General features: G+C 37.8%; 3 protein-coding genes and 1 pseudogene across 5 annotated transcripts; 2 read left to right on the forward strand and 2 right to left on the reverse strand.

Annotated features, from left to right (window-relative positions):
* Window positions 1-12984: 12984 nt before the first annotated feature.
* On the forward strand, window positions 12985-14021 carry LOC118617709 (olfactory receptor 5K1). Its single transcript, XM_036243686.1, has one exon. It carries the CDS (start codon window positions 13010-13012, stop codon window positions 13988-13990), a length of 981 nt encoding a protein of 326 aa, XP_036099579.1. The 5' UTR covers window positions 12985-13009; the 3' UTR covers window positions 13991-14021.
* A 13223-nt stretch (window positions 14022-27244) lies between these two features.
* LOC118616990 lies at window positions 27245-31135 on the reverse strand (annotated as a pseudogene).
* A 12302-nt stretch (window positions 31136-43437) lies between these two features.
* CLDND1 (claudin domain containing 1) lies at window positions 43438-49620 on the reverse strand. Of its 3 annotated transcripts, none has more exons than XM_036243553.1 (5): window positions 49516-49620; window positions 47871-48177; window positions 45665-45775; window positions 43870-44007; window positions 43438-43702 (listed from the first exon to the last, which is right to left on the reverse strand). In XM_036243553.1, exons 2-5 carry the CDS (start codon window positions 48157-48159, stop codon window positions 43482-43484), a joined length of 759 nt encoding a protein of 252 aa, XP_036099446.1. In that variant the 5' UTR covers window positions 48160-48177; window positions 49516-49620; the 3' UTR covers window positions 43438-43481. The 3 variants fall into 3 exon arrangements, with proteins under 3 accessions (XP_036099446.1, XP_036099448.1, XP_036099447.1); XM_036243555.1 differs by lacking the exon at window positions 49516-49620 and adding an exon at window positions 49199-49269; XM_036243554.1 differs by lacking the exon at window positions 49516-49620 and adding an exon at window positions 48387-49060.
* A 9002-nt stretch (window positions 49621-58622) lies between these two features.
* Window positions 58623-60368, forward strand: GPR15 (G protein-coupled receptor 15). The gene has a single exon (XM_036243290.1). It carries the CDS (start codon window positions 58751-58753, stop codon window positions 59834-59836), a length of 1086 nt encoding a protein of 361 aa, XP_036099183.1. The 5' UTR covers window positions 58623-58750; the 3' UTR covers window positions 59837-60368.
* Window positions 60369-72089: the final 11721 nt, after the last annotated feature.

A 72089-nucleotide genomic window follows, 5' to 3' on the forward strand; every position in this document is an offset into this window, starting at 1 on the left:
TCTATGAGCATGTATAAAAGTGACACTTTATAATAAAAACTGCTCACATTGATTCACAAGGAACTGGAGAGCACTGGCATTATTTTCTGTCCATAAAGCTACCTTCACTTGCTGTTTTTATGCCAGTGTGAGAACAACTTCTCCAGAACCAGCTTGACTCAGCTCCTGTTCTCCCCCCGGGATGAAACCCAGCTGGAATCAGTGTGATGAAATCAGTGTGTTGCTCATTCCTTAGAAGAAGAGCCAGCGTCTTTCTCCCATGCTGAGGCTTGAAGTGACCAGTTAGTCATTCCACCTCCCCGTCTCTGGAAGTGATTTGAGTGGGGGCTCCCCGGAACCCCAGCTGGAACCTGGAGCAGTGTGTGAAGAAGTCAGCAACCAGCTATAACAGAACCAGAAACGTCCACATACCCAAGTGGAAGTGAGAGTAGGTAGAACAAAGGGCAGACCAGGACCAGAGGGAGCTGCTCTAAGCGGAGAAGGATGTACAGAAAATGGCAAAATGGGCAGCAATGGGGATAGACAGAGATGGGAGAAGGAAAAGGGGAAAGGAAAGAGAGAGGAGAAGGAGATACAAAATGAGAAAAAGTGCTGTAGAGGAAATTTCAGAGTTCATGTCACCTAGGAGAAGTGAAAAAACACCAAGGTTGGTCTCGGTGGTGTTTACATTATACAGGTATATAAATAGGTAAAAATTTCTTGGAGTGTGATTTGTATACTGTGTTACAGTTACATGTCTGTTATATCTTAATCTTTAAAAACACATCAAACTCCAGCTGTGAGCTCAGATTCTGAGGACTGAGAGGTAATGATGGAGAGGAGTCAAGGAGAATCCATTCACACTAATAGGGAGCAAAGTATAAACAAACAAAAAACAGAAATAAAACTATGACTTCCCCAAAAAGAAGTACCAAATGTCGATTCCTTTTCTTTATTTCACCTCAGGCTTGGCTGCCATCTTAATCGTCAAGTTTATAAATATAAATAACTTGATATTGATATCAATATAAACAAAAGATTCTGATTTAGAGCATCAAAATACTTCAAACAACATAATTTAATGGTGTTTTTGTTTTTTAGCTCCAGATTAGAAAACACTGAAGATTCTTTTGGATAAAGAAATTACACTCACTGAGAATCATTAATGTCTCCTTAAAGGTGAAACTGCCTGTGGGGTTTTGTCGTTGGTGTTAAGTTATATTTGTAAAAGGCTTAAGTTATCAATAAAAGCAGCCATAATTGCTATTGAGTGCTTCTGTATTTAAAAGTCCACACAACATTTTAGAAGAGAAGAGGGCAAGAAATACTTGTGGACTGAATTATTGTGCTTTGATGGTGCTAGGAGGAATTCGGACCAGTAGCACTTCGAGAGCCTTCACTAGAGAAGCCACATCATTTAAAGCTGAAGAGTATAGTGGTCCTTTATGATAAGCCTTTGATTTACCCAATCTGGGGACAGGGCACTAGGGTGATTTGCCTGACATTGGATTATCGTCATGTTCTTTAATAAAAGGATTGTTTATCAGCCTTCTGAAGAGATTTTCCAGGGCTCTTTGTTTCATATAATGCAAATATGATCCTTGAGAGATAAACTCAGCCCTTCTTGCTAATGAAGTCCCTGCCCAAAAGGCTGCCTCAATACAAAGGCTCTTCTCATTTTGTCACACTAATCCAATTCCCAGTTTGTAAGGGCCAAACTTCTAATAAAGTCTCCAGTGAGGACAATTAAGCTTTACTAAAAAATTCACTGGATATTATTAATTCATGCAAATCTCCTCAGCTAAACTAGTTAAAGTTAAAAATAACCAACTCATACATAGACATTAATCATTTTAGCAACATGCTTTTAAAAATGAAAAGACACAAATGCAGTAACCAAGAAAACAATAATTATAACAAAATTACTACTCTGGTATAATAAAGTTTCATAAAAGTATCCACTATTAATAAAAGCCTTTTCTGGTTGCCCTTCATACAGTGTTTCTATTTTGAAAGAACTGGTCACTGGTTTGACCAAGCTCTCCTACATATTCACAAGGCAATTGTTTACATCTTCCTGTGGTACCAGTTCAGTGTTAAGGGTACACTTCCTATTTGCCGCAAGCAACACCCTGCTCTACACAAAACCCTCTCAATTAATACTCCATCTGATGGGTAGTGCCATCTCAGAATGTGTGGTCCATTATAGAAAATGTAAATTTTACATATTAATCAAAGTATGGAAAAATAACTATCAAAATTGATCTTATTGACCTCAAGTTTTGACCCCTTGTGCAAAGTCTAAAACATATAAGCTAAGAATCACAGGATCCAGTCCTGAGTGAGAGTAGGAGGAGGGACTGACATGAGAGACACCATAAGGGAAGAATCCATGGAACTCGCTGGCAACTTGATGACAAGTTGGATATGGGGAGTGAGGACAATGGCAGGTGTCCTGAAGGTTTGAAGCTGGGAATATTGAAAGTCTCCTTGTTGATCTTTGTATACACTTGGGAATCTTGACCCTGTGATATCTGACCCCTGATTCCCAGTCTAGCCTCAGTTAACAACCACTATCCCCCTAACTTACTGTGCTACAGTTCCTGAAATCCACTACACTACTTCTAAACTCAGAGCCTCCAAATGCTATTATGGCATAAATGCCATTTGTTTCACTTGTTCCCCTGTTATCTGGTTAATTCATATACTCTCAAGGCTTTGGCTTATGTGCTATTTTCTCTGCCTCCACCCCTAGACTAGGGTAAGACCCCTATTTAATAGGTGCCCATAGTTTATTGTACTTTTCTTCGTAGCACTTAATACAGTTGTAATGATTTGTTTAATATGTCTCTCTTCACCACTAGATGATAAGCTCCATGAGGGCAGGGGCCATGTTTGACTTGCTCACTGTCTATTCCAAGAGGCTAGCACAGAGCATGGCACTTAGTAGGCAGCTGACACCCTGTTCATAAAGTATTAGAGGACATTTGAGTGAACAAGCGGTATCTGCAACCTGGTTCCCTTTCTTCTTCCCCTGTTATCTGGTTAACTCTTAGGAACCTCCAGGGCTCCCGTTTATGTATTGTTTTCTCAGGGATGCTATTCCTGACCAATCTCTGTTTCATGCTGTGACAGCTGAGGGGCGTGAGGAGGAAAAGCTGCTTCATGGTACAAGGTAATTTCCCTTGCAAGTATGGCTAGTTTGAGATGACGGTTAGATACTATGGAAATACTCCCACAGCCATAGTTATGTGGGGTGATTATGCCTGCAAATGAAGACTTGGGAGCTAGTGGCATCCAGTTGTATGTTATAATTTCTAAGGGAGAAGAAATGGTCAGAGATGGTCAACAAAAAAATGCGTATGTCGAGATGGAAAGATACAGTTTTAAGAATGAGAGAATGTTTAAACTCTCAAATATTTTAGATAGGTCAAGGAGAACAGATGTTCTGGAAAGATAATTGCACTTGATGGACAGATCACTGGGGAGTGCGGCTTTCACAAAATGATAGGTATAAAATGTAGGTTGCAGGCAATTAAATGGAGTTAATGAAAACAGCAGGTATAAAGTGCTTTTTAAGAGGTTTGATACTAACTGTTGAGAAAAATGAGACAGGAACCAGAGTTGTGAGGTCAGTTAAGGTTTTCTGAAATAGGGCAGAACTATGCATATTTGGGGGGGGGGGGCACATTTTATAGTAGCGAAGTCTGAAGTTAGTTGAATCTTATGACCACTAATTTTTTTTTTAAAGAAATACTATCTCTTTAGCTTTTACTATATTACCCTACCTCTCTTCCTCTTCCTTTCACTCTCTCTCCTCTCCTTTTTCCCTCCCTCCTTCTAGACTTGTGCTATTCAGCAGGTAGCCACTGCTGGTAGCATGGCTATTGAGTACTGAGCCCCAAACCCTTATACAATCGTCCCTCGCCACTTCCTGCTTTGACTTTTGCCACTTCAGAGTGAAGCTGCGAAAATCAAAGCCTGAAGTGGCGAGGAATGACTATGTATAAATAAAGAATCCTACTTCGTAGAAATTCATTTATCGAGGTAGAGTCTAGAACTGATTAACTGCGATAAATGAGGACCGACTCTATCAATTGTTAACTAGACACCTATTTTTAAAAATTATTTTAGACATCTTTTAGAAGTCTCAAAGGCACCTCTTACAAAGCACATGTGAAATCAGACTTATCTTCTGCTCCTCTTTCCCCGAACCTGATCCTCCTCAGTATTTCCAGTCTCAATGATTGACATCATCACCTTTATGCAAGTTCCATGTCTCAAGTCATGATTTCTATATTGAGTACAGCTTAGCCAACCACTTTCAATCTCTTAATTCCTATATCTCTCTTAGGAATTCTGACTTTTACTCTGACAATTACAAATTCAGAGATCCAGTCTGGCATGTACCAAATGACTCTAGAAGCTCTCTCGAGCAATTATTACTTGATTAAGAGTAGCTGATTCATTCAATATTTATTTTAGATGGAGTATGTCAAAATTGGATCAACTGTTGAGTAATCATCTATAAAATAATTATGAGTACCAAGTTCTCTAAATACATGCTACACTGCAATCAGACTGAGGACTGCTTTCTTACTCAATACTTAATGAGCTTTCATGCCTCTGATACTTTGCTTAACATTCCCTTTCCAACTCTCCTTTTCTGAGAAAATGTCTATGTATCTTTTAAGGTCAAGGTCAAATGTCTTCTCCTGGGTAATCTGTAATAAAACAACTCCTGTTGTTTTTGTTTTGTGTGTGCATATGTGCATGCTTCTTATATACATGCTGGGCCTAATTGTAAAATAATTTAATGTGATTGTTCTGTCAAAAGTATGGCTATATCCTTGCAGTTAAGGTTGGAAGCTCCTCTGAAGGAGTAGGTGTTCCTAGTGTGAATCATACGGGGCAGACATATGCCCACAGACAAGAAAGCAGTCTTCTGTCTTTCCCACTCTTGGAAATAGATCTCCTTGGACTGAGCCATGCCTGAATTTCCTGATGACTGGGAAAAGACAGCACCTGCTTCTCAGAGGTAGACTTGGAGAAGGGTAAGGAGGCCTCACTAGAGGGAACCATAAATGCAAGATGAGCAATTCATTCATATGAACCAGATTATCAAGATCAGCAGCCTTCAGACTATTTCAACACTTTGATTTGTCACAATCAGTAATGAGATTCATGGTAATTAGTGCATTCCTAATGATAAAGTACCATAGTTTAATATAATTTACTTTTTTATATAACTAGTGTAGATTCCAGATTATCTTAATAATACCTTCCTCACTCCTTTACATTATGATATGCTCTCCTGAATGGGAGAAAAATGAAGAGGAATCATAGCTAAACCAACAGACAATTGCTCACTCATCACATGAGGAAGCCCGTGGAGTGTGTCACAGTCAACATCGTCTGCCAACTTGCTTTCTCAGTGGACAGAAGGGTTGAGAACTACTCTTCTAGTTGTATATTACTACATTTTGTTTCCTCGTGGTAATCCCTAAGTCTAGTAAAGGAATGTACAGATGATCCCTCTGAATCGTCTCCATGCTTCAGGGAATCACTTGGGCCAGGGCGGGTGGGAGGGCAATGCTTTCTTATAGTCACCGTGGCTCTGGCAGCAGTGGTGACTACTTCCCCAGGGAAAATGAGTGTCTGGAAGCAAGTACGTGGGCTGTGGAGATCTGTTTCTCCCACAGGATTTGCTCTCCACTGCCAAACTAAAGTGTAATTTTATTATGGAAAAGGCAGTTTTATTACAGAAAGCTTTTTAACACCCCCTCCCCCCCAGGCAAATTAAGTCATCCCATCTGTTTTCCCATAGTTTTGAATGTATGATTATACTATAGAGTCTATCACTTTGTGTTCTAATTATTTGTTTACATGACTGCCTCCCAGTATGTGGATAAGTCACAGCAAACATGGATGGGCCCTTATACTGCTTTGATTTACTATTGCTTATTAGCATATGCTTGGCATTGTAATAAGCACTATCAATTCTTGATCAATGAATCAAACATGACCAGAAAAGCAAACAAACATTCATCACATTAAATTTGGAGTCTCTTTTGTTGTCTTTGATTATGTTTTTTTTGTTTTGTTTTGTTTTGTTTTTTTAATAACCACCTTAGTTTAAGACGTTACTCTTTATTCCACATCTTTAATCATCCATGGTACATAAGGGGCATTCTAACATGTATTAATTAATGTATCATCTATGTCATACCAACATGCAAATGTAACATAGGGAATAAAACAATGAGTAACACACAGAGTTGTTTTTCTGAAACTCAGATCTGAGAGTGTCAGCCCTTGACAAATTTATTCAGGGCCTACTAAATGAAATTCATGTTCTTTGATTTGGTATTCTGACCACATCTTTTTTAGGATATGTTCTATAATTTCTACACTACTGCCTTCTATTCCCACCAGGTATTTATGCTAGATAATCTGGCATGATATAAATCAGACAGTCCCAGTACCCTTCTCTCCCAGTACCCTTCTCTTTTCTTTCTTACTGCTCTCCCTAGATCATTGTATTCAGTTCCAAGTCTTTAAATATATATGTGCTGATGACTCCTAATCTTTAGCTATGGCTTTTATATTCAATTGTCTGCTTGACATCTCCACTTAGATAACTGATAAGCATCTCAACATAACATGAATAAAATAAAACATATTTCTAAATCCAAACCAACCTTTTCCAAGAAAGCATTCTTCCTTTGGTCTCCTTCAACTCAAGAAAAGCTAACATCTTCCTCTCGGATGCTCAAAGCAAAAAATCTAGGCATTTTCCTTGCTAGCTCTTTTTACCCCCTCACATCTCCCTCTCAAATGTAAATCCTCAGCAAATTCCATTGGCTCATCCTCCAAAAACAACCCAATTCCATCTACATTTCTCTATGTCGCTACTATCCTCCTAATTCTGAACTACTGCTATATCCTCCTAGCTGGTCTCCCTACTTCCACCCTTACCCTTCATGATCCATTTTCAAAACAATTGCTGGAGTGTTCCTTTTTAAAATGTAAATTAAGTAATGCCATTTCCTTGCTTTAAAAAACTCTAGTTTGGTTGGCAGAATACTGGTCCCCTCAAATATGTCCTCATCCTGAATCCTTGGAAGTTGTTCATATGCTATGTTACATGGCAAGGGGCAATTAAATAATCCTGGATTATTCAGTGGGCCCAATGTAATTTTTTAAGTGTTGAGAACAGAAGCAGAAGAGTTGGAATCAGAGAGATACAGTGTGAGAAAGATTTAACTGGCCATTTCTAGCTTTGGAGATGGAAGGGGGACATGAGCCAAGAAATGCCGACAGACTCTAGAAGCTGGAAAACACAAGGAAATAGGTTTTCCCCTAGAGCCTCCCAAAGGGATGTTGATACCTTAATTTTAGCTCAGAGAGATTCATCTCGGACTTCTAGCCTCCAAAACTGTGAGAGAATAAGTGTGTGTTTTTTTAAACTAAGTTTGTGGCAATTTGTTACAGTAGCAATAAGAAACTAATACCCCCTTCCCAAGACTTCTCATTGCATTGAAAATAAACGCAAACTCCACACTCTGCTACAAACCCTGCAAGTTCAACTTTTCAATCTCAACACCAACCACTTTTCCTTGCCCTTTATAGGATCCTCAAACAAGCAACGCTTATTTCCACCTTAAAGAATTTTCACTACCTCTCCTCCGCCTTTAACATGCTCTTTCCCAAGCCACTATGGCTGACTTCTTGCTATTCATGTTTCAGCCATCGACTCACCTTTTCTTATAGACCTTTTCCAACCATCTGACCTAAAGTAACACAGTCATTCCTTATCCCATTGCTCTATCTTATCTTCAGTATTCCCACTTGCTAGTTTTCACTATTTTTCTTATATATGTATTTATTTATATTTTCTTCTCCAGTCTACTCTATAAGAATGTAAGCTCCTTGAAAACAGCATCTATTACTGTGATGACACATAGGTGTTGATTCTCAAACAGGCTCTCATACATGGATATAGAGTTAGAAAAATCAAGATGATTAATCAAGTAAATTGAAACTTGAGATGGATGAGCCATATGATTTCTTTTTTATTTTTATTTTTTTATTCCTACCCAAGAATATTTTTCTATTTATCATTAGATAGAGTGAGAGGGAGAGAGAGAGAAAGACAGAGAGAAACGTTCATGTGATAGAGCCACATCAACTGGTTGCCTCCTCCACGACCTGACTGGCCAGCGGGACGAACCGCAACCGAGGTACTTGACCGGAATGGAACCTGAGACTCATTGGTCCGTGGCCAACGCTCTAACTGCTGAGCCAAACCGGCCAGGGCAATGGGCCATATGAATTTATAACACTATAAATTATGGAGGAGTCCTAAATAAGAAATTATTTTGAGGACAAAAGTCTTTTGAGAAGCAAGAGAGATGTAAAGGTATCTATTAAAGGCACTATAAAGAAGATTGCAGGAATTGTATAATGACTTTTAAAAGAGGTGAAAGCCCCGGCCGGATGGTTCAGCAGGTTGGAGCATTGTTTCCTACACCAAAATTTTTTGGCTTCCATTCTTGTCAGGGCACATAGCTAGGTTGCAGTTCCATCCCTGGTCAGGGTGCATACAGAAGGCAACCAATCGATGTTTCTCTCTCACAGATCTCTCTCTCTCTCTCTCTCTGTCCCTCTCTAAAAATCAATAAACACATCCTCAGATGCAGATACAAGAAAAAAACACCCTGGCCAGTTTTGCTTAGTGGTTAGCGCGTCAGCCTGTGGTCCAGAGAGACCCAGGTTCGGTTCCCGCTAAGGGCACGTACCTAGGTTGCAGTTTGTCCCCGGCCCTGGTTGGTCGTTCGGGTGACAGCCACTCAATGTGTCCCTTTCACAATGATGTTTCTCTGTCTCTCTGTCTCTCTCTGTCTCTCTCTCTCTCTCTCTCTCTCTCTCTCTCTCCCCCTCCTTCCCCCTCCCACTCTATCAAAACAAAAAAACAAAAAAAAGGAAAAACATCCTCCGGTGAGGATTTAAAAAAAAAGAAGAAGAGAAGAAAAAAAAGAAAGAGGTGGGAAAGGCGCTACTTTATGATCGCTGCTCACATCATACCTCTCCTCTGAGGCAACAACTCCTACTCAGTTCCCACTTTCTCTATAGACTTTGCTGATCACTTTAGTGGGAATTTTTTCTTCCCACTTAGGATTTTATATTCAGGTTGCTGAGAAGGATAAATGGTATTAACTCAAATGAATTAAAATCAAAACATGACCTTAACAGTTGCTTAGAAATGAGCATTTGTCTTACTCTTTAGGTCTCAAAGGGTACATTTAATTATTCCAATTTAGTATGTTTATAATGTTTAAGAGATTAGGTCTCTCAGGCTATAGTCTGATGACAATGCCAAGTAAATCCCCTTAGAATTATTTAAAATATTTGTACAATTCCCTACAAATGACATAAATATTATCATTGACATGTTGGTATCATCCAAAACTATCAAGAACACAGAGTTTTGTTTCTGGGTCTACTTAGAAGACCAACATCAGAAAACCAACCAGCCTTTATAAAACTCTTATCAGGGAAGTCCAAGTGAGAAAGTATGTATTTAAAATTTTTATTAACTTCCAAGAACATTTATTTCTTTAAGATCTTTAACGTTTTTGTCTTTACAATTCTTATTTTTTTCATTTTTAAAGTTCCTTAAGTTCTTTCCTTTAACCTAAAGTCTATTGTGTAAGCACTAGTCAAATTCTTAAAATTCATTTCAAGAATTTTCAGAGAAGCCTAAATTTACCAAAAATAAATAAGTAAAAGCACATTTTTATAGTAATAACAGAAAACATTAGTGATGTTTTGGAAACCTCTTTGAATAATGTTTGTCATATAATTAACAAATTAACAGATGAAATGGGTTATTAACATCTACAGTGAAGTGGTATTTAAAATTTATGTGTTGGACATTCTCTATGCTTAAAACAATTATATGAGGAAGGAATGTAATTTCAAACCATTCTTTTAAACTCCTGAAGTAATTTTAGGGAGCTTTATAGTGTTTTAATTTTTAGAAAAATTAAATATCAATGTAAAACATATCTGTCTGATTAATTATAATCAACTAAGAAAACTGAAGGAAATATTATTATGTAATATGACTTCAAGCTGGTAACTATAAGGCATTTAATTAAAAAATTATTCAAATTATACTACATAGATTTCAAATGTCCCTTAAAAAATACTGTTCCTTAAAGGATCAGTCCCAAATTGTCTGAGATTTAAAAGTTAGTAATATTTTCAGGAAACCAAAAGGAAAGAGATCTTTCTATAGCTCTCTAAAATGTTTTCCTCTGTTCCTGGAATACAGAGTAGTTAAGGTCAGTGAATGTCCATAAAATTATCAAGGGGGAAATGTTTAGAAGGGTCAACAAGTCTTCTAAGGAAGTATGTGGCACAGAGCAGGCATTTAATAAATGCCAGGTCAATGAATAAATGATTCTTGAATAAGCTAAAATAAAAGTAGATTGAAATACAGTATTCCCCAATAGATTGGAACTCCATCTTTAAGGAAAAATCTAAGAGATAGTTAAAGTTTTAAAAATAGACTGAAAATTTAATAAATGTGAGCATTATAGCATCTTAGAATACCATGGAAACACAACATTCAAAATAATAAAACAGTACCTAAGAGTTAATGCTTTACACAGAGGTAAGTGGCCTTAAGAACGCATTACCACAGATGTGACTATATTCCTGAATGGTTTGGGATATATGCAAGACTGTCAGCAAACTATTATGATTTATAACTGTGAATAAATACCATTACCACAGGGGTGACACATCCTCGATACATCCAATGCCATGTTATTTACTATAGAATTATAGAGTGCAGAAAATATTAGTTGGAGCCTCAATAATTATTGCAGAATTATCAAGTATACATAGCAGACCTAAGAGCATGTCATTTTATCTATTTAAATAAAACATTATTTTCTGATTAGAAAACTAATACTTATTGTAGAGAATATGAAATAGATAAAAAAGAAAAAGAAAAAAGTAATCTATAATTTCCATTACACAGAGAAAGTTAGTATTACATTTTGATGTATTTCTGTGCTTCTTTTCCTTTACATTTATATATAAATATTTATTTAGAAAATTAGGATTATTTTGTATATAAAACTATATATTTTTTCACATGTCTAGTTTACCATTACATTAAATAAATATTCGAAGTAAGCACCACTTTTAATGGTTACATAATATTTATTAAAAATAAATAACATTATTAAAATAATGTTTATCATTTAGGTGTTTTGAATTTTTCAGTATTATAAATGAATTATTATAATTAATTAAATAATTAAAATTAATTATTATATATAAATCTTTGGTTGAGGGTCTAATTATTTCTTTCTGTTGGTTATTGTTTATAGGGCATGAACATATAAGGATTTCCTTAATTTATCACCAAATTTATTTTCCAATATTACACCAATTTATACTTCTGCTAGGAATGCAATTAGATTCCATTTTTAGTGTTTTATAGAAGACTATATATTATCATTTCTTTGCTATTTTGATGGGCACAATAAATATGCCCTCATAACTATTTCAAATATCTCTCTAATTAGTAATAAAGTCAAACATTTGAAATTTGTTAAAAAATTGTATCTTTGACAGTTTGCTATTCCTGTACTTCATCTATTTTCTAGTAATTGTTCCTAAGGTGTATAAGCTCTTTATAGAATAAACTATAGAAAGAGTATCAACTTATTTCAATAATTCCCCATTTAATATTTGAAATTTGAGTTTACTCATGTTTTTGACATATAATTGAATTTACCATTTTTTAACACTTTTGATTTCTCCAAATTCTTTTGGTAGCATTTAAATGTATTTAAGTTTCTTTATGCACATGCACACATTAATAACTTTATATTGCATGCATAGAAAATATTATAAATAACCTGGAAAGTTATTAATATCGTCTTTTTGTTTTTTCTTCCACCTCCTTTGTCTCTCTCCTCCCTATTTTCATCCACATCATTCCCCCTCTCCCCAACTCACCCCTCGATATAAGTACCTTGTAAATAGCCCTTGTTTATCCCCAAACCATTTTATTTTTAAATATGTACTTAACTAGCATTGGAGACAGTAAATTGCTAAGAATATGCAAATGAAAGTAATCTTTTTTTTAAAAATTTTTTTTCTTGTGGTAAAATACATGTAACACACAATTTACCATTTTGACTATATTTAAGTATATAGTCCAGGGGCATTAAGTACATTTATATTGTGCAACCATAATCACTATCCATCTCTAGTTTTTCAACTTCCCAAACTGAAACTCCATACTCATTAAACAATAACTCCCCATTCCCTCCCTTTTTAACAACCACCATTTTACTTTCTGTCTCCATGAATTTGACTACTTTAATTCATGTAAGTGAAATCATACAATATTTATCCATTGTGTCTAGTTTATTTCACTTAGCATAATGTCACCAAAGTTCATCTATCTTTTAACACGCATCAGAATTTCATTCCTTTTGATGGCTAAATAATATTCCTTTGTATATATATACCACATTTTCTCCAACCATTCATCCAGTGGACATTTCAGTTGGCTGCTGTGAATAATGCTACTATTAACATGGGTATATAAAAACAGTCTTTTAGACAACATTGTTAATCAGGATGTACACAGTCATTAAAATTGGGAACATGGATACCAATTGCTAACACTTAAATTGTGAATCAGCTTTACCTAAACCATATAAAAGAACCCAAATAGAAAAATATTTCTAGCAAGACCTCAAAAGTCATCTACGTGCATCTAATCTGATGTTTATCTTGAAAAATTCTGGGGAAAAAATGTGAAATAAGTAGCTAAAAAGATAATAGCTTCAGAAAATTGATATTTCCTCAGGACTGCTCATGCACCAAAATTCATGAGACATGGGAAAGCATTATGGATGATGCTCCTTGTCTTTCTGGGCTAGAAAGCAATAAATGGCTGAACTAGGCATATTATAAATTAGTACTTCATTTCTCCATGATTTTTTTCTCAACAGAGAAGTCAGGAATGGCTGAAGAAAACCATACCATAAAAAATGAGTTTATCCTCACAGGATTTACAGATCATCCAGAGCTGAAGACCCTTCTCTTTGTGGTGTTCTTTGCCACCTATCTGATCACCATGGTGGGGAATCTTGGCCTGATGATATTAATTTCAAAAGAGCACAGTCTTCACACACCAATGTACATCTTTCTGGGCAACCTTGCGCTTGTGGATTCCTGTTGCTCCTGTGCCATTATTCCTAAGATGTTAGGCACCTTCTTTTCTGAGAACAGAATGGTTTCCCTCTATGACTGTATGGCACAATTTTATTTTCTTTGCACTGTTGAAACTGCAGACTGCTTTCTCCTGGCAGCAATGGCCTACGATCGCTATGTGGCCATATGCAGCCCACTGCAGTACCACACCATGATGTCACAGAAACTCTGCATTCAGATGACGACAGGGGCCTACGTGGCCGGAAATATGCATTCCATGATTCATATAGGGCTTCTATTCAGATTAGTGTTCTGTGGATCTAATCATATCAACCACTTTTATTGTGATATTCTTCCTTTATACAGACTCTCCTGTGTTGACCCTTATGTCAATGAACTGGTATTGTTTGTCTTTTCAGGCTCAATTCAAGTCTTCACCATAGGTAGTGTCTTAATATCTTATCTCTACATTCTTTTTACTGTTTTGAAAATGAAATCCAAAGAGGGAAGGGTTAAAGCCTTTTCTACCTGTGCTTCCCATTTTTTGTCTGTCTCATTATTCTATGGATCTCTTTTTTTCATGTACATTAGACCAAATTTGCTTGAAGAAGGAGATAAAGATATACCAGCTGCTATTTTGTTTACAATAGTAGTGCCCTTACTAAATCCTTTCATTTATAGCCTGAGAAATAAGAAAATAATAAGTGTCTTGAGAAAAATACTGAAGAAAAATATCATAAGAAAGTTTGAAGAACAATGAAATCTACTATAGCTTAATGATTTTGATGAAGAAAAAAAACTTTAACTAGTATTACACAGAGAATGCACAAATTGTATATAAAATATTTTAAAATATCATAGCAAAATTAATTTAAGCAGCAATACATAAAGGAAAAAATAACACTAAGGAGTAACTGTGTTAAATCTAAACTCAAAAATAACAAAAAATGAGAACCAAACTAAATTCATTCAAGAAACAACTTAGTATGTTGCCAAGCTCATGGAATGTGTCAGCATCGGGGATTATCATATCAGCATCCAAAGAAAACCATAAAACTGGAAAAAGATGAAAAATTTAAAATTTGTCAGACTAAAAGAAAAACAACAAAACTGGCGATACAAATATAAAGAAGAATTTTATTAACATTTGTAGCCATCCCACTTTAATATCCTGGAGCATGAACGCTCCAGTCAAGCAAAAGGCTATAAAAACAGCATGTGAACCTTCAACCAAAGGAAATCACAACTATGAGCGACAAAGTTGAAGAAAGTGAATTTTGAGGAAGCTGTTTTCATAGGGTTTGGGGAGATAGTACTGCACTTAGGAAAGAGGTAGAGCAGAAATAAAGGTGTCAAATAAAAGTAAATATTATATTTCCAAGTTAAAATACACCATTTTTGACCTCTGATGACACACAGTACTGGTACAACGCAAAATTTTTTAAGTTTTCATGGGCCTCTCCAGAAGGCCCTTTTTTCCCATAGATATCCAAACTTCTGTGAGCACTTGATTGTCTCCCCATCTCATTCCCAGGATACCCCCTGGGAATTTATGTCATAAAGTCCCATCTCAGCAAGTACCAATTATTCCCCTCTGACTCCTACCCCCCAATTCAATAAATCCTTATTTCTAGGGTGATACCTAGCTCTTACATCATTGTAAATGCTTCCCAAGTAAATCTGCTTTTATGGAATAAATTTTGATCCTGGAACAATTCTCAGAAATAAGGCTTTCTCTTAATCTATTCTCACTGTCTGGATTTTTAAAGGTATGTTTATGGGGAGAAAATGTGAGATTCACATTGTGCTCTGGTCTCCTTCTCTTAAAACAATAAGCCTGAACTGCACAAGCTGTTGTCTGAAATGGCAGGAATGATCACTGGGCAGAATAGATTACACACAGGCTTCATTTAGATGTTACTGATTATAGGAACCAAAATGTTATAAAATGAACCCTGTTAAAACATTGACCAGCCCTGGCCTGTTTGGCTCAGTGGTTAGAGTGTTGGCTCATGGACCAAAGAGTTGCAGGTTTCATTCTGGTCAAGGGCACGTACCTCAGTTGTGATTCCATCCCTGGCCCTGGTTGGGGTCGTGCCGGAGGCAACCAGTTGATGTGTCTCTCTCACATTGATGTTTCTCTCTCTCTCTCTCTCTCTGTCCCTCCCACTCTATCTGAAAATCAATGGAAAAATATCCTCAGGTGAGGATATAAAAAAAAATGAATAAATAAAATAAATAAATAAGTAAATAAAAATTGGCCAATGTTTCATTAAAAAAGAGATTTGTTTAGAATGTTGTTTGGAAAAATAAAAACAAAAATTATGAAAATAAATATTTATTTTATATTTAGACAAATTTTAGTTATAATCACAATTGTATACTACTTTTATAAAGCAAAAAAAATGAATCAAGAGTCAAGTGTTTCCTTTGGTATCATTTTACAGAAGAATAAAGTATACTAACTAGATGTAACCTTTACTTAACTTTTGAATTTCAAAGAATAATAGTAATGGGGTAATTCTGTAAAATATCCAAAGTCTTTATCAATTTTCCTATGGTCTTTCTTAATTCTTATTTTACAATTATTATCTATTGAATTTGTTTTTATTCTTCTTGTTTTATTATTCACTTTTTGTTGTTGTTGTTAATCCTCATTCAAGAATATTTTTCCATTTATTTTTAGATAGAATGAAAGGGAGGGAGAGAGAGATGTGAGAGAGATACATCAATTGCTTGCCTCCTGCATGACCCCGACTGGGACCAGGGATTGAACCTGCAACCCAAGTACATTCCCTTGACCAAGAATAGAACCCACAACCCTTCGGACCCTGGGCCAACACTCTAACCGCTGAGCCAAACCAGCCAGGGCTATTATTCACTTTTTAATTGTTTGAACTCTATCAATAGGACTTTACATTTCCTTCGAGCAGTTCTTGAACATCACATTCATCAATTTAGTAAAGTCTATTGTGTCTTTTTCAAGATAATTTCATGAACAACTGGAATAATATTTTCTATATCAGAAAACCACTGAGTCAGTAAGATGTTGGCACAATAGATGGAAGATAGTGGTGCTAAGCAGGGAGGAATGATTAAGAGGAAGTTAATTCTATAAGTGGTTAGTTTATTCAGAAATATTTGTATGTTATGAAAATTCTTACTTCCCTAAGAAAGCATTGTCAGTTCAAGGACCTGCAAACTGATACTATGATAACAAGAATCTCGGTGTTGGTTCATCAATTAATACCAAAATGATACCTTATTCTCCATACAAATATTAACATTTGAGCTAATATGCAGATGTTTTTAATGTTGCCAATACCTTCTCTTTAAATTTTAATTGTTTGGATTCAAGTAAAATCCCAATAATTAAAATGTCATATGCTATTTTCTCTTACCAGAATGAATTGCCAACTATCTGAGTATCAAGAGTTCGGTAGACTGAAGAGTATTTATTCTATGCATGCCATTTATGTCCCCTCTAGGGGTCATTCTCCTTTAGGGTCATATTAGTCCTCATTTTCTACCCATTTCCAGCCCAGAAAAATTGTTCTTGAAGTTGGCTTTGCTTGCTGATACAGGTCTGCTTTATCAACGAGCCAATCTCACCACGTGGTTTTAAATATTTGTGAATAAATGATACTAATGAAATATCAGAGAAGCAGGATGCAATGTCTATAGCCCATTGAAATCTAGAAATTACAATAAATATTAAAACTTTAATTCTTCAGTTTAATATCATAACTCTTAGCTAATATTTTAAATGTCAAGATGGGACTATACTTGAACTGTATACAGGGGAGGAAAAAACTTGTGTTTTAGTAGATAATTGATCTTACATTGGAGAAAGTAAAAGACTTCCTTACGTTGGATGTATTTGAGTCTTGTTTGTCTTTAAGAAATTTAAAACTAATATCATAAATTATTTACATCAATTTGAAATTTTTATTACTTTGTTTATTAAAACAAAATTTTAAACTAAACACATGATTTTTTTATTTATCTTTCAAAGAGGGTAAGCTTGTTAGTGAATTGGGTTCATTCATTCCTTGAAAAAATATTTATTAATATGGCTATAAACCAGTATCAGGCATTAGAGGCAGGATAGGAAGTATGGTGTAATATAAAACAATATAAATATACAATATAGCATGGTAACTATATTTATTCAAAAACATTTTATGTGTAGCCCAGCCAGTGTGGCTCAGTGGACTCAGCATCATCCCATGGACAGAGAGGTCCCAGTTCAATTCCCGGTCAGGGCACATGCCTGGGTTGCAGGCTCGATCCTCGCAGGGGTGTGCAGGAGACAGCTGACTGATGTTTCTCTCACACATCAACGTTTCTCTCTCTCTCTCTCTCCCTTCTTTTCTCTCTAAAAAATCAATTAAAATAGCCCTGTCCAGTTTGGCTCAGTGATTAGAGTGTCAGCCCACGGACCAAAGAGTCTCAGGTTTGATTCCGTCAAGGGCACATACCTCGGTTGCGGTTTAGTCCCAGGCCCTGTGTCTCTTTCACATTGATGTTTCTACCCCCCCTCCCTCTCCCCCTGCCCATTAAAAAATAAATGGAAAAATATTCTCAGGTGAGGATTTTAAAAAATCAATAAAAACATGTTTTTTTAAATCTTGTGTATATACTTAATAGATACTAGTTGTAACTAAGATTCATCTTCTATAGCTCATAAGTCACAAATAGGAGAGGTTATATTTTGCTACAATATTTACATTGTGCTGGTATCATTACCAATTTACTAATGCTCTATTGATCTTATAGTTAATGAATAAACACTTTCAAAACTCCATAAAAATAAATTTTAAAAATAATTTACAAAAACATATGTAATAATTTTCTTTATGACTCTATTATAAAAAGACAATATGTTTAAAAATATTTCTTAAGGAAGTATTACATGTTAACTATTCAAACTCTTAAAAATCAAACACATCTCATGGATATTAAAAGGAACAACTCTATGTATGCTAATCAATTTGATAACATAGATAAAATGTACAAATTCCTTGAAAGACACAATCTTCCAAACTCACACAAAAATAAAGACACAGCCTGACACACCTCAGGGGGAAGGGGGGAGATGGGGCGGAAAGAGCTAAACCAAAGGACTTATATGCACATATGCACAAGCAATCGACACAGACAGAGTGCAGTGAAGGCAGGTGGGGTGGGAGCCAGAAGGAGGAGGTCAATGAAGGAAAAAAGGAGGGACATCAGTAATACCTTCAATAATAAATATAATTAAAAAAAAAAAAAAAAGTACAGCAGCCCTGCCTGGTTTAGCTCAGCAGTTAGAGCATCAGCCCGTGGACCACAGAGTAGTCAAGGGCACATACCTCAGTTGTGCTTCGATCCCCAGCCCTGGTTGGGGTCGTGCAGGAGGCAACCTATTGATGTGTCTCTCACATCAATGCTTTCCTCTCTCTCTCCCTCCCTCCCTCCTACTCTATCTGAAAATCAATGGAAGAATATCCTTGAGTGAGTATTTAAAAAAAATAAACAAGTAAATAAATAAATAAATAAATAAATAATAAAAAATGTACAGCATAGGAAATGTAATCAATAATGTTGTAATAACTATGCATAGTACAAGGTGGGTACTTGAAATACTGGGAGAACACTCTATAAAGTATATATGCTATCTAACCACCATGCTGTATAGCTGAAGCTAATACAAAATCATATTGAACGTAAACAGTAATTTATAAAAAAAAATTTTTAAACGGAGCTATCTTTAAAACATTAACATAAAATAAAATAAAATAGACACTGAATTACCTTATAGCGATTAAATAAATTGAATTAATAATTAATAACCTACCAAAATAAGAAAGCACAGGCCCAGATAGATTCAACTAATGAATTCTTCCAACATTTAAGGATATAATTATACCAATTCTCTAGAATCCATTTCAGAGGATAGACGCATTGGGAATACTTCCTAACTCTCTCTATGAGGCCAACATCACTCTAATACTAAAACCAGACAAAAACAGCAAGACTAATATTTCTCATGAAGATAAATATTTAAAAAATCAACAAAATATAAGATAATTGAATCTATCAATTTATACATAGCTTATACACCATGATCAAGTGAAATTAACCCTAGGTGAACAAGGCTGGCTCAACATTCAAAAAAATCAATTAATGTAATCTATCACATCAATAGTCTAAAAAAGAAAAATCACATGATCAACTCAATATATGCATAAAAAGCATATAACAAGCTCTGGCCAGTTTGGCTCAGCGGTTAGAGCGTCGGCCTGCGGTCCGGAGAGACCCAGGTTCGGTTCCCGCTAAGGGCACGTACTTCGGTTGCAGTTTGTCCCCGGCCCTGGTTGGTCTTGCGGGTGGCAGCCACTCGATGTGTCCCTTCACATCGATGTTTCTCTCTCTCTCTCCCTTCCTCTCTCTCCCTCCCACTCTATCTGTACAAAAAATGGAAAAATATCCTCGGGTGAGGATAAAAAAAAAAGCATATAACAAAATTCAACACACACTCATAATAAAAAGTCTCAGTACAGTAAGAATAAAGAAAAACTTTCTTTTTTTTTCTTTTTAATTAATTAATTTTTGTTACAGATGTTTCTCCTTTTCCCTCCACTAATTCCCCCCTTCCCGTCCCTCCCCGCCCAGTCCCCAGTTTGTTGTCCATGTCCACTGTTCATGCACACATGCATGTAAGTTCTGTGGTTTATCTCTCCCCCACCATCCCCTCTTGTGGGGATTGTCAGTCTGTACCCCATCTCCACATCTCTGGGACTACCCCATTCCTCAGACTGTTATGTTCATTATATTCCACAAATAAGTGAGATCATATGATACTTGTCCTTCTCTGTTTGGCTGGCCTCACTCAGGATGATACTCTCCAGGTCCCTCCATGTAGTCTCAAAGAACAAGAGATCTTTCTTTCTTACAGCTGCGTAGTACTCCATTGTGTATATGTACCACTGCTTTTTTATCCATTCGTCTACTGATGGACACTTGGGCTGTTTCCAGATCTTAGCTATTGTAAATAGTGCTGCTACAAACATGGGGGTACATATATTCTTTGTGATTGGTGTTTCAGGCTTCTTAGGGTATATTCTTAGAAGTGGGATCACTGGGTCAAATGGAAGTTCAATTTTTAACTTTTTTTTTTTTAATCCTCACCTGAGGACATTTTTCTATTTTTTGTTCAGGTAGAGTGGGAGGGAGAGAGAGGAAAAGAGAGAGAGAGAGAGAGAGAGAGAGAGAGAGAAACATCGATATGAAAGGGACACATCGAGTGGCTGCCACCCGCATGACCGACCAGGGCCGGGGACAAACTGCAACCGAGGTACATGCCCTTAGCGGGAACCGAACCCGGGTCTCTCCGGACCGCAGGCCGACGCTCTAACCACTGAGCCAAACCAGCCAGGGCCAATTTTTAATTTTTTGAGGTAACACCATATTGTTTTCCATAGTGGCTGCACCAGTCTGCATTCCCACCAGCAGTGTATTAGAGTCCCCTTTTCTCCACACCCTCACCAACACTTGTTGTTGGATCATTTGTTGATGGTGGCCATTCTGACAGGTATGAGGTGATACCTCATTGTTGTTTTAATTTGTATCTCTCTGATGATTAGTGATGATGAGCATTTCTTCATATGTCTCTTAGCCATTTGTATGTCCTGTTTAGAGAGGTGTCTATTTATTTCCTCTGCCCATTTTTTAATTGGGTTCTTTGTCTTCCTTTTGTGGAGTTGTATGAGCACTCAATATATATTGGAAATTAACCCCTTATCTGATGTATCATTGGCAATTATGGTCTCCCATACAGTGGGTAGCCTTTCCGTTTTGATGATTGTATCTTTCGCTGTGCAGAAGCTTTTGAGTTTGATGTAGTCCCATGTGTTCATTTTTTCCTTTTTTTCTATTGCCCTAGGTTATGTATCAGTGAAAATTCTGCTGTGTATGATGTCTGAAATTTTGTTGCCTACAGTTTCTTCTAAAATTTTCATGGATTCATGAGTCATATTTATGTCTTTTATCCATTTTGAGTTTATTCTTGTGTAGAGTGTAAGTTGATGGTCTAGTTTCATTTTTCTGCATGTAGCTGTCCAATTTTCCCAGCACCATTTATTAAAGAGGCTGTCCTTACTCCACTGTATGCTCTTGCCACCTTTGTCAAATATTAAGTGAGCATATTGCCTTGGGTCCATTTCTGGGTTCTCAGTTTTGTTCCACTGGTCTATATGCCTGTTCTTATGCCAGTACCAGGCTGTTTTGATTATGATGGCTTTGTAGTATAACCTGAAATCTGGTAATGTGATCCCTCCAACTTTGTTCTTCCTTTTCAAGATTGCTGTGGCTATTCGAGGTCTTTTTTGGTTCCATATGAACTTTTGAAGTACTTGTTCTAATTCTGTGAAGTATGCCATTGGTATTTTGATGGGGATTGCATTGAATCTATAGATTTCTTTGGGTAATATGAACATTTTAATGATGTTAATTCTCCCAATCCATGAACAGGATATGTGCTTCCACTTTTTTATATCTTCCTCTATTTCTTTTTTCAATGACCTGTGGTTTTCTGTCAATAGGTCTTTTATTTCTTTGGTTAAGTTTATTCCTAGGTATCTTAATTTTTTGCCACAAACGCAAATGGGATTGTTTTCTTAGTTTCTCTTTCTGTGAGTTCATCCTTGGTGTATAAGAATGCCATCAATTTTTTGACGTTAATTTTGTATCCTGCTACTTTTCCAAATTCATTTATTTATTATGTCTAGTAAATTTTTGAGGGAGTCTTTGGGATTTTCTACATATAGTATTATGTCATCTGCAAATAATGACAGTGAGAAAAACTTTCTTAACTAAATGAAGAATATCTATAATAAATCTATAGCTACCATTATATTTAATGGTGAAAATTTTAAAGCTTTCTCACTAAGATCAGGAACAAAGCAAGGCAAAGCACTACAAGTTTTTAATATTGTACTGAGAGTAGTAGCTAATGCAATAAAACAAGAAAAAAAGGGGATACAGATTGAGAAGAAAGTAAGAAAACTATCTTTGTTTACAAATGACATGATTATCTATGTAGAAAATTTGAAAGAATCAACAAAAAATTCTTGAAACTAATAAGTAACTATAGCAAAGTTGCAGGGTACAAGGTTAATACAAGGTAAAGCAAAGGTATATTTAAAAGTATTGCTTCCTTATATACCAGCAATAAACAAATGGAATTTGAAATTAAAAAACACAATACCATTTCCACTGGCATCCATAAAAATGAAATACTTAACTATAAAGCTCAGTATAAATATGTATAAGATCCACATGAGAAAAACAATTGAACTCTGATGAAAGAAATCAAAGAACTAAATCAATGGAAAGATATCCCATGTTTATGGACAGGAAGGCTCAATATTGTCAAGATATCCCAACTTGACTTATAGATTCATTGCAATCCCAATAAAAATCCAGGCAAGTTATTTTGTGGACATTGACAAACTAATTTTAAAGTTTATATGGAGAAGCAAAAGGCCCAGAATAGTCAACACAATATTTAAAGAGAAGAACAAAGTTATAGGACTTCTAGATTTACTATAAAGCTACAGTAATCAAGACAGTGTGGTATTAGCAAAAATAATACACAAATAGATCAATAGAACAGAACAGAGAACCTAGAAATAGACCCACATAAATATAATCATAAGATCTTTGATCAAGAAACAAAGGCAATGTAAGGAGCCAAGAGAGTCTTTTCAACATATGGTGTTAGAACAACTGGGCATAGACAGCAAAAAAAAAAAAAAAAAAGAGTCTAACAATACTCACACCCCTTACAAAAACTAACTCAAATGAATTATAAACCTAAAGCGGAAAAGCAATATTATAAAACTCCTAAATAATAGCAGGAGAAAATCTAGGTGATTGGGGGATTGGCAATGGCGTTTTAGATACAACACCAAAAAGCATGACTCATAAAAGAAAAAAATGATAAGTTGGACCTCATTAACCCTAAAAATTTCTGCTTGTGAAATAAACTGTCAAGACAGTGAAAAGACAAGCCACAGACTATGAAAAAATATTTGCAAATGACACATCTAATAAAGAACTGTCATCTAAAATATACAAAGGACCCTTAAAAGTTAACAATAAAAACAAAGAACCCAATTATAAAATAGGCCAAAGACCTTAAAAGACACCTCACCAAAGAAGGTATACAAATGGCAAATAAGCATAGAAAAAAATACTCCACATCTTATGTCATAAGAAAAATGCAAATTAAAACAAAATACAACTATAAACCTATTAGAATGACCAAAATCTGGAATATTGACACCACCAAATGCTGGCAAGGATATGAAATAACAGGAACTCTAAACTGCTGGTGGGAATACAAAATGGTACAGCTACTTTGGAAGACAGTTTGGTTTCTTTCAAAACTAAACATGCCCTTACCATACCATCCAATAATCACACTCCTTGGTACTTAGCCAAAGGAGTGGAAAAAATGTCCACACAAAACCTGCACACATTTACAACAGCATTATGCATAATTGCCAAAACTTGAAAGCAACCAAGATGTCCTTTGGTACATAAATGGATAAGTAAACAGTGCTATGTCTAGACAATGGAATATTATTCAGTGCAAAAAAATGAGCTATCAAGCCATGAAAAGACATGGAGAACACTTTCATGCATATTAATAAGTGAAAGAATCTGAAAAGGCTACATACCATATGATTTCAACTCTAAGACATTCTGGAAAAGGCCAAAAAAAAAAAAGCAATGGAGACAGTAAAACCAATCAGTGATTTTCAGGGGTTTGGGGAAAGAGATTAATGAATAAGAGGAACACAGAAGATTTTCAGGGCAGTGAAAATACTCATGTATAATACTATAGTGGTAGATACATGTCATTATAAGCTTGTCCCAAACCATAGAATGTACCTCACCAAGATGAAACTCTAATGTAAACTATGAACTTTGGGTAATAATAATGTGTCAACAAATGTAACAAATGTACCACTCTGGTAAGGGATGTTGATAATGGGGAGGCAATGTATATGTTGGGACAGGGGGTAAATGAGAAACCTCTGTACCTTCTGCACAATTTTGCTGTGAACCAAAAATTGTTTTTAAAAATACAATGAGATGCCACCTCACACGTTAGAATGGTTATTACCAACAAGGCAAGTAATAACAAGTGTTAGAGAGGTTGTGGGGGGAAAATGGACCCTCATTCACTTTTGTTGGGAATGTAAACTGGTATAGCTACTATAGAAAACAGAATGGAGTTTCCTCAAAAAATTTCACAATAGAGTTACCATATGACCCAGCATCTTCTGTTCTGGATATCTACCCCAAAAATTTGCAAACATTGATTTGCAAAGGTATATGTACCCCTGTGTTCATTGCAGCATTATTCATTGTGGCCAATGCATGGAAACTGAAGTGTACTTCAATAGAGAATTGGATAAAGAAGATGTGGTACATATATACAACAGAGTACTACTCCATCCTAAGAAAAGATGAAATACACACAATGCAATATACAGATAATGTATCATAGAATTTTACACTTGAAACCTATATAACTTTACTAACCAATGTCACCCCAATAAATTTAATTTTAAAAATAAAAAAATAAAGTATATTAAACATTTTTAAAAAATCAAACACCGTCTGTAGCCCACACATGGATCTTTTCATTTAAGCTCTGCCTAACCAAGCACTCTGTGGTTTATCAGCAAAGATCAGCCTCTTTATATTCCCTCAAGATCTCCCTTGGGTTTCTGGTTCTGCTGCATTTTTTCTTTTTCTTTTCTTTTTTTTTTTTTTTTCAGCTATACTCATTATGATGCTGAATTTGAAAAGCTCAGGTTATTTTTTTGGTTCAAGCTCTTCCATGTGACTTTTCTCACCTTCTCTGGAAAATAACAAATAAATGGCAATTCCAAATTTTTACCTACCACTGACTACAAAAAGTCTGTTCATTGTTTTTCTGTTTCCCTGTTTGTCCACGAGTTTAATAAAATCAAAAGGCTTTTTCTTTCATTGTCATTTTTTTCCAGATGTACAAGACCTGTCCTTTGATTGGGCAGACCTATTTTTGAGGTTTACAATATGAGGTTTGCAAAGCACTAAGGGAGGTCCTGGGTGAAAGCCACCGTTTTGTGACACATTGCTATGGCAGTCTAAGGAAGCAAATACACCTGGCTTTCCTTACAACATGGCTAACAGGTCCCAAGAATGAGCACACTAAGGGAACAAGGCGGAAATGCATGGCATTTTGAAGGATCAGTTTCAGAAGTCACATAACAGCACTTCCGTTGTTCCTAAATCTTTGAGGCCATCACATTTTATTCACATTCAAGGAGAGGGGACATGGACAACTTAATGCGAAGGGTGTCAACATCATCTGTAAGAAAAGCATGTGGACCCTGGCCGATTTGGCTCCGTGGTTAGAGTGACAGCCTGTGGACTGAAGGGTCGTGGGTTTGATTCCTAGTCAAGGACACGTACCTGGGTTGCAGGTTCTATCCCTGGCCCCAGTCAGGGTCGTGTGGGAGGCAACCAATCCATGTCTCTCTCACATCGATGTTTCTCTCCCCCCACTACCACCTCGCTTCCCCTCTATCTCTATCTAAATATCAATGGGACAATATTCTCTAATGAGGATTAACAACAAAACAAAGAAGGTCATGTGGAATGAGATACACTGTGTCAGTCATCACAACTTAAAGGGTCTGGGAAGAATTGAGAAGGATGATAGGGCAAGGGTGAGGGGACATCAAAGGTCGGGTTTGGAGGAAGACTATTAAAGGTTGCTTCACTCAATTGTTCTTTGCAAAATTTGTTTCCCCTAAATAAATATTGTGAAACAAAAGTACAGCATCAAACTCTAAGTGAATTTGGTTGGCTCTTCAGTTTCTGGAATCCTCAGATGTTTCCTAACTCCCATCCCCACAATAAACCAAAATACTATGAGAGATGTACAGATGTTATCTCCATGTGTCAGGTAAGAAAATGAAGCCCATATGGTTGAGTCACTTTCTCAAATATCCCACAATAGTATTTGTGATTTTAACCCCAGGTGAACTACAATACCCACACTCTCGATTATCACATGAGAAGTCACAAAGGATCATCCAGGGATTACAAAGTGTTTAGTTTAGCTCACGCACTGCACAACAGCATAGTATTTCTTTTTTCCTCTTTCTTTCTTTCTTTCTTTCTTTCTTTCTTTCTTTCTTTCTTTCTTTCTTTGCAGTTTTTAAAATAAAGATTAGACAAGTTTCACTTAGTGCAATACACCTATAAAAGGAAATCACAATACAATGAAGGATTTAAATCAAGGCCTCAGAATTTCATACAAACACCAAGACCAAAATCCTAAAGTATTGGTATTGCGTCACACATTTTCCACATTTACTTAAAAAAAAAAAAGCTTAAACTTACATGCCTCAGAAGTTATTAAATGAAACTAGAATTAACAAACATGCCAAATATTTCACTTTTAATTGTAGACACAGCTCCTATATTGAGTTTTACAACAACAAAAAAAAAAGCATATCTTTCAACATGCTTCCAAACAATTTTTAATGTAATGTGGTGTAAAAGCAACATTTAACATAATTCGCATGCTTTAACCTAAATATACTTACTGCTTAAGTACATCCTACAATAGAACTAACTTGAGAAAAGCTAAAAATTGTTTAACAGTTATAGTTTACTCAACTTTGTTATGTCTTAGATAAATATTTGTGTTAAAAAAAAAATGAACCTTAAAAGTCTTTAATTAAATCCTGATTTCCATTTAGAGTAAGCATAAATCACAAGCTGGTATTGCAAAACTGTTAAATTTAAGGTGTTTTTTTTTTCTTTCTTAAAAATAATGTTGACCAAGAGTCGGTGGTCAATAGCATGCCCCATCCACCACTCATACTGGACATACTAGACATCCCTCCCATTCCGTTCACTCCCATAGATGTACGGCTTCCACTGCTGGAGTAGCTGCTATTTATTGCTCCTTGGATGCCTGTGCAATGTTTGATTGAAAATCACTAGAGTTTTCCTGTAAAACTTGGTCACATCCACTCATGCTGCTCTGGCCGCAATAGCTGCCTCCATAGCCACCACTCAGCTGCTGGCTGGTTGGGCCACCATAACCGGACTGGTTTGACAAGCCCATGTCTCCCGTTATTTGGCTACCATAGGTACCACGCTTGCTCCTGCTGTAGAATTCAAGAAGAGTTCTACATATCCGTGTTGCATATTTGCTTTGTCTTTCAACATAGCTGCTACAGCATCTTCATGAGTTGCAAACTTGACATCTGCTTCAGCAGTTACTCTGTCATCAGGACCAGTTTCAATATGCATTCTTACAGGGTTGAGCAGTAACATATGTATATTATTCTCAGTAGCTCTGGAAGGTAATCCCCACATGTGTACACAAGGTCCCATTGTGCTCTGGAAAGCAGAGCCACCATCTTCATATCTGTGGTCAGACCTTCCTGAAAAACAATAATTGGGTTCTCTTCCAAATCTACCTAACTCAAAACCATAGCCATCATTATAACCATTATAATCATCATAGCCTCCATAACCTCCACCATAAGCACCACGCCTCATCCTTTCAAACCAGCTCCCCTGCCAATGCTGGTATACCCTCTGCCAGCCCCAGGTCTGTCATAGGGACCTGGCCACTGCATGGCCATAAGCTTTCAAGGTGGGTCATAGTGAGTTCTAACTTCAGCTCAACTGCTCTTAAATATTTCGATATACCTGTGCCCTATTCTTTCCTTGTGTTTGAAGCAAACTGCACGAAGGCCTCCCCCATACTCCTCCCCTGGAAGTCCACTGGCAGTGTTGTCCTCTTTGGCATGACTTCCAACCCTGAGAAGAACTGAACAGTTTCTTCTTGCTACATCCGAAGACGAGTCCTCTAAGCCGTACAAAGCCATCGTCGACCATGTCAGGACTATTTGGACCAGTATGCTTCAACACCCAATCCATTTCAACGTTGTTTGACTTCACTATTTCAACATATCTGTGTCCCATAGTTTCTCTGTCTTTTTTCAAGGCCAATTTAACTTGGTCTTCTGATTCAACAAATCCTCGCCACTCAGTTGGCCTTCTCTGGTGCAGATGAAACGAATACCTTGAGCCCCATTTTGAAGTTTGCGGTCAGAAACAAAACACTGCACTTCGTCTGCGAGCAAGAGCAGGGCAAGCCCTGGGCCTTCACCTCGAATCCCTCTCCACTTTCGGTGCATCATTGTCTCTTAGGGGTCCTGGCGCTGAAGGACACTGATCCCAGGACTTGAGCATGGCTGAGTGAAATAGCATAGTATTTTTTTTCCACTTTTATTAATTTATTTTTGTTATAGATGTTTCTCCTTTTTCCCCCCAGATACCCTCTTCCTCATCCTGCGCCCCCAGCATTGTTGTCTATGTCCATTGGTTATGCATACATGCATATAAGTTCTTTGAGCATAGTACTTTTAATTAATTAAAATTAATTTCCAAGATTTAAAAATCAGGAGACTATTTATAAAAGCAAGTTTTAACTTCTCTTGAAAAGTAGAAAGATCTAACAACAATTAGTATTTCTTATGCCACCTGCCTGGCCCCTCTGAGCATTTAAATGTGTATGTAACCTTATGTTACAAAATACTGCCTCTCATCATTCATTATTTCAATACTTACTTGCAATAAAATAATTTACCAAGTTGCTATTATAACCTAAAACATATGCTGATTTGAACAGTGTTTTACTGTCTCAGCTCACTTTTTATAGTGAAAATATTAAAAAGGAAAGAAATGACCCAAAAAGCCCAGAAGGAAGTAAATACATTTAATTTTTAAAAGGATCATCTTATACAGTAGACAGTTGACTATTGAACTGTAGATCTTTTGTTTTGGTTTGTTTTTTGTTTTTTTGTTTTTGTATCCTCACCCGAGGACATTTTTTTTTGTTGTTCAGACAGAGCGGGAGGTGAGAGAGAGGAAGAGAGAGAGAGAGAGAGAAACATCGACGTGAAAGGGACACATCGAGTGGCTGCCACCCGCACGACCCAACCAGGGCCAGGAACAAACTGCAACCAAGGTACATGCCCTTAGTGGGAACTGAACCCAGGTCTCTCTGGACCACAGGCCCACACTCTAACCACTGAGCCAAACCAACCAGGGCGAACTGTAGATCTTTTTTAAAAAATTATTTCAGTTTTACTGGGCAACAAGTTTAGGTATGAACTTCATAGAAATATGGTAGAATAATAGCTAATATTTATTTTAAACAAATATCATATTATCCTTCTATTAATGAAGTTACTATTATATTCAGTTTAAATTAACTTCATCTCTTTGTATTATATTTTTATGTTTCTTGGTGGATTAATTCAATCCCAAGAGACAGAGGCAACAAAACTAGCTAGTCCTGTTTACTGTATTAACAAAAAAAGCAATTGCCTTTCATAAAGGAACAAAAGCCAACTCCTAATATGGGAGTGTATTATCAAATGAATATGTTAGTTTTGAAGAAATTAGTCATTATATCATGATATTACTTAGATATTTTTCCTTTAATACTCCCTTTAGAAGATAAGGATAAAAAAACATGTATGAAATAAAGCAAACTTGACTGATAAAAATCTAAAACTTTCTATTAGGAGAAAAAAAAACTTCTGGGAATTTTTTACAAACATGGTATCATGCAGCGATGTGCACCTACCTATGTTGAACTAGTCATTATAAAACCCGAGGGAACATGAGAAAAGAACCGCCTTGGTTGAGCCACCCTGATAGGCAGGTTCGGACACCTGAGTGCAGGTTCCTAAGCTTACTGCTATGTCTTCTACACAGCTGGGTGGGGGAGAGAGGTTCAGCACGTTTGCAGTAAATCTGGAACACCAAAGAATTACTTGAGATTACCACAATTGGGGACAACAGCACAAAACTGATTTATTCATCCCGGGAAGACAATTATATATGGACTAGCTCTATGAGCAGACAGAATAGTGTAATTTGAGGGGCTCCAAACTATTCTGGTCAAAATATTTCTTCATCTCTATAGCAACGACATATCCTGCCATTAGAATGTTGAGACAAACATGTTGATTTTATTTTTCTTGCCAAATGAGCAAGTAAGAGCATGACTGATGACTAGGAGTATTATTCATGGATTCAAAAAATGAAATGTGTTACTCTTTCATATTAAAGAAAGTGATTTGTGTGGCTGTGTTTTGAGTGGCAGCCCATGTTCTATGTGACTACCATGAGGGCAGAGGTCCAACGGGCATTCCCAGCGCCTAGCGCAATGCCTGGCACCAACTGCGATGCTCAAGAACTATACTGAGAAAGAAAGGCAAACAGGAAGGGAGAAGAGCAAGAAGGAAAAAAACAAGAGCACAGTCTTGAAAGTCCAGGTGTTAAAATGGAAATAGCTTACCTGGAAGATGTGACTCAGTGGCACAAATCCATTCAATAGCTAGTTTGCCAGCTATTCAGCAGGAAGTAGCCCTGGGGACTGTGGCACAAATCTAGGAAGCCATTGCCCTCACCCACACCAAAGGCCCCAAACATGAGTCTCCCAGAAAGTCATGGGCTATCTGAGGACCCTGGGCTGTACAAGAAGCAGAACTAAAAGTGAGAGGGGGGAGGGCCCAGAAACAAGTTATCAGCTTGGTTTTTTGTTGACTATACTAGCGTTGTGACCCTCCAGAGAATGTATCAAGTGAGCCCTCTCTTAGTCTTACACTGCCACAAGAAACAGTGTTAAGACTGAAATTTCTCAGGACAAGAACTCTTGCAGAGCAAGCTCTGGGCACCAAAGAGATGAAATCTGTGGCATTATTTTCTCATCCACCTGAAGGCTGTCCTCCTTTGTAACACTCCACTGTGTCCTCTCCATCCCTCAACTCCCTCCCACAGAGAGTCATCTTTCTTCCTGTCATCCCAGGAAAGCATTTACTGAGTCTAGTTCCTCTTGGTGTGGGAAATGATATGGGGTGACACACAGTAAAAAGAATTGCATAGGCACAATCCCTGCTTCTTAGAAATTCATCTAATGCAGGCTATTAAAAAGGAAAAAAAATGGTACAGGATATTTGTAGTGCATGCGATATAACTGACATAGGAAACTAAACAGAACCTCATCCTTCACAATGCTCCCCACTCTCTTAATTGTTGTCTATTTAACTAATTTCATATTAAGATATGTAACCCCTGCTTAGAAGGAAATACTAATTTTTGAGATAGAAAGATCACTCTTCTCCTGAGAAAATATATACCAAGATAATAGTTTTTATTTCTTTTGACCATCGATGGAATGATGAGCTCAAAATGTATTAGTTGTATGTATATGCATGTACTTACGTCTCAAAAGTGAGTACTGTGGGTAACCAGACTTAAAAGATTAGCTCATAGAGGATGAAAAGTCATTTACATAATCTAAATGTATTTATCATGCACCATTCACTACTTACTGAGCATCTATCACATACGGGGCACTGGCAGAGCACAGTGTGCTATGAGTGAAGCCGGACAAGATTTCCACTCTCGGAGGTTTCAAGTAGCCCAGTGGAGAAAGAAGATGTTATCAAAAATCACTACAATTTAATAATGCTTAACTAGACTCCTGTGCAGGATCTGCAGAAGGTAATCTAAACATGATCTTGTAGCTTTTAGCTCATTATTCTCCTCAAGGGGTGCTTGGGGATTAATCAGAGTTTGGAGGGTGAGGAGACAGATATTCTCTGGAGAGATATACTGAAGGCTTGTGGGCTTTCCCCTGGGCCACCCACTGTGGTGAGGAGGGGGTTTGCCTCCCCCTTACTCTACTACAACAGGTGAGAGGCTTTACTCAGAGAGCTTGACACATGACCCTGGAGTCTGAGAAGCCCATGGAAGAAAATCTGACTCACTCTTGAAAAGACTACAGATGAAAGAACTTGCTAGATGGTCCGGAAGCAGAGAAGCAGGGATACCCCAGGGTGAGTTCGGAGAAACCAACATTCTCACTGTCCAGGTATCCCTTAACTGTTTTTGTTTCTTGGGGGCTAAATGTCTGTCCCATAGAATGAACCAACCAAGGTCCCTATAAAAGAGAACTCCTGAACAACCCGAGAGTATTATGATCCCAACACAGAGGAACGGGCCTGCCAGGAACCCAGGGATTCAGGGGGAGTGGAAAGCAGACAGCTGAAGAGAGACGTTGATTCCACTTGTTAAAAGAACTGCAATCTAAAGGTCTGCAAAGAGGAGGTCTCTGAGAAACTCCCAAAAGTGGCCTTTAAAAGAGAGTCTGCAATTGTGCCTGGGCCCTCTATAGCTTCATGGTAAGACGACAGCTGTACCAGCCACATAAATGAAATTGTTTCCCTAATCTACTCTTCCCAGAGTCTGACCACGGAGGGATCAGAAACAGTAACTGTCCATGTAGAAGAAAGTGACTGAGGACAAAGAGAAGACGCTGACCAGTCCCCTCCCCAAGGGCCGGCCCCCAGCCAGAGGCAAGCCTAAGCCAAGAGAGGAGGGAGTTTTAACTTTGGTTTTAGTTTTAATATTCCACTAACTGTCCTGGAGAGTGTTTATCAGACAGGACTAAACTTTTTTACATGCTCTCAAAGAGGAAAACTTCATTAACTATTAAGTGGCCCCTAAACCTACCTTAGATTTTATTAAGGTTTGGGAAGACAGGACCCGTGGAGTTTAAAAGGAGTGAGGATAAATAGAATCACTCTGAACCTTGGGCTTTATGGCTTACCATACTCAAGAACTTCAGAGCGCGGTGGGAAAATAAAAGGGAGAACTACCTCAAGAAAGATGATCAGGGAAAACTTTGCTGAGGAAGTACATATTAAGCTTGGATTATAAAAATAAATAGAAATTCTCCAGGAAAAAATTGGGGAGAGAAGTGAGGGGTGGGTCAGAAAAAGAGGAGAAAGCTTGTGGTAGAAAACAGCATTTTTCTAGAGACTGTGACTGTATCATAAATGACTCCAAAATGTAGTGGCATAAGACAACACCTTTTACAGATCTGTAGGTTGATTGGGTGGTTCTTGATTGGAGTCTCGTATGGTTCTAGTAGATAGTGGCTGAGTCAGAGTTATTAGACATCCGAGATGGCTGATGCCCATGGCTGATAGGGGATCTTGCCTGTCAAATGGAAGCTTAGTTTGGGATTTTGACTGTGGCTCCTACAAAGGGCCTCTCCATGTGGCCTAGGTTTCACAGCATGGCAGCTGGGCTATGAGACAGAGCATCCCATAGGTGAGTATTCTAAAACCAGGTGTTCTACGAGAACCAATCTGAAGCCACATATAGCCTTGAGGGACCTTATAGTATCACTTCAACCAAACTCTAATGGTCAAAGCAATCACAAAGATTCGAAGGAACAGGACAGAGAACCCCCCTTTCAATGGGAGGACGATCAAAGAATTATAGGGCCATGTTCTTAAACTGCCATAGGCATGACCCTGGAAACTCAAAGGCCAGCGTGTCTTCTGTCTAAAGTACAGAAATTGCTGATAAGGGGGTAAGGCCACTTAAAGAGCTTGCAAATTATTCTAAGATTAATGGGACAAAATTAAAAGATTATTGATAAATAAGTAATTATCAAGAATAATGGCCCTGGTCGGTTTGGCTCAGCAGTTGGAGCGTTGGCCTGCGGACTGGAGAGTCCTGGGTTCGGTTTCCGCTGGGGGCACGTACCAAAAAAAGAATAATGTAGGAGCCCTGGCCAGTTTGGCTCAGCGGTTAGAGCGTTGGCCTGCGGTCCGGAGAGACCCGGGTTCGGTTCCCGCTAAGGGCATGTACCTCGGTTGCAGTTTGTCCCCGACCCTGGTTGGTCATGCGGGTGGCAACCACTCGATGTGTCCCTTTCACATCGATGTTTCTCTCTCTCTCTCTCTCTCTTCCTCTCTCTCCCTCCCACTCTATCTGTACAAAAAATGGAAAAATGTCCTCGGGTGAGGATAAAAAAAAAAACAAGAATAATGTAGGAGATCATAAAAATTATTCATTGAATCAGGAATCTAATTTTCTTCAAAAGAAATAAATTGTTTATTAAATATCTACTATTAATCAAGATAAACACTATTTCAGTAATCAAGAGAGAATTGCATAATATTGAGCCAGTTCTTTGGGAACAGGGCCTGATTGAAAATGGATAGTAGAATTTCCTGTTGATGTAAACTTACTTCTTGAGTGTACTGGCCTGCTCGTATCACCTCGCCCTGATTAAATAATACAAAAGGCCAACTGTGGAGCTTCCAGAGGCAAACTGAGGAAGTACCAGCTGGCCTGGTGCTCCTCTAAGCGAACTTGTCCTCTAAGCGAATTTGTTATTCTTTACAACTTAGAAAATAGAGTGACTAGCAGGACAACCTGACCACAGGTGAGCTGACGCAGGTCCCTGCTGCCTCAGCTCCCTCCCACCTCCGCTCCCTCCTGCTTATCGCCAACTGCCTCCACTTCTGTACTTGCTTGCTCTCCCCCGAGGCCAACAAGAAATGCCAGTTGCAGAAATTTGTAACAAGCCCCCTATAAAATAAAAATGTAGCTTAAAGTCGGGGCTGGTCTCTGAGAACTCTGGATCAGTCGCCCGTGGCTTTGCTCTCTATTTGGCTTTAATTTGGCTCTGGTGGTCTCTAGGTTCTCTCTGGCCACAACATTGATGAATATGCCTTTTAAATAAGAGTCACCTTCATTTTCATATCTTTAAAGTACTCATGCTCCCCTCCATTTATTAAACTTGTAGCTTTATCTAATAATGCCGATTTCTTTGTAAAATTTTACTTCATAGTTTATAGAGACATTGACTTCATAGAACTTCTCCATTAGTGTTCTACTGTATTTACTTCTGAATTTGTCTTCTAACCAAGTCAACAAAAACATTTAAATATGTTCTAGTGTAAGCACTCATTATGAAATGTGCAAAAATCACAAAAACCTAAGGGATTCAGTTCAATTGTACATGTGGCGTCACAACTGACAAAAACTGCACCCAATTCCTCTTCCCGCTCAGGTGAAAGGAAAACTACCTCTACGCATCTCAAAGCTACCTGGGTGTACCCCTTGGAGAGCTCTCCCTCCACGGTGTTAAACTTGAGTTTCTGTCAATCAATTCTAATTCTTTCCTAGAGAGTCTGGTTTCAAGTATATGATTTACAATGGGGCTTTCTAATAATTTCGAGGATTACCATTCAGAAACTTCTCTTACTTCCTGAGACTATTCTTTTTTTATCCTCACCCGAGGACATTTTTCCATTTTTTGTACAGATAGAGTGGGAGGGAGAGAGAGGGGGAGAGAGAGAGAGAGAGAGAGAAACATCAATGTGAAAGGGGCACATCGTGTGGCTGCCACCCGCACGACCAACCAGGGCCGGGGACAAACTGCAACCGAGGTACATGCCCTTGGCGGGAACCGAACCCGGGTCTCTCCGGATTGCAGGCCGATGCTCTAACCGCTGAGCCAAACCGGCCAGAGCCTGAGACTATTCTTTGCAAGGAACTGTGGCAGATGTTAGGAGATAAAGATTAAATAGGCAATAAATTCTAGCAGGGAAGACGAAATGCATATTAATCATTGTTATAGAAGGTAGGAAGGGACAAAAGCCACAAAAGGTTACCCAGCAACTAAAAGGAATTCAAAAGAATAAGACATTTGAAAAGAGCTTTAAATTATTCTATTTGGTAAAGAAGTAGCTGTGATCTTTGAAACTAATTTCAGTGAAGTGGTTTGGACAGAATTTGAATGTGTGGAGAACAGTATTCCAGTAATAAAGACAGGGTAACAAGAAGCATGGATCTAAGAAAGTGCAAACAAGGTACAATTAACAGTGAGTTTGACTGAAGTAAAAGGAGGGGAACAGAAAACATTGCAAAGATAGAACTAGCTAATGCTAGAGCTTGGGTGTGAGACTAAGTCTAGACTATTCTAGATTCCTTTTATAAGCAATGGGTAGTCATTGAAAGTTTTTGAGTAATAGGCTGATGTGATCAAATCTATGGTTTTTGCAAATCAGACTGGCAGAATGTATACAATGGATTACAGGAGAAAGAGCTGGCGACAAGGAGTCCAGCAAAGAGGCTACAGTCATCATCCAGGAGCCTGAACTAGTAGAAAACGAAGGTTTTAGTGAAACAGACATCATGGGAGTAAAATCTAAAAGTTTGACAACTTATTGGATATATAAGGCAAGGGATCTGTCATCATTGAAAGTCTGGCTGATGGGAGAAACAAAGAAAATGGGGATTGGAGAAATTATGAAAAGAAAGATGAGTTTAAATTTGACTGTATTAAGTTTGGGGTACCATGAGGATATTCACATGGAGCTGTCTTGAAGGCAGTTATAGATTTCGATAAGTTTAGAAGAGAAGGCAGGGCTGGGGATTTGAAATCATCTACAGATTAGTAACAGCATTTATTGAAAGCTTAAGATGTGCTGGACACCATGCTAAGTGCTTTCCACATGTTCTTATCTAAGCCTCACAACAAACATGAAAGATGAACATTATTATCCCACTGAGACCTAAAAAAGTGATGGAACTTGCCCAAACTGTCTCAACCAGTAAAAGGAAGAGCTGGGGTTACAAGCAGGTATGTCTAAATCCAGAGCAGGGCTGTTGATGCGAAAGTCATGAATTAACTGGAGTAGCTGCTTTTTCACCTAGAATGGTGTCTAGTACATAGGATGGAGTCCATACCTCCCCCGTCTGCGGTGGAGGAGAGGGAGAGGTCACAGCAGCCTCCACTCAAAGACCCAAAGCCTCCTCCTCCCCTTCCTTCCTCCAGTCACATATTTCAAATGGGGAGGGAGGGGGAGCACTGTGTGTGGTGATGATTGAGTAGTCACAGTAATAAAATTGAGTTCAGCTGCCTCCAAATGAGTCCTGCAAGGCGTTTTAACCACAAGTGTTTGAACTCTCTCTAGAATTGTTAAAGATAATTTTTTACCTTTCATATCTTTAACAAGTGCCGCTGTACCACTTATTATATGTGCTCATGAATAACAGCCAATGGTTGAACTTACGGTGTGTGTCCCTGAAATCCGCAGCCACAGCATCACAGACAACAGAACAAACTGATGGTTGCTGAAGGGGGTGGGTGAAAAAGGTGAAGGGGCTTGAGAGGTACAGACTTCCAGTGATAAAATAAATAAGTCATAGGGATACAATGAACAGCACAGGGAATATAGTCAATAATACTGTAATAAACTTTTATGGTGATAGATGGTTCCTAGACTTACTGTGGTGATCACATCATAAGTTATGTAAATGTCAAATCACTATGCTGTACACTTGAAACTAATATCATATTGTATGTCAACTATAATTTTTTTAATTAACCAGCCAAATCAAATTGTACTGCATGTGGTAGTAGTTGATTTCAGGAGCCTGAGAACAAGCCACAGGAATCCAAGTTCCTCCCATCCCCTCAATAGACCTAAATCCAATTTAAACAAGATAAAGACAGATTTTTGATGCTGCTAATCTTTTTTTAAAATCCTCACCTGAGGATATTTTTCCATTGATTTTTAGATACAGTAGGAAGGAGGGAGACAGAGAGAGAGAGAAAAACATCAATGTGAGAGAGATACATCACTTGGTTGCCTCCTGCATGACCTGAACCAGGGCTGAGGATCAAACCTGCAGCCCAGGTACATGCCCTTGACCAGGAATTGAACCCTTTGGCCCTTGGCTGATGCAGCTAATCTTAAATCATCAAGTGATACTTAGCAAAATCATCAAAAGACCAAAAATCCCACACTTGTGCAGTCCTGTTTGAGAAAAAGGATAAAAACACAACCTTTAGCAAGGTTGTCTAAAAACGCATGTAATTAAGCTGTCTGTTTTGCAATGAACCTTACCTGGAAACTAGACTCTCCCTGATAATGTAGTACCAGCCCCAGCTCTAATCCCTGTGGGCATGTAGCCACATGACAAGCAACCAGGGCTCCAATTTTTCGCATACTAGATAGAGCCTGACCACTCAGGCCAGGCAAAGGCCACCTCCTTCCTGTGTGCTGCTAGTCTCTAAATCATAACACCTAACATTTATTGAGCTCTTACATTTCAGGATCCGTGTATCTTCTTATTTAACCCTGACAATAACCTATCGAGGCTGATACTATTTTTCTCATTTTATATGTCCATTCTCAAGTGTTTCTGGCTTGTGTAGATGTTAATGTCAATCACTTATGCACCTGTCCCTACTGGTTCAACCCAGAAGAGTAGGGATGCAATGAACCGATAAGCAGACAGGGATCAAAGTTTTCTCTCTTTATGGAGGCCTAATCACACCAGCTACAGGATCCCTGAAAGTACTGGATTGGAGAAAGTAATTTGGAATTGAAGCCAAAACAAACAAGGGTATCTATTCCCTCCTACCAAATCTGAACCTTCAGACCAGCCACTGGAGTATTGGGTCTGCAGGCAGACTCTTCAGACACATCTCCAGGCAGCAGTGGTGTGACTGGTGGGGGCCCTGCTCAAACAGCCAGTTATCAGCAGAAGAGAGTGTTGGAAAGCACAGGAGAGAAACGGCTTCTAGAAAGCAGGTGCTGTGCCAGGTCTATTTACATAACAGAGCCCACTATCTCCTTCTAGTAATCTGCCAGGGAGAGAAAGAATCCTAGTTCTTGCTTTTTAACATAGCTTTCCAGCATATTTTTTTAAATATAGCTATCCCATTGGCATCATTTACAAAGTTTTAAAAAATTGCAGTGACCCAAACCAACAAGATCAGAATCTCTAGGGCACAAATATTTGTTAACATTCTCCAGGCAATTCCAACATGTAGCCTAGCCTGAGAACCACAGCTTCATTAGCTTGATCACCCTGTCCCCTCTTAATGCGGCCAGTCATAACTAGCATTTTTTGAGTGGCTACTTTAAGCTGAGCAGTTGACCTCACCGCAACTCTGAGAGACAGGTATGATCGCATTTCACACATGGGAAAGGTGGGGCTTCTGAAGGCTAAGTAACAGATCTGGGATTGCAAAGTTAGTCTTCTGTCTCCTGAGCTGGATACTTCACTACCACACACTTGGTTGCTTTTTGTGGATTCCATGATCCCAGCAATACCTCCAATCAGATAATACGTTTCTCCTTTTGTAGGGAAGAGCAAGTGAGATGTGGAGAAACTGCAACAGTTCATTCCACACTCCCTCATTAAAGAGAACATATAAATTCCTTCAGTGGAAGTTCAAGTAGAATAAGATTCCACTAGAGATTTTGGAAAATGTGTGGTAGGGAGTAATAAATCAAGTCAGAGATGGTTAAAATTGTCAAGCAGCTAAAGTCAAATAGCATAATCTTTTTAACAGAACTGATTTACAGTTTTGAACAGCCATCCTTGGTATCTTGAGAGAAAATGAGAAAACTGGATAGCACATATGAAGATAAGGCTAAGGAAGATTATGGGCATAAAAGAATCAAAGTCCTTTGTGAACCACCAATGACAACACAGTGAAGAAAGCCAAGAACAGAAGCCTAGAAGACTGGGAGAGGCTGAAAGGCTGCGTGAGAGGTAAGGTCAAGTTCACATGCTGAGACACTGAGTCAGAAGATGAAAGATGATGCATTACCCAATTACTCATATTTTAAAAGGTGGAGACAAAACAAGAATTATCTTTCCTTATTTTATATTTTTAAACTCAGCAAAAATAAAAATATAAAGTGGCCCTTGGTCAGTGTTGCTCAGTGGTTACAGCATCGGCCAAAGCACCAAAGGGTAGTGGGTTCGATTCCTGGTCAAGGGCATGTACCTGGGTTCCAGGTTCAATCCCCAGTCCTGGTTGGGGCGCATGCGGGAGGCAACCAATCAATGTGTCTGTCTCACATGGATGTCTCTCTCTCTCACCCCCTCCCTCCCTCACTCCCTCCCTCCTTTCACTGTCTCACAAATAAATATAAAAATGAAAAAAATATCCCCAGGTAAGGATTACCCAAAAAAACATACATACACACACACACACACACACACACACACACACACAAACTGGATCTTGCTTTATACAAGTTCGCTGACAATATGTAAATGTTAATGTTAAGTAAAGTATTAATTTTGCAAATAGAAATTTTAGCACTAAAAAGGACTTAAATAACTCTTTCAGTAACTTCTGTGTAGCAAATAATCATTCTAATGTATTCTTTTTGCAATTTAGAATTTCCACATAGTGAATTTGCAGGACGTTGGCATGTCATTTGATCCAAGGGGAAAATGTATCTCATTACAAAACAATAGTGTGTTAGAACGCCTGATGAGCAACAGACAAAAGAATTCCTATCCCTAGATGTGCTTCCCTGTTTTAATTCCTTCTTTTCAAGGTGTGAACCATTATTTCCTAATGAGTAGAAAGTTGAAAGGAGGACAAGACTCCATCCATCTGTGCCAGGACAAAGCTGCATCCAGCTTGTGAAATAATTTGCATCTACAAAACTGGAACCGTATCTTCTCCTTTCATTGCTAGAAAACTTTGGGAAGTGTTGCAACTGGCAAATCAGGTTAATTCAACAGGTTTTCATTTCTGATGAAGGCCAACATGAGGGTTAAATTTTTAAATGCCCTCAGCATTATGTACTTTATAGTCAATCAAAGATGACAGGTCTATAAGTTTCTGTAAGTTTTAACTGCTAGTCTACAATTTGATGTTATCTTTGGAACAGAAAAACAAACTCTAAATTGATTTGTTGTATTATCATCTCCTTCGTCTCACTCATGTGACTAAATCAATTCACCTATAAGTGACTTATCAAGTCTATCCTCCCAATACACACGCTCACACACAAATACTTGAAGCAGGTAAAACTTTAACACATTGCTATTAAATTCTTGGCTGGTGTATAATGATGTAGATAGTAGGTACAGAGTTAACTGAACAAATAAATTCTTCTGGAATTATTATGCCTTTTTTATTTTATTGACTTCTACTGTTTTTATGGCTAGCTCTAAGAAATTTTAAAATGAGTCCTTTGCTAAAGACAGTTAAGAGGTTAGAAACCATAAAATTAAGATTTTAAAACAAGTTTCATAAGTTGTCATAAAGTTCATGTTCTGAAATCTCTGACAATTTTTTACTTTGAGGGTTACTTTCAAAGACTAGGTGAAAAGAGATTAATAGGACTTTACTTGCCACTCATTTGATGTCTTAATTTTTAAAATGGTCAAAAATCAGTAATTCACATGATTCTACCTCTTTAGAACCATGAGACAGTTGAAAAACTAGTTTTCACATCACATGAAACAACATGGCCCTATGTATCATAAGGAAAAAAGTCTTCACAGGAGAGGATGACTTCAGCTACTCTGCAATGTGTTTAAATTATCAACTACAACACATATTTAGCATCAGGGCTATGGTGCTAGCTTTCCATACATATTATAGGATGCTACTGGTGAGGCTATAACACCGAAGTCCAGTTCTGAATGAGCTCCCAGACTGCTGTTACAATGACAGTCAGACAACTTTGGAGTGACAAGAGGCAGGAACCATTGCTTAAGATAATGCCCAACACAAAAACGTCCTCTTGTTCAATAATTTTAAAATCCTATTCCCAAAAGTGTTTTGTGTTTGTTTGCTTAGCTTTTCTCCTGTCCACCTTCCACAGAGGGTGCTGAAGGGCAAGGCCATTTCAAGAGTTAGGAAGAGAGAGAAAACTGCGTAGCCATCATTTCATAGACAATAATCAGCTACAGAGTAATAGTGGTTTTGTTGGAATTCAAAACTGACTTATTTCTTTAATATAGAATGCAAATATCCACAGCCATTAAGTGAATTTATAAAAAACTAGCCACGTTAAGTATGACAGAGATCATGAAACAACTTTGAAAACATGTTTTAAAACTTTGAAACATAGGAGATAAAGAGTCTCTTATTTTCTGGTAGGGGTAAGAGGTTCCATATTTCCTGGAAGATAAAACAGAGACGGAAACACTGGACATAAAGATAGGCCTATAAAGCAACAATGCATTTTCCACAGAGAACCACAGAGATGTTCATTCAGACTCTTGTACTCCTTTATCCTAGGGTATTGAGATTTAAATCAACTGAGTCTCTTCTCATTTTTAATTTTATTTTTTATAAAAGACAGATTTAAGATATTGTAAGAAATTACTAAGTAACATTTTTTAAAAATCTGTCAAGTGCTACAGTAATGCAATAAATAAATAAGATTTTTAATAGTTCAATGTTTATAGACATATTTATCAAAACTGACTGAATTAAAAGACATTAAATAATGTTGATACACACCAGGAAGGGATTTAGGCAAGGAAAGGCACATCATTTCACCACAAGAAATAAAGACCCTAGTTGGAAGTTAATGACCAGCCCAGTTGTGGTAGTTTGCCTAATTCCAGAGGGTCTTTATGGTGGAAGGTTCTTTATGGTACTTAGCTGAAATAAGAAGATAGCAGTTGAAGAACTGTACTCTGTGACCCCGATATGTTACTATAAAGAAAGCACTCTTGTAATAAGCCTGGTGTAATAAGGGGGAAGGAGCAAAAATCCAAAATGGTTTGGTGGTACTGAAAATCCTACTGACATATTAAGGAGAGTTTTTAAAACAAATAAAATAAGGTTAATCTTTCTGTCTGGCTGAATTGGAATTCCTGCAGTTCCAAAGTTAAATTTTCAAGTAAACACTATTATTTTTCACTTCTTTTCTTGTAGACAGACACGGTGTAGATAAACAGCTACCATATTTCATCTCAATGAAGCTATATGCCATTACTGAGGGAAAAGGGTCTTAGATAATTTCCCTACTTTATGTATCTTAAATTTTTGAAAATAGCACTAACACCTCTGGCTTACTGGCTAACTATAACAGCAGAGTGAACATAAGTTTTGACAATAATGAGGTTTCCCAATGAAAATAAAATTTCCAGTGGAGTGAATATAATTACTTTACTAAAATGTCTAATAGACATCAGCAGAACTTGGTCTGGATCAATATTCCACTATTAGTTATCTTTCACAAATTTGTGCCAAGTATCTACCCATTTCCTTCTGTCTGGACTCTGACCCTAGATTAATTTGTTTGAAATACGGAATCACTCAGAGTAATGCATATAAATTTTAGTCGTATTAAAAAACAACTATGTGAATAAATAAAGTGGGTTTTCAAGATAAAATGATATATCTGCAAAAAACAAATAGTTAAATTAAAAAACAATTGGGGGGAGGGCAAGGGAAAATATTACTCTTAAAAAAATAATAAAAATGGCAATTGTATTAGCAGCTAGCTTCCCATTCATGCCACACGATATGCCTTCATCAAGGTGTACTCTTTCCGGTTGGTATGAGCTGCCCAGATGAAGAGAGCGGAAGCCATGAACTGTAAGGGAGCTGAGACACAAGCCAGGCAGAAGGACCATCCAAATTCACCAGACACATTCTCAGGCAGCTTTAGTTTCTGGTGGAGTAGTTCAATTCCAGCAACGTAACAACTCACGGAGCCCAGTGTGCAAAGACCTTGGAGGAAAATTTAGGAAACAAAACAAAACATAGCTAGATAAGAGCACCATAAGAGTTTTTCAGGCAATGTGACAAGGTAATGATATATAAATGTTTAACAATTATAACTCTTCGGTCTCTAGGGAGACAGAAAGATAAACATTAAGTATGACGACAAGACCCACCTGCAAGGAGATGGAGAATGCCTGTGGCGATGGTGGGATACAAGCTTCGACAGATACAGGCACAAAGTCCAATCAAAGCCCCAAAGCACATTAAACCTAGGCTAACAAAAGGTAAAAGAAACTGGCAACGCCAAAGATCTGGAAGAAAAAAAAGGAGAGGAAAAAAATGTTACCATGATTCCAGACAGTTTTCCCACAATGGCAATTTCTTTCATATTCTATATAGATCTTTTCTCAAAAATGAGAAAGGACGACTGAGGTTTTATACAGTACACTATTCAAAACAATGCCAACTCTGTCCTGATAAAAGTAAAAGAAGACTAACAGTTAACAATTACTGATCTCAGCAGGACAGGTCTTACTATGTGTCCGGCACTATTCTATGGACGCTCTGTGTGTTAATCCTCTAACATCCCTACAAACTAGTAGAGCCAGCATTTGAAGCAAAACATTCTGGCTCTACATACAAACAAATCTAAGTCCTTAGAGGATCTACAGCAGGAATAACAAGTCAATGAATGATGATAAATAAAAAAATAAAAAAAAAACCTGTTGAAAGAATATACATAAAACACAAAGTAGAGGATCTGGGACATAAAACTAGCACTCAATAAATGCTAGTTTTTTTTTAATTCTCACACAAGGATATTTTTCCATTTATCAGATCAAGTGTGAGGGAGGGAGTGGGAGAGAGATACAGAGAGGGAGAGGGAGAAACATTGATGTGAAAGAGCAACATCAATTTAAGAGAGATTAGTTGTCTCCCACAGGACACTGACCAGGGCCGGGGATTGAACTGCAACCAAGGTATGTGCTCTTGACCAGAATCAAACCCAAGACTCTTTGGTCCGTGGGCCAATGCTCTAACCACTGAGCAAAACCAGCCAGGGCAATAAATGCTAGTTTTAATTATCACAAATTCCTTAAACCACATGGGAAGAAAGCTGATGACTTTACAAAGCATCCCAATCAATTTTTAAATTATTTTAATTATTAGCAATGTATTATCAACTCCAAACCAAATCTACCTTTTAATGCTAGCTTTACTTCTAGAACTACATAAAAGTCCTTTCTCTAACTTTCCTTCAAACTCTGATAGTAATAAATAAACTTCTTCATATACATCTGCAAAGCAAAACTGAATACTTGCCATTTATTCCATGTTTCTTCTTGTGACATGGTCATTCTTCCAGGCAAGCTCCAGTAAGTCTCTACAGACTGGAAACTAGGTCCAAATCTCAGGATAGTATTTCCTGGGTAGTCTGAACCTCAAGGAATAATAAATACTCCTAATAAATATTTTCATTTATTTTTGACGCCTACACTTTTGTTACTACCATCTAAGACTGGATTAAGACTTGTGGCAGGCCTGACATTCAACTGACTCATATACAGCTTGCAGTCAACTGTTCTCACACATCCCTACCTGAACTCAGGTAGCTGAAGGGTTTAACTCTAATACAGGAATTTCTTATTTATCCCTATTAAATTTCCTCTATAATGGGCTCACTAAAAACACCTTTTTGAAGGGTCTAGATTTTGTCATCCAATGTGTCCTTTTGCCTCTCTGAACTTCCTATTTGCAATTTGGCAAATATGTACCTAAAATATTAAAATATTTTAATTTTAATAATATTAAAATATTAACAGATCAGAGTTTGTTGAGATACTGTTAGAGACCTTATATCAAGTTGACACAATGTAGTAACTCATTTTGTTCCAAAATCAGAGTTCACAAAAGGCAAAATTATTTCCTATTTTTCCTTAATTGTCCTGCTGATATCAAAGTACTCACAGGTCCGAAGCAGATCAATCCCAGTGTCGTGGTTTCCAGGATCAACAAATTTCGCCATAAACTGCTCATTTAGCGTGAAACTCATGCATTTTGTGACCACATCAAATGATTCTGGAACAATAATAACTATGATTGCTTGTTTCAATTATAAGCATTAAACAAAACAAAAATCTCTTTCAAGTAATTATTCTCTGAAATAAGAAGTGATACAGAAAGATGTTTCCAGAGGAGACAGCAACCACTTTAGCCCTAACATATAGGATCGATGCCAATGGTTCTCAGTGGTAGGCTTAATACACAGGCACAAAAAGGAAGGGGGGAGTAGGGGCAGTAAAATGAAGAGATATGTAAGACTAGGAAGGAGGAGGAGGGGACAAAAACAAAGAAATAAAACTTTGATCTTTTTCCCTAACCTATTCCACTAGCCATCTTCCCCATTTCAGGTAATGACAATTCCACCCTTCCAGTTCCTCAGCCTAGGAACTTGGGTCATTCTTGCCCACACGTATTCCATTAGGAAATCCAAGAGGCTCCACCTTCAAAATATATCTAGAATCCAGCCAATGCTCAGTACTACCACCCTGATCTGAGTCACAATCATCTCTCAGCTGAATTAGTGCATAAGCTTCCTAACTAGTCGCCTGGCTTTCCCCTTTGCCTAAAACCTGTATTCAACATATCAGCCTAAGTGACCAGATCATCTCTCCTCTGCTCCAAGTCCCCCAATGGCTCTGTTACATTCAGAGTAAAACCTAATGTCCTCTTCACACCTACAGAATCCTGCATGATTTGCCCTACTCCCACTCCCAGAGTACATATGTCTCTGACAGAATATCCATTCTCCTTCTCCCTCCAATGCAGTCCAGTGGCTTCCTTGCTGGTTCTTGACTATTTTAGGCATGTTCCTAACATAGGACGTTTGCAATAGTTGTTCCTTCCAACCTAAATGATTCCATCTGCCTCCACAATTACCTATTTGACTAACACCTTCACCGATATCAAGTGTTGACTCAAGCAGTGTCTTCTTGTTAGAGCCTATCCTGCCTATATTAATGAATATTGTAACTTTTGCCCACCGACATCGTATTTCCAACTCCCCTTTATTTCGCTATATTTTTTTCACAGCAGATGTCATCTTCTAACATACTATACAATTATTTACTGTTTATACTGTTATACCTATGTTTATTGCCTGTCACCCCTTATTGGAATGTAAGTAGTTCCCCCAGAAGTAAGAATTTTTATTTTTATTTTCCCTGATAATACTCCAAGCTTCTAGGCCCTGGAACATGGAGACATACAATAAATATTTGTTGAATAAAAGATAAATGATCGCTAAGATTCAAATATCAAGTACTCCTATGCACTCATAGAGTTAAACATTTAACAATAAATTTTAACCAACTTTCCCCTCTTGCAAACTACTTTCTTTTTCCATATAAAAAATCACATCTACTATTCTTTTGATGGTATGGAAACTCAAGCCTATTGCGCTGTGATCTGAATATGGTGCTTCCCACCAAGGCGCCAACAGAATTAGTCACACATAAAAACAAAATGTTAAGTTGTTCCTTAGAAAGAGCTCTGTATTTCCATTTTAATAGCTGGAAATTAAAAATTTTTAATGTTAAGAATGCTTGCAAAATAAACCTGAGAGACAAGTTCTTAGACTATTTTTCTTTTGTACTGCACATTTTTAACCTATAAACTCTATCAAGATTATTGTAAAACAGCCTCAAATATGCATAGATTTAAATGTAGAGTTGGTCAAATTATGTCCTCTACGATATAGAGAGCAAATGATAATATCTGCTAAAACATAAAAGGACTACCAATTCGTATTTGATTTTTGTATACTAGACCTTTTTACCAGTTACCAAGTATTTAAAGTCTTCCAATGTACTTTTCCAATTATTTCCTCATAACATGTGAGATTAATAAAAAGGTTTTAATAAACAGATAAATAAATACTAAGATTTAACATGACTTTCCCAAGATAAGGACAGTTATATATCCAACCGATATGTATGAGTAAGTCATGGAAGGTGGTGGGGAGAAGGTGGTATGGAAAGAAGAGACATATAAAACTTATTTCTTTGAGGAGAGGGAGAACTCACAAACCGGCTTATACATAACGGGGCCATCATCATATCACTTTGTCCTTTTTTGAATAGGTAAAGAAGATATAAGTTAAAAAGAGAAATACCTGTCCTTTCTTGGTTATTCCGATATATGTTTTGGGGTATCGTAATACACCGTCTCCACAATCCCAATGTGCCATTATATCGAAAAAGTGCATCATTATAAGTCTTTTCATCTGCCTCATCACTAATGAAGTTGCTCCACATGTTTTTGTTCAAATCACTGGAATTTTCTTGAACTGGACTTCGATATTCATACCAGAAGTCTGTGCCAATCGAGGCTGCCATGTATATGGTGGAAATGAGGCTAAGCACACAGGCAATTACAAATGCTGTAGCAAAACGGTTATCCATTCTGGCATTCAGACTGCTCTGTATAAAAATTGAAGAAAAGTTAGACTCAATCCAGGACAAATAAATATTATTTTGAAAGAAATTACCTCAAAATCACCCTTTACTTTATTCCCCATCCTTTGGCTATTATGTTCATCATTAAGGAGGGTTTTTTTTTTTTAAAGCATTTTTTAAATTAAGTTCAAAACAAAAGTCATCATGAAAGTACTCATTGAAAGTTCACATACCCAGGATGCTACGGAGACAGAGGTCTTGTTCTCTAGTCTATCACCTGCACACTAAAACAGACAACACTGAAAAGGACATACACATTACAGATACAAACAATAGACATGCCCAGAGTCAGCAATGCACCATGCATATGTTTTTAAATAGAGACTGAGTTTTTAACACAAGCATTATGTGTGCTAGGTCTTAGTGTGAAAAGGACAGAAGAAAACCAAGCAGAGGATATCTGCTCCACCCAGTTTCCTCTGAGGAGGGAAACCTAAAAACAAGGTTTAGAGTCAGAAAGACTGAGCTGAAGATAATTTGCGAACCCACAGAGAAAGGTTCAGGTGCACAGAACAGCAAGAACAAAATAACACATAATGCTAGATATCTATCTGCCCTAATCCCGTAAAGCTAAACCAAGCCCCTTTACCCTGCCAAAGCCTTTGCTCCTATCGACTCTCCCCACTCCTCATACTTTTGAACCTCCTCATCTGCAAACTGAATGCCTCTCTCCTCATAAAGAAACTCTGAATTAGACAAAATCTGAACACTCCCAAGGCGTGGACACGGGCTCCACGGCGGTAGTCAATGGCCGCGGTGGAATGACTCAAGGTGGAACCTGCTCCGTCAAATACTGCTCGTCTGCACCGTGACCGCACCAAACACCCTACAAACGCCCGAAACAGGCTCGCCGACTGCGGCTGCCGAGTTCGAAGCTGGGGAGTGACTCAGGAGGGATCAGAGCAATTACAACATTAACGCAACTCCAGAAGTTGAGTTTGTTCATCCTTTTGAACCCTCTTCCATCCTGGTGCTCTCAAATGACCTTAAAAGGTCCCGGCACTGGAGCGGGGTTTTCCCAGGCCGGACGCCGGGCGCTGTCACCTCGCGGGGCGCACTGAAGAGCCGGAGGTGGCGGCCGCGGGGCTGGGCTGAGCTGGGGAGGCCGGTGCGCCCCCGCCCTGGGCCGCGTACACAAGCAGGCCCCTCCCCAGACCACTCGGCCCTGGGACAACCCCCGCCCCAGCCTAGCCGCCCAGAACCCGCCCACCCCAGCAGTGCGTGGGGAGACCCCTCCTTAAACCGCTGGAAACGTCGCCCGGCTACGCGACCCCCGCCCAGCGACGCCGGCTGCTCACTCACCGCCCATCCTCCTGCTCCGCCAGCTTCACCCTTAAGCTCAGACCACAGCACCCTACTCTCCCCGCGCCTCCTCTGACGCACTTCCCTGCAAAGCCCGCCCCCTCCAAAACTCCCGCGCCTCCGCCTCCGCCCCAGGCCTGGCCAGGGCCCAGGGCCCAGGGGCCTTGTGGGAGTTGTAGGAGGGACGGAGGGAGAGCGGAGAGAGGAGGCCGGTCGCATTCCCAGCGCCCAGGTGCGCGGGGCTTTGTGGGAGATGTAGTTCAGCTCCAGGGACTGGAGCGCGCACACGGGAAGCCTGGGCTGATGGATTCCTCTAGTTTACGGTCTAGGAAGGGTCTAGGGTCAACAGGTTAGGGCGAACTGTCCCTGGTCACCGCTCGTCATCGATTGTGACATATGTAACTTAGGTTTTACTGTTTAAAGAGGAAATTACCGCCTCAATTTAGAGACAAGGAGACTGAGCTCAGGGTGAATAACTGACTTATCAAACTTGGATATTGGGGTGAGTTGACTAGCTTTGTGACATTAGACAATTTAACTTCTTTAAGTTTCAGTGTTATTTTATCCAAAATAGGATATTGACAGTGGCCCCTATCTTAAGTGGTCATTGTGAGGACTGAATGAGAAAAAAATACATGTAAAACGCCCAGCACAGGCCTTAGGCATAGTAAACAATTATTAAATGATAAGTATTTGAAAATATTTGTTGAACATCTAAAATTTTTAAGTAGGGTCAGTACATACAATTTTTAAAATCTCCTGCTTCCCCTGGAGGGTGAACATAAGCCATGTATAGAGGTAGGTGTCTTTGCTTACTTTAGCAGGTTTTAGGAACCTCTGGACTAACTGTCAAATGACTAGGAAAACTTACCAGGACCAGATATCAGGCATCCTTGTTTAGGTCTGCTCAGGCATACATAAGTCGTCATGATTCAAGATGGTTGTTTCTGGGAGACCTGTCCAGGAGGATGTTGCTTTCATCTGACAAGTCTGCAGAATGCCTAGAAATACACAAGACACATTTCACTCACCAATTTATTTATTGAAAAAATTTTTTTAAATCCTCACCCAAGGATATTTTACCATTGATTTTTAGACAGAGTGGGAGGGAAGGAGAGAGAAAGAGAGACATCTATGTGAGAGAGACATAACAATTGCTTGCCTCCCACCTGACCCCAACCAGGGCCGGGGATCAAACCTGCAACTCAGGTACCTGCCCTTGACCAGGAATCGAACCTGAGACCCTTTGGTCTGCAGGCTCACACTCTAACTGCTGAGCCAAACTACCTAGAGCTCCCTCTCCAATTTAGTATGGACCTGAAATTGTCTGCATGTTTGAGGTTGTGACCATCCTGCCCACTGCTACAGAGGACTTGCACTGCCTCATCACACAAAGTACCTCAGAGCACACAACCATATTTCTGATTTATCTATGCATCGTGGGTGTTTTCTGTTTTCTCTTTATACTTAGTTATTGTGTGGGTAGACAATATAAATCCTTAATAAAATAATGGAGTTAAATTTCTGCTTCCATTTCTTACTCTGCTGTTTGGGAAACAGTGGCCTGCCTAAAATTTTTTTTACAAAATGTTAAAGATAATTTAGTGCAACCATGTACAGATTATACAATTTAGATTTAAAAGCAAAGTTGAACTACACCTCAGGCTTAATTTGTTAAGGATGGTTCCACTTTCAGCAGGAAGGTGTTACAGTTACATTACAGTTTAAATTTTCAGACAACTGAAAATTTAGATGTACAGATATTATTTGATTATATTATGTACTTACAAAACAATTCTTAATATGAGAATTCCCATTCATACCAAATACCCTGATCTACTTAAATATTATTTTTTAATTGCACATATTTTAGGAACTGGAAATTACGTTAAGTAAGATATACCTACATTATGTATTACTCATAAAATTTTGTTGGGTTATTTTTCTTGTGAACCTACACAGAGGAGAAAAGCAGAAATATATGCAAGCTCTTGGTTCCAGTCAACAACCATCCTAAAAAAGTATCACTTAAAAAATTTCCTTGTATCAATTCACTGTCAAACAATAGCAAAACTAACTAAGAACAAGGTAAGTAGAAACATGCATCTAAAATGGCTCTTTCCTCAAGATGGCAGAGTAGAATGGAAGGATACTTGACTTGGGGTGGTGAACACACAATACAGTGTACAGATGCCGTGTTGTGGAATTGTGCACCTGAAACCTGTATAATTTTGTTACCCAGTGTCACCCAATAAATTCACTAAAAATGAAAAAGAAAAAAAAAAGATGACAGAGTAGGAAAATGCTGTGCTCACCTCCTCCCACAACCACGTCAAAATTACAACTAAAGGCCCTGGCCAGGTAGCTCAGTTGAATAGAGAGCATCATCCTGATATACCAAGGTTGTAGGTTTGATCCCTGGTCAGGGCAAATACAAGAATCAACCAATGCAATCAACCAATTACACAATGCATAAATAAGTGTAACAGCCCAGCCAGTTTGGCTCAGTGGTTGAGCATCAACCCTTGCAACAAGAGGTCACCAGTTCGATTCCCGGTCAGGACACATGCCCAAGTTGTGGGCCAAATCCCCAGTGGGGGACATGCAGGAGGTGGCCAATCAATGTTCTCTCTCATTGATGTTTCTATCTCTCTCTCCCTCTCCCCTTCCTCTCTCTCTAAAAGCAATAAAGAAAAAAAAGCACTACCTGGGATCGTTTCATGCGGGGAGCATGCTCTTTTAAAAAATAAATAAATAAGTGTAACAATAAATCGATGTTTCTCTTTCTCTCTTTTCCTCTCCCTCTGTCCACCCCTCCTCCCTTCCTGTCTCTCTAAAATCAATAAATAATAAATAAACACAATTATAAGTAGAATACAAAACAACCACCCTTGAGAATCACCTGAAATCTAACTGAACAGAAGTCCTACAAGTAAGGATATAAAGAAGAAACCACTGGGAGACTGGTGGTGTTATCGGTGGAAGTGGATTCTTGAGGTGTCGTGGGGGAAAGAATTTCCTGAGGCCCCCATAGGAGGATGGAATTTCGTGGAAATTGATGATGTAAAATGAAGGGAGTTCTCATCTCTGTTTGTCTTACCGTGGAAGAAGTCCAGTCTTGTGTTCAGCAGGGCTAGAAGTAAAGCCAATGCCCAGAATTTCTGTTCCATATTAAAGTACAGTCCAGTCAGCATCTGACTAGCTTAGGTTGTGTTCCCAGTTGCAGTTCATTGTGTGGGGGGTCCCCATGGTCATGGGCAAGGCCACATGCTGTGGAGGCAAGCGCATGGGTGAGTGTGGATCACAGAGCAAGAGACATCAAGAGGCCAGCAAGGGCAAAAGAGAGGAAACTCTTTGGGGATTTTACCCTTCCAAGATTTTGTGTGATTACAGTGACTCTACTCTCCTAGACAATCCATTGTTCCCCGGGCAAGACTGACAGGCAAGTACCTTCCCTACATTACCTCCAACTTCACTGTGCGTGTGCCCATCTCCACCCTTGTTCAATCCCTTCCTTCAGTGATCTGCAGTGAATGGACTGGTAGTTCCCTGGGGAGGGTGAAGTTGTATATTCCTGGTGAAACTTCCCAGATAACCATGCTTATAATGGCTGGCCTCCCCTTTGGTCTTTTCCTATTATTAATATTAATAAACTAGCTAATGACTATAAAAGTAGGGGGGGTGGACAGCATAATGAACTGGTCCCACACCCACATGTGGAGGTTAAAAATCAAGAGGGAAATGTCGGCTGCAGAGGTCACCCCTGAGAATTCAGGGGTCACAGCCCCACACCGGGCCTCCCAGCTCAGGGTTCCAGTATCAGTCCTAGAAGTCCCCATAAATTCTGCCTGAAAACCAGCAGGTACAGTGGCTCAGTGAGACCAAGGGCTGCTCAAATCCCAGGAGTTCCTCTTAAAGGGTCCTCATACTGATTTACTGGCTGATGGACTCACTTGCTCTGAGTTCCAGCATTGGGGCAGCTGCTTGAAAAGCACCAGGGACTTACAGGGAGAGACTAAATTGCCTGGCTTTGGATGAAGGCTGGAGGGGCAGCTTTCTCACAGACAGAAATGAGGGCAAGTGCACTGTCCTTTGTTGAGGCCTCCCCCCACCCAACCTGCAAACACAGGCAGGTGCCATATCTGAGTCTCCATCAACCTGGCTAACACCAGTCACTCCACCCTGGTGATTCCTGAGACACCATACCACCCAACTTCCTGCCCACCTAAGCCACTTTCAATAACTTTTCCATACAATGGCCTGTCCTCACTCATGCTGCGGACTTTCCTAAAAGATATTTTATGCAGCCCTGGCTGGGTGGCTCAGTTGGTTGGAGCATCATCCCATGCATCAAAAGGTTGTGGGTTTGATTTGGGGTCAGGGCATGTACAGGAGGCAACCGATCAATGTTTCTGTCTCACATCAGTGTTCCTCCCTCGCCCTCTCCCTTCCTCTCTCTCTAAAGTCAATAAAAACATATTCTGGGGTAGTGCAGGAGGCAACCAATAGATGCGTCTGAAGGACAATGAATGGACCACATGTATACAGGAAGTTTAAATTTAAATTGTCCTTTATTTTACAATCACCAATGTGAGTCTTTGGTAAGTGACCTCTTTCTGGGCCCCAGTGTTCTCATTGGTAAAATAGTTGTATTGGGTGATCACCAACATCACTTGAAGCTCTAAAATTTTATGATGCATTATTCTGCTGGAAGAAGAATAATGTAACTCTAAAATATGGTTGTCATAGATGTACAGCATTAAAGTTTCCTGGGGAATTCATGTGTCCTCCAGCCTAGGTAATGTATAAGCAGACAGAGAAAGTGGGAAATGCATATGGCCAAAGGAAGAGGAGGAAGGCTATATGTATTCTGATGAGAAAACATACAGCAACACAAACTTTTGCCATTTCAATGATAAATAGTAATCATGGGAAATGGAAACTGTCCAAGAAGTTTGCAAAAAAAAAAAGTCCCTGATCATTGGAAATGACTCAAAATTCAAGCATAATTCATTCCAGATCTACACTTACTAATCACCTATTGAATGCCAGACACTGTGCTGGGAGAAACAGCAATATAAATAAATACAATTTGTGTTATGAATACCCTAAATCCGGATTAAATCAACCATTATGAAGCAGCCTAAAGTATGTGCCTAGAACAGTGACATCACTGCTATTTCTGTAAATATGGGTATCAAGGGAAATAACCAATAAATGAAGAAGGGGAGGACCCTGATAATAGCAAATACTTAGTTTGGCATGATATATTACATTCTATTGCACTAAACTCTCCAAGTAACTGTCAGAATAAAAAGAAATCATTTCCTCTTAGAGTATAAACAGATCTCTTAAACTGGACTATTTAAATGGTTATACACTTTATAATACTCAAGTAAGAAATGGACAAGAGTGTCTTTTTTTTCCTAAGGAATAAATATATCATCACTCTAATAAGATTGATAAAAAACAAGTTACTTCATTATATTTGCCATTTATTCTAGGGCTCAGCATATATGAGCAGAGATTTTTTCTACTGTGGCTATATGCTACATAATCTGATGCACCCCTATTTAATATGGGAGCCAGAGTAGTTGACAGAGAAGAAGCAGAAGTAATAAATCACAATGCCAGTTGGTTGTATTCACACAAAACCTCAGCCTACCTGTGAAGCAGAGGCTGCATGTCGCAGCTATGACCACATGACAGATGATAATAGATTCACTTGAGCAGATGTCTCTGTGGACAAAACCTTACTCTCTCTCCATCTTCAACATCTGACCCAATTCTGAACATACCTCAGGAATTGGGACACAGAGTAGGGAGAGCCCAGAAGTCTAAATTAATTTCTAAAATTTTGTGAGATTCAGGCTAAAAGACTTCTAAGAAGTTCAAATTTAGAGGTGCTTTTTAAACTCCTTTAAAAATTAGCCAAAATAATAACAAAGCATAACACATATAAAGTTGGGTTAAGATAAGAAAATGAGAACAATGATTCTAAACTTTAGTGTGTGTAAGAATCACCTTGGATGTTTGTTAAATATCAAGTCCTAGAACTCCACTCCTAATGCTGCTGATTCAATAGATCTGGGACTGGGTTCCCAAAGCTACAGATTAGTAGGCACCCCAGGTGGCTCTAATGTGGGTAATGTGGTCTGGCACCCACAGGTTTAAAACAATGGCTTTGAGAGTCCATAAAAGACTTCAGCTGGGTAGCTGCCGTAAACTAGAAGTCAGTAGAGAGATAACAAATGGCCTCTCCCTTCATGTTGGTCATGATCATCTCAGGAGGTCAGACACCAAAATAACAAATCATGTGAAATGAGGTCATAAGTACTTCATAAGCAGTGTTGTATAGGATCTCAGAGAATATAAAAATGGAAGCAATTATCTGCCAAGGGTAAGGAAGGAAAGTTGAATGGGTTGGAGTGGAGATGGCATGTGTGCTGTAATTCAGTTACTAACATTTACATCTTACTCTTTTTTTTTTTTTAATCACCTTGTTTGGACTGCTCTTTTTATATGCGTATATATCCAGTATTGTTTCTGAGTTTTGGTCTATGTGTGGTTGGTTATTGTATTGTTGGTATACTCACGTTTATTTCAGAGACCATTTGAATCCTGAAAAATGACCATTTTACCCAAGCTTACTTAGAACAATGATCCTTCCCACTTTATCTAGTCAGCTTTTATTATGGGTTCTGTCTTGTAATAGTCTTTTATTCTTTGAGTTATTAAAAAACCAGAACAATGATATTTGTTCTCTTTTTTGACTTAAAACAATTTGTTTTCTAACTTGGGTCCCAAGACACTGTTGATCCATGTTGTATATTCTCACATTGCAGCATTCTATCACTGATTACTATATTCCAGGAGACTATATACATAAAGAACATCACTTTGTTTACAGCTGCTTTAAAGTTTACTGAGAAAGTCAGATTTGTTGAGATAGTATGCATCAGCAGGCCAACAATTTTGAACACTGAAAGAAAATTTAAGGCTTACAGAATAAATGTACAGCCAGATATTTTCCTCTAGAGTATGAGCATAAACTCTTTACTGTTTTATAACATTTATGTGGAATTTTTGAAACATATCTAAAAGAATTTTTTTCATATATTTTAGGCCCAGAATCCATCTTATCTTCTCAAATGGCAAAAGAACTTCTGTTTTCAGAATGCAAAATTCTAACAGTACAATTAAAGCACAATCATACATATGATTGATACTTTAACACACACACACACACACACACACACACAGATAGTGGTTGAATATTCCGTGTTTACCCCATCAATCCTTTTCAAGTTAATATTGTCCTACTTCAAACTATTTGACAAAATGAATTATTCTATTAAATATTTAAGGTTTACCCAGTGGGAAAGACTGCCATCCTGCAAATGTCAAAGCATTAGTTCCTCTCATCTGCAGCATATATTTAGTAAAGGATATGTCCCCCTCCTTCCTCCTCTGCCCCCCATGAACAACACAGAGCAGCCAGGTGCCCCCCATGAACAACACAGAGCAACCAGAGACACAAAAAAGGGTAGACCCAGACCAAAAAATCAACTCCCAAGTGACTTCCTGGGTCTGCCCTAGATCAAGAGAGCCTTCATTTTCCCTGACTTAGATTCTCATACCTAAGACCGAGGTGACATTAGAACACATCAGGAAAAAGAGAGAAGGAGGGAATATAGCAGGCAGGGTCATTCTTTCAACATAGTAATTACAGAAGAAATATAAATTCAGTAGAAAGAACTTCAAATGCTTAACAATTGTATTTTCATCTACAGGCATACATTCTTCCATGCATTAGTAGTATCAACTTGAAACAGTGATTTTGGCAATGAAATGAGATAGAAGAAAGAGAAAGAGAGAAGACTATGAGAGAAGCTTGAGCCATTTTGGCCAGTAAAGAATTGAAATAAATGGTGTCAGTTTCAGAATTTGTTATATTTTACTATGGTCTAATATAAAAGAGAACAGATATGAAAATATGTTTTGAATGAAACAAAAATCTTCCTTTTATAGTGCCTATACTGGCAACTCTATTATAATGTCACTTAATATAGATCTGTCTGTTGCCAGGTCAGTAATTCCCAAAGTGAAGTTCATGATGTGTGGAGGTACTTAAGGAAAAGTCATAGCTCAAAAGCGAAACAATCACTGCTACAGAGGTGAGGTGCAAAGAAAAGAGAGGAGCTAGAGTCTGATGAAGGGTAGGTATTTGAGGATTAATAGGGAGAAAATTTCTCAAGGATGTTAATTCTAACAAAGGGAATGCCATTGGTTGAATTACAATGGCAGAGAAAAAAGTAAAAATACCAACTTGTGACTTTTAAACCTGTGTTCATAAGCTACATAAGTAACAATAATGCCTACAGTTAAAGCTCAATGAATTAATCCTTGCTAATAATACAAAATCACAAAAACAAGTTTTCCTAATCAACTCAAATATACTAACATTCCCAAAGCACCTACTATGTGCAAGGTGCTGTGCTAGTTGTAGTGTACATTTTTCTAAATAATAAAAGCACAAGATATGATCTCAGCTTTTTGAAGATTTTTTTAACTTATTGAATGAGAAAAGATTGATTACATATGAATTAAAAGAGCCAAATTAGTAAGAAAAGTCTCATACCCTAACTGGAATCATTGTTTGCCATAGATGTGGCTGGTATGATTTCGGAGATTTTCAGTTTGCTCTTGATGCAATGAAAGGCTATTTTCTTCACATTTACCAAAGATGTAAATAAAAAGAGTATCTTCACCATCATCACCTTAAAATTCTAAAAGTAAAACAGTATCTTATATGTGAAACAGAAGTCTAGATCAAAAGGATGCTCAGGGTCAGAAAAACAAAAGATGTTGCTAAAGTAGGTAAGGAAAAAAAGTTAATTCATTTTCTAATTTCTAGATTTAAAGAAACAAGTTGAATATCTTGAAGAAAGAAGTAAAAAAAAAAAAGTAGCTTAGTTTCCTGGGCAGATGCAAATTTAAAAAACCACAAACACCTAAAACCAATCAGGGTAATGTTCCTGGTGGGCCCTTTCTGAGGACTGGTAGAAACTTTTTTCAATCTATTTTTATGCTTGTCCCAAGATCTTTTAAGGGAGGGGTGAGGTGGGGAAAGAGGCGGCCCTGTATAAAAGAAGCTGCCTTGAGATTTCTAAAATTCATACAAAAACTTCCTAGGTAAGGAAACTTACCAGATTTTGGCACCTGATCTTTAGTGATGGACCCAGAAGCAACCTCAGTTTACTCGGATTACTCCTATGTTACAAGCCCAAGTCCTGATGAGATGGAGAGGATCCACGCCCATGTTCCTTACACGTCGGTTTTCCTTCCCATCTTTTACACAGCTGTGTTCCTGATCGGAGTGCTGGGGAACCTCCTCCTCATGAGTGTGTTGCACTTCAAACGAGGCAGCCGAAGACTGATTGACATCTTTATCATCAACCTGGCCGCCTCTGACTTCATATTCCTCATCACGTTGCCTCTCTGGGTGGATAAAGAAGCATCTTTAGGACTGTGGAGAACAGGCTCTTTCCTGTGCAAAGGCAGCTCTTACATGATCTCAGTCAACATGCACTGCAGTATCTTTCTGCTCACCTGCATGAGTGTGGACCGCTACCTGGCCATTGTGCGTCCACCAGTATCCAAGAAAGTCAGAAGGAGAGACTATGCCTATGGAGTCTGTGCCACTGTCTGGTTTATCTCCTGCCTCCTGGGGTTGCCTACTCTTCTGTCCAGGGAGCTCACCCTGATTAAGGATAAGCCATACTGTGCAGAGAAAAGGGCCACTTCAATTAAACTGACTTGGGCCCTGGTGTCCTTAATTTTTACCTTTTTCACCCCTTTGGTGAGCATTGTGACCTGCTACTGTTGCATTGCAAGGAAGCTGTGCGCCCATTACCGGCAGACGGGAAAGCACAAGAAGAAGCTGCGGAAATCCATAAAGATCATATTTATTGTCGTGGCAGCTTTTGTCTTCTCCTGGCTGCCCTTTAATACTTTCAAGCTCCTGGCCATTGTCTCTGGGTTGCAGCAAAAACTCTGCTTTTCCTCCTCTTCTCTCCAGCTGGGCATGGAGGTGAGTGGGCCCTTAGCATTTGCCAACAGCTGTGTCAACCCTTTTATTTACTATATCTTTGACAGCTACATCCGCCGGGCCACCGTGCACTGCTTATGTCCTGGCCTGAAGAACTATGACCTTGGGAATAGCACTGAGTCATCAGATAGTCACCTCACTAAAGCGTTCTCCAACTTCATTCATGCAGGGGATTTTGCCAGAAAGAGAAAGAGGTCTGTGTCGCTCTAAAACGGACTGTAACTTTTCAAGCTCTGTTGGTGGATTGAACAGTTAATTTGGGTCAACAAAAAGAAAGAAGAAAAGTATTGCTGAAGGTATTAATATTGCTTCATAAATGCAAGGAAGAGTTAATTTTTTATTAAAGAAACGCAAAAGTCCTCGTGCTTGTGGATATAAGTAGGCCATATGCTGATTTGGTTTTATTTGTTTTTTTGTTTTTGCTTTTTTAGCTGAATGGCCTTATTTGACCCTTGCCAATCCAATTCACCAGGCAATATACAACTCCTGTATGTCCTTGATCTCTGAGAGAAAGCCTCCTTCTCGGACCAGTTTCTTTCGTTGTAATTCTTAATGCACACTTAGGCCTTTTCCTTTCTCAAGAACCATGGTACCTTGGTCCACACTACCCTTCAAACTGGACTCCAAAGTGGACTATATTTAAAGGATCCTGCCCACTTTCATCTGGTGAGAAATGTGGTGTCACTGTAGGTAGCAACAAATATAGTATACCTGTGCTCTGTAATTAATTGTTCCGATCAGTGAAATGAGGTTCTGGCCTTATTATTTGAAACCCTGTATGTTGATTGCTTCTTTACCATCTTTCAATATTGTCTTTTACCCTAGGCCATTCAAAATAACTTTAGAAAAAAATAATAACTTTAGACTGGCAAAAAGCTCATGGGGATGAATCATTTTGTATTATGTTTATGATTTGAGACTTACATTATCATCTGGTCTTCTAGAGTATTTTAACAAGAAGTCATAAGGCAAGGTTTGACTTTAATTTTCTTTATAAGATATATAAGTAAAAATGTATGTCATTAGAATGGTGCAGTACTACTTTTCAATGGGGTTTTGCTATGCTCTTTTGTTTTTATTGTCTTTATAAATTAGGATATGACTTTGCTTTAATTATATGTTTTTAATTACTCAGTTATCTAGTTATCAAATAAAAATGTTACTACTAATATAATCAGAGGCCATCAAATGTTTAGCTACACACTAGTGTGGATTATGATTTAGTATTTTTTTTAATCCTCATCTGAGAATATTTTTCCATTTATCTCCAGACAGAGTGGGAGGGAGGGAGGGAGAGAGAAAGAGAGAAACACCAATGTGAGAGGGACAGATTTATTGGTTGCCTCACATGCGACCCCTATACGGGCCAGAGACTAAACCGCAACTGCGGTATGTGCCCTGGACCAGAATTGAACCTGAGACTCGTTGGTCGGAGGGTTGACACTCTACCACTGAGCCAAACTGGTCAGGGCAGTGATTTTGTATTTTAATTAAAATGTTAGTGTTCCACATTCCTTATAGCATCATTTGCTAGTGTATATAATTTCAAGGTTTGATCAGTAATATAGGAAGGCAAGATGAGCTGTATTCAGCTAAGTAAAAAAAAAAAAAAAAATCTATAACAAAGATGATGTTGGTATTTTACATACATTTTTACAAACCTAGAGACTATCCTGGATTCTTTCACCCAACAAATATTTATTTAGTTGATATGTACCTAATATTCTTTTTTTTTTTTTTTTATCCTCACCCGAGGATATTTTTCCATTTTTTGTACAGATAGAGTGGGAGGGAGAGAGAGAGAGAAACATCGACATGAAGGGACACATCGAGTGGCTGCCACCCGCACAACCAACCAGGGCCGGGGACAAACTGCAACCGAGGTACGTGCCCTTAGCGGTAACCGAACCCAGGTCTCTCTGGACCGTAGGCCGACGCTCTAACCGCTGAGCCAAACTGGCCAGGGCCCTAATATTCTTTTTAAAAACTTTGGAGTGAAAAATGTATAATTAACAGTAAACACAAAAGGCTTGGCAGCAGCAAGCATAAGACTGTAAACACCTTTTGTTTCAAGAGAAAGAAGTTATGTTTTTACACTCACTGTTGACTCACATGAATTACTATTTTACTTCTATGAAGTCTGAAAATCAAAGAAAGCCTATAATTTTTTCAAAGACTAAGTAATTCAAGTTCATTCTATGTATGTATCTTTCAAAATAAGATAAATCTAAAATACTGGGTATCTTCTTATCCATATAAAAGTTGAAAATACAGGTTTGGGTTTTATAAATGGATTAATTTGTTAATTTCTCTTACACTCTTATTAAATAAAAATATGGCTTTATATAAGTATTCCATGTTGTATTAATTCTATCAACACATTAATAGTAATTAATATGTTTAATAATTTATCTTAGATATAGAAAAAGTGATTATGTAAATCATAAGAAATAAAGTTTCTTGGAATATTTTAAAACTGAATTCAAAACAGTTAAATAGATCTCCAAAAGTTAGATAAAAACAAAATATGGAAGGTGGAAGACATTCACTTTTTTAGAACAAATCAACAAAAGCACTATAATCATGAAAATCATTGTCTTTGAGAAATGCTACATATAAAAAAATAGGCCAATCACTCAGATAAGGTATTTGTTAAGACATGAGAAAACATGAATTATTTCATCCTTCATGTTGGAACACTGAGCAAATCATTTTAAGCTTTCATATTTAAATGTAGTTGGTACTATGTTTATAGAAGTCTCAAGAATATACGACCAATAAATATAATGGTTTATAAAAATATTGAGTAACAAGTTATTATATAAAGCTATTGGGTTTCTATTGTTAATTATTGAATATTGCTTAAAAAAATGTCCAAACTAAAATATCAAATGATAATTACTCTCATTTAACAAATATTAAGAATCTGTCTAACTTCTGTTTTATCCCTTTAGTTTTTGCTGGGAATATTTAAAATAACCTCAAAAATACATATTGTTCTACTTTTAAATGCTTTAAATAGACATGTTAATTTTATTCCTTTAAAAATTCTTAGAATATTTTATATTCATAACATACCAAAGAGATGGAAGGAAAAATAGGAATAATTTTATAGATGGCATAACTGTCATAGAAAAAAAGCTCAAAACTTGTTTAAGTTAGTATGTTACTATGTCAGATAATGGATTTCTCTGGTATGAAATGTAATTTACATCATAATAGCATTAAATGTTTTATTATAAAGTATTTGGTTAGCTCTCATTTTGCATATTTTTAAACCATAATATTTCCACATTTTTTAATCTGAATAAATTTATCTATATGTAGATAAAATATATTCAGGAACATAGACATAGATTAGTAACCTTTCAAGCATTTTGTTATCTCAGTTAAACAATCTGAGAGTTACACTGTGGTCATTTAGTTATTACAGAACAAACCAACACACATTGCCACAAATCCTAGAAAATTTATCTGAAACCTTAACACAATTGCGCCTTGCTCATTGCTTCCAAAGTTAGAAAAACAAAATAAAATTTAATAAAAGTAAACCTATAAGGAAATCTTTGCAGATTAACATTACTTGTTACTGTTTGTTTAAGCAGTCCAAAGCTACTGCCAGAACGTTACTGACAAATATAAAAGGACAGTAATCTCCCCAAAATTTCTCAAGCAATTTTTCTTGAACTTACCACAGAAGAGCTCTCCATTCAAGACTGAGTAAGATGTTGTTGATAAGTTATAATAAATTTTAACATAGATATACTCAAGGTACACATAGTCACAAACACACATGTACTCCATTTGGGCCATATTTAAAGATTAAAACTAACCTGTTACCCTGGTAGTACCTTAATTTGTCCACTCTAACAAGTCAAAATCACCTCTAAGTGAGAATAACACTAAGTGAGAAAAATGGTAGTAAAGAGAAGCTATGTGCGTGACTGAGAGTAGACTATTACTTGGGGGGTCACAAGATTATTTTTAAATAGATAAAAGAAATGCACAGTATGATGGCAAGCTGAGTAAAAGAAATCTTCCACTATGATTCATCTTGACTCCTCAAATCATTCTCTATTCCTTCCCCCTAACAATCTCAGAGGTAAGAAATGACTTGTCAAATGTGTGTGTTACAGAGAACAGTAAGCCTCTATTTTCCTGCATTACGCATTTATAAAAGTCAAACAATATTAAAAGAATTGCAAACTTATTTCTGAATGAGCCACTGGTGTAGCCTGCTAGCAAGATGGTGCCCCCAGCCCCATGAGAGAGAGAAGTGACATCCAAAGAAAAAGCAGGAGGATCACTCTACCAGAATATTCATAAATGGTTACTGGATTTTGCCTTCCACAGAGGTTGGTGTGGGTTGGATTGTCTGTTGCAAATGCCTGTTCTTATTTTAAGTTCTTTTCTTTGCATCAACCTTCTTTATTTTTGTCAATTCTATGAGTAAACAATTATGACTAGACTTTACATATATGTGTATAGAGAAAAACAGTCCCAGTGACCTGATTTCATACTGCAGATGTAAAAATGCATCTTAGGATGAATTACTCTTGTCTCTTGCTTTCTTTGTCATTTCCTGAATAGAGCTATATTTCCTAAATGTATCTGATGAATGGGAATTGTATCCTAAAATGAACCTACAGCATTAAAAAAAAAAAAAAACAAAAAAAAACTTATTTTAAATATCCACTGCATCAAACTGTTAATAGAGTGAAGGTTCTTATGACAACTTAAATCATAGTGAAATATAAAGTCATATGAAATGTCCATGTATTAATCTAAAAGTGTAGGGGATAACTAAATGTGGCGGAAAGTATTCTATTAGTTGGCAGATATTATTAATCTAAAAAATCTCGCTTTATGTATATGAGTACCAAATTTCTTTTGTATTTTTTTATTTGTTTTTCTTTATTGAGTACCAAATTTCTAAGATACAAAGACACTATAAAATTACAGTGAAACTTTTTTGCGTTGTCCACATGTGGTTAAGTTGAATTGTGATTAACTTACCTATGTGGTCCGTTTAAAAGATTTATGATACAACGTTTGTATTATTTTTATAATGCTTTACAGACCAAGTCAAGGATATCATCATTCTGATATTATACAGTGATTTATTATTTGCTAATTAAAAAAATTTAATAATTATCTAGTTTTCTATCAGTCCCATGTTAATAAAAGATTTCATCTGTGATTACTTCATTTGTCAACACTGATGGAAAATATAACATTTTCATCTGCTAGTTCCTATCAATTCTGATTAGAAAGATGTCATTTCCATATTACTATTGGTTCAAAGTGAAATATGAAAGATTCTCCTTATTAGAATACTTTATGATCTATATCTTATTTAAAAATATTTTTTCTTTATTGATTTAAGAGAGAGAGGAAGGAAGAGGGAAAAAAGAGAAATATTGATGAGAGAGATCAATTGGCCGCCTCCTGCACGCCCCCCACTGGGGATCAGGCCCACAATCTGGGCTTGTGCCCTAACCAGGAATAGACTGGCTACCTCTTGGTGCATGGGTCAAAGCTCAACCACTAGCCACACCGGCTGGGCATATGATCTATATTTTATAAATGCACTCTCCCATTTGCTCTCACATACACGGCAGAAGATATAGCTATTCTTGTGGTCTTAGATCAAACAAAATTTTATGCATTGAAATTTATGTGTGCCTAAAGACTTTTTTTTAATCCTCACCTGAGGATATTTGTCTATTTATCTTCAGATAGAGTGAGAGGGAGAGAAAGAGAGAACCATTGACGCAAGAGAGATCACATCGATTGGCTGCCTCCCACAAGACCCCGACCAGGGCTGGGGATGAACCGCAACCTATGTTTATTTTTTTAAATTGTCTGTGGGAGAGTCTTCAGCAAGCAACTCTGTTCTTTTTCTTATAGAATATAGACAGTATTTAAGTATTTATTAACTATTTTAACTATTTAAGTACAGTATTTAAGAACTGTCTATTGCAAAACTTTGACAAATCCTTAATTTTGAAAATTCCAGTATGGCATATATTTTACTCCATGCAAATTTAGTAAAGACTAACCTCTTCAGAGCTACTTCATGATGTGCAGACAATAAAGCAGAATTGAGATGTCAGTCCTGAGTTTAGCCTGATTAGCTAGTTAAGTCACTCATTCCGCATTGCATCGTAGGTCAATGGTTTAATTTTATGCCTTTTATGCCATTGATTGTAAAGTTCTTTAAAAGTAGTCAATATCTTAAACATCAAACTGTAAATTTAAAGTGTCTATTATGCACAAAGCACTATGACAACCACAAATGTATTATTGTAACTGATGGATTCCTTATAATAACTGATGGATTCTAAAGCAGGCACATTGTGGTCACTAACTCACAAAATACAAAAACACACAGTGCACAAATGTTGGTAAGCACCTGTGGAATCCTGTTGCTAATATTCAGACTAAAGTATTCAACAGAACACAAGAAAGGAGAAAATAAAACAAAGAAAAATATAGTAAATAGAAAATACAAATATAAATGGCACATATAAGTATAAATATATCTATTAGCAATTATAATAGAAATACCAATTAATTAAAATTCCCTATTAAAAGGTTGAACAAAGCGCCTGTTCCACAATCAACTACTATACAGTGCAGGGTAAAGTAGTTTTACAGTTGCTCATGTGGAAAATAATTAATCAATAATAATACAAGAGTAAACTCTGTGTTTTGTGTGCTCACCACTGTAAACTTACTTTTTGCCCACCCTGTAAATATGGCACTATTAGACTCTGTAGGATTTTAAGAGGTACACGTAGAACTTGTTTCTTTATCAAGTTTACAGTCCTCATAGTTACTTATTGTTTAAATCAAACAATGAAGTTGTAGGACCCAGGAAGAGCTTGACAGATAAAAAGAAAATTACAAGTCAAATCATTCTCTTTGATTTTTTCCAATGTTTAGGGAAAAGCTCCTACTTTATCCATATACAAATCACTTTGAGATGGTTATTTCCTAAATATTGTCACATTTTCTTAAAGAAATTTTCACGTTGGCATCTCCAAATGAAAATACTTTTATTGCCTTAAAGATTTTTAGGTGTAAAATATTATTTTAAACACAAGAACACATCTTGAACAGTATTAGGTGTAAATTTATTTTCAAATGACAAACTAAAGAAGATATGCAAAGCAGATAACTCTACTCGAACCTGGCCCAAAGACAGTGGTTTAAAGAGATGCCCTCTCCTTACCCTCAATTTAGACCAAAAGCAAAACTGACAACTCAGGTGGAGAAGTGGTAAATGAGAAATGAAACTTGGCCTGTGGTATCATGTTTAAAGCAAAAAATAAAGATTCAGAGAAATTGACAGTAGGTGGAAATGGCTACTCTGTTTCTTTTTCTTTCTTTCTTTCTTTTTTTTTTTTTGTATATGCCCCTCACGGGAACCAAACCAGGGACTCTCTGGTCCGCAGGCCAGTGCTCCAACCGCTGAGCCAAACCGGCCAGGGCTACTCTGTTTCTAATGAAAAAAGTGTCCAGGCACTAACTCATGTGCATTAAGAAAATTAGTTTAAAATTAGAAAATTAGGGAAGAATTGAAAAAAGTCAATGCAGCACTGCTTAACATATAGCCTTAACAATTTTAAATCACAATTATTTCACTGATATAACTCAAACACAAAAAATACTGCCAATAAACTTAAAATATTTAACACGATAAATAATCAAAGATGGCCAAATTAAAATCACAAAATATATTTTTTATCTATTCAATTGGCAAAGTTTTCAACATTAAATACTAAGATTGACCAGGATTGAAGGTGTGGAGTCTGGGGGAGACTTCTTGGACTACTGAGTGTAATTTGATTAAGATTTTTAGAGGAATTTAGAATATACATGAAAAGCAATTTCACTCCTAGGATTTTACCCTGGAATGCAGTTATGGCCATATGTAAAGATATATGTACATGCATTTTTATTGCAGCATTGTTTGCAAAAATAGAAAAGTGAAAACAACCTAAATGTCTTCTAATAGAAAATTGACTGAATAAATTAAGATTCCTATACATCCTTACAATGGAAGACTATATAATCTTTTAAAATATGATACCATGTACTGACATGAAAAAATATTCATAATATGTTAAATAAAATTAAGTAAAAGAGAAGACTACAAAGCAGTATCTACAGGAAATCACCTTTGTGATTATTTCATTTATGCAAGAATACAAAAATACTAGAACCTGACAGCAAAATGCTCATCATTAGGTAGTGAGGTGACAAGTGTTTTTTATTTCTACTATTACCTGTACTTTTCAAAAAGAACAGCAATTAATTTTGTAGTAAGAAAAAAGCTGTAAATTAAGTACACAAAATAAAAATAAGAACCAGAGTAAATGTGTTGTAAAGCATCAATTCTGAATCATAGGTCCTCTGGTTCTTCGTTGTACTGTATTTCTGATTTCTGAGTGAGTATAACCCCTACACTGGCCTTAAACCCTTTCCTAATAATCTGATTCTTTTTAGGATGCCTTTCTGTTACCTGTACGGGTGCCTGGTTCCTTAAGAGCAACAATTTCAGAACTGTTATACATTTAAAATTGTAAAACAGTCATGAGGTGTTGACCAGGGGTTGACTACTCCAGCATTCAAACAAAAGCCCCATCTCCCCGGGCCCTCCTTGAGCACAGCAGCTATTGCAGCCTGCATGTAGAATCACCTGATGGACTAAGGAGAGAGTTCCCTGGAAGGGAGAGGGAGAGGGAGAGCCATGTCTTCATTCCTATATGTCCCTATCCTTGTTTCAAATCAGGCTCACATGACTGAACTAAACTGAACCTGCTAGAAATATCACACCACTAGCTAAAATGAAAATGAAAAATATTTACAAATGTTAAATGTTCAAGTTTTGTATTTTTTTTCTTCTTTTGCTTTTAATATGTTGCAATTATGGGATCTAGAAACCTATACCATTTATACTTCATTTAGGAACAGTAATCTTGCCACTCTCCTTTAACTTTTTGTAAAATGTAAGTATAGTTGGTATACAATAGTATCTTAGTTTCAGGTGTACAATATAGTGATTCAACATGTATATCTTACATTGTGATCACCACACTAAATGTAGTAATCCTCTGTCACCTTGTGAAGTTATCATCATATTATTGACTATATTCCTTTCACTTTTTCACCCATCTCCCCACACCTCTCCCCTCCGACAACCATCAGTTTGATCTCTGTTTCCATGAGTCTGTTTTTGTTTTGTTTTGTTTGTTTGTTTCATTTTTTTAGATTCCACATACAAGTGAAACTATATGTATTTGTCTTTCTCTGTCTGACTTATTTCACTTAGCATAATACCCTCTAAGTCCATTCTGTTGTAAAAAAAAAAAAAAAAAAAAGAATTAATTTAAAGTAACAGGACACAAAATTAATATGCATAAATTTCTCATATATCTATACACTGATATTGATCAGAAGTAGGAATTAAGAAAACAATTCTGTTTACAATAGCATCAAAAAGAATAAAATAATGAGGAATAAGTTTAACCAAGGAGGTGAAAGATCTGTACTGCAAAAACAAAGACACTAAAGAAAGAAACTGGTGAGGATGTAAATGGAAGGATATACACTATACGGTGTCACAGATTGGAAGGGTTAACACCGTTAAAATGTCCACACTATGCAAAACAATCTACAGGTTCAATGCAAAGACTATCAAAATACCAATGATATTCTCCTCAGCATCCTAAAAGTAATCCTAAAATTTATATGGAACCACAACAGACCCCAAATAGCCACAGCAATCTTGAGAAAGAAGATCAAAGTGGAGGTAGCATGTGCCTGAATTCCAAACTATACCATAAAGCTATCATAATCAAAACAGTATGGTGCTGGCATAAAAACAGACACATAGATCAATGGAACAGAATAGGGAGCCCAGAATAGGGAGCCCTTGCTTACATGGTCAATTGATCTATAACAAAGGAGACAAAATATATACAAAGGTGAAATGACAGTGTCTTCAATAAGTCGTGTTGGAAAAACTAGACAGATATATACTTTAACTTTTTAGTTAATTCAAGCTGTATTATGATTAGAGAAATAAGTAAAGCAGTAACTTTTACTTGATTCCTATTCAGCTCCTCTCTGTGATATTGATTTCCTATTTAAATATAAGACTTTTCTGCCCTGGCCAGTGTGGCTCAGTTGGTTAGAGTGTTGTTCCATTTGTGGGTTTGATTTCCAATCAGGGCACATACCTGGTTTTTTATTTGATCCCTGGTCCAGGCACATGAGAAAGGCAACTGATTGATGCTTCTCTCTCTGTCTTTCTCCGTATCTGTCTCTGTCTCTGCCTCTCTCTGTCTGTCTGTCTGTCTGTCTGTCTCTCTCTCTCTCTGTATCTGTCTCTGTCTTCCTCTCCCTCTCTCTCTTCCTTCCTTTTTCTAAAATCAATAAAGAACACTTTTTAAAGTTTAAATAGAAGACTTTCCTTAATGTAAATCCAATATGATTGGTAATAAAAAAACAACAGTGATTTCCAATTATAAACGTGATAGTCAAAAGTTCTTCCAGTTATTACCAGGCTATTATATCTTTTCACATACTCCAAGCCAATATGACTGCTCTTTTGACAGGAAGTCAGAAAAATATTATTGGTCAAATAATTGATTGGAAAATAAACTACAGAATGACTATAAAAACACTACACCAGTTAATATTCTCTTTCTAGCACTGCCTGAAAAGAGCACAGCTATCACAAACACCATCATATAAAATGTTTAAATTAGTAGTTTATAATACTCATTATGATGTAGCTCTACCACTGGGTGGGCAGTATAGCAATTTGGCTAAAGAACACAGAACCAAATTTGCCATTGTCATTGGAGGGTGAACAAATTTCTTCACTATCCTGAGTCTGTTTCTCTCTATGAAATGTAGACCGTTAGACCTTAGATAATCCAGCTCTAATTAATGGAAGTGAGAGTGTAACACAGTAGCTGATACATATTAAGAGCTTGATAAAGGAGGAGACTTCCGGTCAAGATGGCAGCATAGGTAAATGCCATATCACCTCCTCCCACAACCACATCAAAATTACAACTAAACTACAGAAAACCATCCTTCAGAACTGCCTGAAATCAAGCTGAATGGAAGTCCTACAACTATGAAATTAAAGAAGAAGCCACATTGACGTGTGGTGGATAAATATCAGGAGGATACCTTGGCTCTGAAGGTCGTCCCTGAGGAGTGAGGGGTCCCAGTCCCACACCAGGCACCCAGCTCAGGGTTCCAGTGCCAGGAAGAGAAGTCCCCATAACTTCTGGCTGGAAAACCCAGCAGGAACTGAGGCTGCAGCTTCTGGAACCCCAGGTAGCATCTCTTAAAGGGCCCATGCATGGACTTACATGGACTCACTCCCTCTGAGCTCTAGCATGGAGGGGAGGCAGCTTGAAAGACACCAAAGACATACAGGGAAGAACTGAGTTGTTCGGCATTGGGGCAAAGACGGGAGAGGCAACTTTCTCCTGGACAGACATGCTAGTGGAGACAGTTGTTCCTTTGGTGAGCACTTCCCTGGGGTGGCAGATGGTCACCATATCTGGGACTCCAGCAACCTGGCTCACACTGTTTGCCCACCCTGGTGATCCCCTGAGGCCCCACCCCACCCCATCCAACTTTCAGGCCCACCCAAGCTATTTCCAGTGGCTTTATCATAAGATTGGCTTGTTTTGGCTCCTGCTTCAGATTTTCCTAAATTTTCTCAGACAAACAGCATCTGGCCACAGCAAGCCCCATACCTCTCTCTAAGTGGCCCCAGGCCCAGCACTAGAAGCAGCCAGCCTTGGTTCACAGCTTGTCTTTACCTGGGCACCTCCAAGTGTAGCACAAGAAGCAGCCATCTGCAGATCACTTTGTAGCTTATGCCAGGTGGTCCCAGGTAGAACATAGGCAGTGGCTGACCTTGCCCTAGAGCCAGCACACCCAGTGGACAACTTCAGACGACGTCGAAGCACCACTACCCAACCACCTCCACAAGTGACACACTCAAGGAACGGACTCAGGGGGTACCAGAGCACTGCTGAAGTGATTCTTGCTCTGTGTGGTGGGCCCCTGCACAGCTGATCCTCTAAGGTAGTCAGAGGTTGTAGTTAGTGGGGACAGCCAGTCCTTGCAGCTGATCAGCCTGAGTAAACCCTTCCACTGACGTGCCAACAACAATCAAGACTCAATTACGGGAAAAATGGCGGCGAAGTGAATGGAGCGACACAGACCATCTCCCAAGACCAAACTGGATTTACAAAGACTCAATTACAACATAAGGGTGTAAAGTCTACACAAGGGGTGCACTTCAAGGGCCCAACTGGGTGATCAGGGAGGCTGTGCCACTGGACCCTGTAGGGCACCTACCACAACAGGCCATCCTAGGAAGCTAGAAGACGTAAAAACTCTATGTAATGCATAGAAACAA

This window comes from Molossus molossus, unplaced genomic scaffold, assembly GCF_014108415.1.
Source record: "Molossus molossus isolate mMolMol1 unplaced genomic scaffold, mMolMol1.p scaffold_m16_p_5, whole genome shotgun sequence".
Lineage (NCBI taxonomy): Eukaryota > Metazoa > Chordata > Mammalia > Chiroptera > Molossidae > Molossus > Molossus molossus.

What these genes read in the sequence shown, in the direction of transcription:
- LOC118617709 (XM_036243686.1), top strand. Translation starts at nt 13,010, where the DNA reads ATGATTTTTTTCTCAACAGAGAAGTCAGGAATGGCTGAAGAAAACCAT.
- CLDND1 (XM_036243553.1), bottom strand. Translation starts at nt 48,159, where the DNA reads ATGGATAACCGTTTTGCTACAGCATTTGTAATTGCCTGTGTGCTTAGC. An exon ending in GATTGATCTGCTTCGGACCT is followed by an intron (nt 44,008 to 45,664) that starts GTGAGTACTTTG and finishes TTTTTCTTCCAG; the next exon opens with ATCTTTGGCGTTGCCAGTTT. An exon ending in CATTCTCCATCTCCTTGCAG is followed by an intron (nt 43,703 to 43,869) that starts GTGGGTCTTGTC and finishes TTTTCCTCCAAG; the next exon opens with GTCTTTGCACACTGGGCTCC.
- GPR15 (XM_036243290.1), top strand. Translation starts at nt 58,751, where the DNA reads ATGGACCCAGAAGCAACCTCAGTTTACTCGGATTACTCCTATGTTACA.